Genomic DNA, 72,089 nt, shown 5'->3' with positions numbered 1-72,089 from the left:
AGAGAATTTAATGAGATAATATCTATTGTTTTTTAACTTCACTTTTCTTAATAGCCTGCTATTTACTTTGTGGCTGAGGACATGTCTCTGACATACAAATCATCATCACTTCACATATAGCCAAGTCAAGCAGTATCTTTTGATGGCTCCTTCTATTCTTCCTCACATACTAATATTACACTGTCCCAGGATATCTTTTCTATCTACCCTCACTCTCTAGATAATTACATCCAGTCATATGTCTTTAAATACTACCAACATATTTAAAACGTCCTCATTTATATCTTCAGCTCATTATTGCCAACTTTCTCCACAATGCTTCTAATTGGATGACTAATCAACATCTTAAACTTGAAAAGTCTATAATCAAACTCCTGAAACTGCTCAAAATCTTCTCCAGCCTCAGCCTGTCATAACTTAGTTGATGGCAGCTCATCCTTCTAATTGCTCAGGACAAATATCTTAGTGCTATCCTTGAATTCTCCCCTTCTCCTTCTGCTCTCATTCAGTATATCTGAAAATCTTGTCAGTACTTTTAAAATATATGCAAAAGTTAAGCACCTTTCATCATCCTTATGCACTCTGTCCAAAGCCATCACTAAAATTTCTCTTGTGGTAATTCAACCTCCAAAATGGAAATGTGGCTTCCACACTTGTCCTTCTTCAGTTTATTCTCTGAAGAGTACTGGAATATTTCTCTCAAATTACAACTCATAACCTGTCACTCCTCTGCTCAAACTCAGAATAAAAGCCAATTATCATTATCTCCCTGATCTCGTCCCTTGCTACACTCCACCGGGTTGATGCACTTTCACAATACCTTACTTACTCTACTTTATAGCATTTATCATATTCTGAAATATTTAACAATTTATAATTATATAATTGTTTATAATTGTATATATGTGTGTGTGTGTGTGTGTGTGTGTGTATTATTTATTTTATCCCCTCTTCTCCAAATAAGGAAGAGAAGGAAAACTCCTCAAGAGAGGGATCTGTGACTGATTTCTTCACTGGTGTGTACTAGGAGCCTAGGATTGTGCCTGGCATGCAGAGGGGCACAACCAATATTAGTCAAATAAGTAATTTCTACTCAGTGTCTCAGTTGTATGTGACAGGATTAACTACTCCCTTCTTACAGAACTTTCCTCTCTGGCTTCTGTTTCATGAAGCATTCGTGCTTTATATCCTGCCTCTCTGTCGCTCCTCTACCTCCGCCTTTTATCCCCATGTTGACATTCATTCCTGATCTCCCTTCTTTTTTTCTCTCTGCACTATTTTTGTAGATAATATCAACCAATTACATGGGTTTCAATGCCAAATATATGGTGACACATTTATACAAGTTTCTCCATCAAAAACCTAAATATTTTGCGCCAGACACATGAATCCAACTTTCTACTTGACATATTGATTTGGTTAGCTCACCATCATTTCCAGCTGAACAGAATGTGCCAATCATCATATTCCTCCTAAAAACCTATTCATACTGACTTCAACAAATTTGCATCATTTGCAAATTAAAGTTAGAAACTCAGAATTCTATTAAATATATTTACTTCTATTTTATTAAATTATAATTGTGTTTTCATATACTGTATGTGTTTACCTCTTTATTATTAATTTTCTCCCAGTTTACTAAACTCCATGAGACCAAGGAAAATGTCTAGTTTCATCACCACTGTAAATACAATTTCTGTTGTTTGTGTGTGTATTTATATTGCTGTTTGACAAATATTGTGAATGAACTATTATTATTTTGATGACCTCTATATTTATTATTACAAAACATGATTATTGATTCTTCTAAGAAGATTACTACACAGTTAAGAAAAAAATAATGCACAGCAATAATAATTTTTAATGTCATAGCATTTTAGTGGTTGAGAGGAACTCTGGGGAAATTAAATCAGCTTTCTCCTTTCACAGATAATTTAAAGCCCTTAGAAGTTAGACAAATTAACAGTGGTTATACATAAGCAGTGACAGAATACAATCTAGAGCCCAATTATTCTTCTTACATTTTTCATTATCACTTTTTTGAGACTTTTGATTCAGCCACATTGTTATGAGTATATATATTTATATTCTAGTAGTTACATTTTATTTGTCCAACTAACCTACTGTTACAATATAAGAAACATGAATGCAGGGAATATATTTACCTTATTAAATGTGGTCTAGTACAATCTAGTACAATGTCAAGCTCATTAGAGCATTCAATAAATGTTTTTGGATAACTATGAAAATGTCGAGTCCTTGAAACAACAATATTGTCTCTTCATGAATGAAGCATACAAATTAAAAATTTCAGGGTTTAAAAGAATGTAATGTATAATAACAATTTAATATACCCATAAGCTTAATATTTTGAAACTCTGGGTGCTCTTTGTATTATTTGAAAATAAAATAATGTGAGAATGCCTATACTTTTGACCTTAATTTCAGATGCTTAATCATTTTTTTGCATTTAATATATGAATAAATTATCTCTTTATTCTAGTAGATACAACAGCATTTTCATGAGTTAATAAAAAATATATAAAATAGAATTTTGTATTTTTCTAAAGGTGATTCTCTTTTCCACGTAGTATTTTAAGCATTGCAAGATATATATTATTATTATAATCAAGGAAGCCTTAGTATTACTTAAAATATTATAGTATTTCAGGGGCTTCCCTGGTGGCGCAGTGGTTGAGAATCTGCCTGCCAATGCAGGGAACATGGGTTCGAGCCCTGGTTTGGGAAGATCCCACATGCCGCTGAGCAACTGGGTCTGTGAGCCACAACTACTGCGCCTGCGCGTCTGGAGCCTGTGCTCCGCAACAAGAGAGGCTGCGACAGTGAGAGGCCCACGCACCGCGATTAAGAGTGACCCCCGCTCCCCGCAACTAGAGAAAGCCCTCGCACAGAAATGAAGACCCAACACAGCCAAAAATAAATTAATTAATTAATTTAAAAAATATATATATTACAGTACTTCAAACACAAATTAAAGTGTATCAGCATTACTTTTTACTCTAATGACTCTGGATTTTTCACTTCATAACCCTGTTTATTCTTTCAGTATTTTTATACAAAATAAACAGAATTTTCTTTTAAAAATGTTTCTATTAAAAATCAGTTATCTATAATGTATTTGCAACATTAGGTTTGAATTTACTAGAAGTGTCTAATTCTGTCAGGCTGCTGTAACAAAATAGCACAGACTAGGTACCTTATATACAGCAGAAATTTTTTGCTCACAATTCTGGAGGCTGGAAATCCTAAATTAGGGTGCAGCATACTAGGATGAGGGCATTCTTCTGAGTCACAGATGTGTCATTGTAACCTCACACGGAAAGGGGAGGGATTTCTTTTATAAGAGCACCAATTCCATTCATGAGGGCTCCACCATCACGACCTAATCACTTCCCAAAGGCCCCACCTTCTAATACCATCAACTTTGGAGGTTAGGATTTCAGCATACATATTTGGGGTGGGGGGGAGGCACACACATTCAGATCTTAGCAAGAGATGTTTTGTATTCTTTTCTGCCTCCTGCTAAATACGTGTTATGTCATCCTGATCAATGGTGAAAAACTGTAAGTTGTCCCTCTTCCACATTATATATATTCATTCCTCCACTTCTTCATGGACAGCCAGTTACATCATGACAACTCCCAAAAACGTGGAGATGCATACTAGTAGTTCAGGTGGTTACATGAAAGAAAAATACATTATATTATTCAAGAATTTGCATTAAGTAATTGAAGACTAAACTGCCAGACATGTTCACATCACTGGAAATTTTGGGATCTCCCTAGGGTTCATGTTGAACTCACCTCTAAATTTCCACGGATAATGACCTCTCTTGGTGAACATAATTTGATTTCAATTTCACTGTTCTCTCTTGAAACTGAATACAAGCAGGAAAATACTTTTTTTCGTTTTTCTTCTTTTTCTCCTTTTTTAAAAAAAATTTTATTGGAGTATAATTGATTTACAATGTTGTGTTAGTTTCAGGTGTACAGCAAAGGGAATCAGTTATACATATACATATATCCATTTTTTTTAGATTGTTTACCCATATAGGCCATTACAGAGTATTGCGTAGAGTTCCCGGTGCTATACAGTAGGTCCTTATTAGTTATCCATTTTATATATAGAAGTGTATATATGTCAATCCCAATCTTCCAATTTATGCCTACCCCTTTACCACCCAGGAATAATAAGTTTATTTTCGTCATCTGTAATTCTATTTCTGTTTTGTAGATAAGTTGATTTGTAACCTTTTTTAGATTCCACAAATAACTGATATCAAATGATATTTGTCATTCTCTATTGGCTTATTTCACTCAATATGAGAACCTCTAGGTCCATCCATGTTGCTGCAAAAGGCATTATTTTGTTCTTTTTCAGGCCGAGTAATATTCCATTTTATATATGTACCATATCTTCTTCATTCCTCTGTTGATGGACATTTAGGTTGCTTCCATGTACTGGCTATTGTAAATGGTGCTGCAGTGAACACTGGGGTGCATATATATTTTTTGAACTATGGTTTTCTTTGGATATATGCCTAAGAGTGGGATTGCTAGATCATATGGTAGATCTATTTTCAGTTTTTTAAGGCACCTCCGTAATATTCTCCATAGTGGCTGTACCAGTTTGCATTCCCACCAACAGTGTAGGAGGGTTCCCTTCTCTCCACACCCTCTCCAGCACTTCCTGTTTGTAGATTTTTTGATGATGGCCATTCTGACTGGAGTGAGGTGATACCACATTGTACTTTTGACTTGCATTTCTCTAATAATTAGTGATGTTGAGCATCTTTTCATGCGTTTGTTGGCCATCTGTATGTCTTCTTTAGAAAAATGTTTATTTAGTCTTCTACCCATTTTTTGACTGGGTTGTTTGTTTTTTTGAAATTGAGCTGAATGAGCTGTTTGTACAATTTGGAGATTAATCCCTTCTCAGTTTCTTCATTTGCAAATATTTTCTACCATTCTGAGTATTGTCTTTTCTGGGTATTTTGTTTATAGTTTCCTTTGCTGTACAAAAGCTTTTAAGTTTAATTAGGTCCTATTTGTTTATTTTTGTTTCTATTTTCATTACTCTAGGAGGTGGAACGAAAAAAATCTTGTTGCAATTTATGTCAGAGAGTGATCTCCCAATGTTTTCCTCTAAAATTTGTATAATATTCGACCTTACATTTAGGTCTTTAATCCATATGAAGTTTATTTTTGTGTATGGTATTAGAGTGTTTTCTAATTTCATTCTTTTACATGTAGCTGTCCAGTTTTCCTAGCACTTATTGAAGAGACTGTCTTTTCTCCATTGTATATTCTTGCTTCCTTTGCCATAGATTAGATTACCATAAGGGTTTATCTCTGGACTCTACCGTGTTCCATTGATCTATATTTCTGTTTTGGTGTCAGTACTATAATGTTTTGATGACTGTAGCTTTGTAGTATACTCTGAAGTCAGGGAGCCTGATTCCTCCAGCTCCGTTTTTCTTTCTCAAGATTGCTTTGGCTATTCATGGTCTTTTTGGTTTTCATATAAATTGTAAAATTTTTTGTGCTAATTCTGTGAAAAATGCCATTGGTAATTTGATAGAGATTGCATTGAATCTGGTGATTGCTTTGAGTAATATAGTCATTTTCACAAAGTTAATACTTCCAATCCAGGAACATGGTATATCTCTCTATCTTTATGAGTCATCTTTTATTTCTTTCATAAGTATCTTAAAATTTTCTGAGTACAGGTCTTTTGCCTCGTTAGGTAGGTTTATTCCTAGGTATTTTACTCTTTTTGATGCAATGGTAATTGGGATTGTTTCCTTAATCTCTCTTTCTGATCTTTCTTTGTTAGTGTATAGGAATGCAAGAGATGTCTGTGTATTAACTTTGTATCCTGCAACTTTACCACATTCACTGATGAGCTCTAGTAGTTTTCTGGTAGCATCTTTAGGATTGTCTATGTATAGTATTATGTCATCTGCAAACAGTGACAGTTTTACTTCTTCTTTTCCAATTTGGATTCTTTTTATTCCTTTTTATTCTCTGGTTGCTGTGGCTAGGACTTCCAAAACAATGTTGAATAAAAGTGGTGAGAGTGGACATCCTTGTCTTGTTCCTGATCTTAGAGGAAATGACTTCAGCTTTTCACCACTGAGAATAATATTTGTCTGTTCTTGGCCTCATAGAATGAGCTTGGGAGTGTTCTTTCCTCTGTAATTTTTTGGAAGAATTTCAGAAGGGTAGGTGTTAACTCTTCTCTAAATGTTTCATAGAGTTCGTCTTTGAAGCCGTCTGGTCCTAGACTTTGGTTTTTTGGAAGATTTTTAAACACAGTTTCCATTTCAGTACTTATGATTGGTCTGTTCATATTTTCTATTTCTTCCTTGTTCAGTCTTGGAAGGTTGTTTCTTTCTAAGAATTTGTCCATTTCTTCTAGGTTGTCCATTTTATTGGTATATAATTGTTTGTAGTAATCGCATATGATCCTTTGTATTTCTGTGGTGTCCATTGTAACTTCTTTTTCATTTCTAATTGTATTGATTTGAATATTCTCCCTCTTTTTTCTTGATGAGTCTGCCCTAAGTTTATCAACTTTGTTTATCTTCTCAAAGAATCAGTTTTTAGTTTCATTGATCTTTGCTATTGTTTTCTTCATCTCTATTTCATTTTTTTCTGCTCTGATCTTTATGATTTCTTTCCTTCTACTAACTTTGAGTTTTGTTTGCTCTTCTTTCTCTAGTTGCTTTAGGTGTAAGGATAAGTTGCTTATTTGAGATATTTTTGTTTCTTGAGGTAAGATTGTATTGCTATAAACTTCCCTCTTAGAAATGCTTTTGGGCATCCCATAAGTTTTAGACCTTTGTGCTTTCATTTTCATTTGTCTCTAGGTTTTTTTTTTTGATTTCTGCTTTGATTTCTTTAGTGATTCATTGGTTTAGTAGCATATTGTTTAACTTCCATGTGTCTGTGATTTTTATAGTTTTTTTTTTTTTTTCCTGTAATTTATCTCTAATCTCATAGCATTGTGGTGGGAAAAGATGTTTGATATGATTTCAGTTTTCTTAAATTTATCAAAGCTTGATTTGTGGCCCAAGATGTTATCCATCCTGGAGAGAACGTTCCATGCGCACTTGAGAAGAAAGTGTATTCTGCTGCTTTCAGATGGAATGTCCTATAAATGTCAATTAAGATGATCTGGTCTAATGTTTAAAGCTTGAGTTTCCTTATTAATTTTTCTGTTTGGATGATCTTTCCAATTGTGTACGTGCGATGTTAAAGTCCCCCACTATTATTGTGTTACTGTAATTTTCCCCTTTTATGGCTGTTAGCATTTTCCTTATATATTGAAGTGCTCCTACGTTGGGTGCATATATATTTGCAACTGTTATATCTTCTTCTTGGATTGATCCCTTGATCAGTATGTAGTGTCCTTCCTTGTCTCTTGTAATAGGCTTTATTTTAAAGTCTATTTTGTCTGATATGAGTATTGTTACTCCAGGTTTTTTTGGATTTCCATTTGCATGGAATATCTTTTTCTATCCCTTCACTTTCAGTCTGTATGTGTCCCTAGGTCTCATATGGGTCTCTTGTAGACAACATATATACAGGTCTTGTGTTTGTATCCATTCAGCCAGTCTGTGTCTTTTGGTTGGAACATTTAATCCGTTCACATTTAAGGCAATTATAGATATGTATATTCCTATTGACATATTCTTAATTGTTTTGGGTTTGTTTTTGTAGGTCTTTTTCTTCTCTTGTGTTTCCCCCCTAGAGAAGTTCTTTTAGCATTTGTTGTAAAGTTGGTTCAGTGGTGCTCAATTCTCTTAACTTTTGCTTGTCTGTAAAGCTTTTAATTTCTCTGTTGAATCTATATGAGAGCCTTGCTGTGTAGGGTATGCCTGGTTGTAGGTTTTTCCCTTTCATCACTTGAAATATATCCTGCCACTTCCTTCTGGCCTGCAGAGTTTCTGCTGAAAAATCCGCTGATAAACTTATGGGGATTCCCTTTTATGTTATTTGTTGCTTTTCCCTTGCTGCTTTTAATATTTTTTTCTTTGCATTTAATTTTTATTAGTTTGATTAATATGTGTTTTGGGATGTTTCTCCTTGGATTTATCTTGTATGGGACTCTCTGTGCTTCCAGGACTTTGGAGACTATTTCTTTTCCCATTTTGGGAAGTTTTTGACTATAATCTCTTCAAATATTTCCTCCAATCCTTTCTCTTTCTCTTCTTCTTCTGGGACCCCTATAATTCGAATATCAGTGCATTCAATGTTGTCCCAGAGGGCTTTGAGACTGTCTTTAATTCTTTTCATTCTTCTTCCTTTATTCTGTTCCATGGGAGTGATTTCCACCATTCTATCTTACAGCTCACTTATCCGTTCTTCTGCCTCAGTTATTCTGCTATTGATTCCTCTAGTGTATTTTTCATTTCAGTTATTGTATTGTTCATCACTGTTTGTTCTTTAGTTATTCAAGTGCCTTGTTAAACATTTCTTGTATCTTCTTGATCCATGTCTCCATTCTATTTCAGGATCTGGATCATCTTTATTATCATTCTTCTGAATTTTTTTTCAGGTAGATTGCCTATTTCCTCTTCATTTATTTGGTCTTGTAGGTTTTTACCTTGCACTTTTGTTTGCAACATATTTCTCTGTCATCTCATTTTGTCGAATTTACTGTGTTTGTGGTCTCCTCTCTGCAGGCTGCAGGGTTGTAGTTCCTCTTGCTTCTGGTGTGTGCCTCCTGGTGAGTGAGTTTGGCCCAGGTGATTGTGTAGGCTTCCTGGTGGGAGGGACTTGTGCTTTGCAGTCTGGTGGGTGAAACTGTGTCTTGTCCCTCTGGTGGGCAGGGCCATGTCAAGGGGTGTGTTTTGAGGTGTCTGTGAGTGTAGTATGACTTTAGATAACCTGTTTGCTGATGGAAGGGACTGTGTTCCTGTCTTGCTGGTTGTTTGGCCTGAGGAGTCCAGCGCTGGAGATTGCAAGATGTTGGGTGGAGCTGGGTCTTGGTCCCAAGATGGAGACCTCTGGGAGAGCTCATGCTGATTAATATTCCCTAGGGCCAGGGGATTATCTGGCAGTCAAGTGATCAGGACTCGGCACTCCCACCCTGGGGACTCAGATTCAACCCCTGGCTGGGAAACCAAGTACCCACAAGCCCAAGGCACAGCCAAAAAAAGACAAACAGAAACCAAGATGAACAATAAAAACAAAACCAATCAAAAACCAAAACAAACAAACAAAAAACAAAGAAAACAACCAACCAAACCAAAAAAAACCCAAACCAAAATAAACAATAAAAACAAAACTAACGAAAAAACAAAAAACAAAATGAAAACAAAAACAAACAAAAAAAAAGCAAAGGAAAAAAAAAGACCAGAAAACAAGAAGAGAAAAACAAACAAAGAATAAAAAACAAAAATACATTACAAATGTAAAAGATAAGAAAAAATTTAAAAATTAAAAAATAAAACAACAACAAAACAAAACAAACAAACAATAAAATTCCCTGGGCCCTCCACTATCAGTGTCCTTGCCCCCACAGTGAACCACAGCCAAACCCTACCTCCCCAGGAGGCCCTCTAAGACCTCTAGTTAGGTCTCTGGACCTGTTGTGGACACTGTGGGGGCAGCTTACTCTGAATTGGCCCAACTCCTGTGTGTATGTGACCCCAAAGTCCACAGCTGCTCGACCAGTCTCATTTTGGGGAGTACTTGTCAGTTCAGATGTTCTGCAGTTGCTGGGTTTACCAAGCTGATCACAGGGGTTTAATCCACAGCTTGTGCAACTGCACAGAGAGATTTCAGTTCCTCTTCCATAGCCACACAGGCCCTGTGGCTCAGCTTTGGTTTTGGACCCACCTCTGCATGTGGGCCCCCCTCAGGTCTCTGCTCCTCGCCCAGGCCAGAAGGGGCGAAGGCAGCAACTGACTGGAGCACACTTGCTCCCTTAGGTGAGAGGGGCAAGAGGCAGCAACTGACTGGGGCATGAGTGCTCACTCAGGCGGGAGAGGGATAATGTGGCAACAAATGGGGTACACACACTTGCTCCAATGGGATCCCCTTCTAGTGTCCATGGAGGCAGGGGGCAGCAGGAGGTGGCAACAGACTGGGGCTCATGTGCACTCGCTCTGGTGGGAGTCCCTCCCACTGCTCACAGATTCAGGGGTTAGTGTGTGGGGAGAGAGGTCGTGATGGCAGCCTCACCACTTGCACACTACTCAACAATGGCTCCTCACTTCCAAGGCAGCCCACGCTTCCTCCAGGAGCGTTCCTGGGTGCAGAGCTCCTCACTCCTGTCCCCTCATGCTGTCTCCAAACAGCTGAGCTCCTCACTCTTATCCCTTCAGGCCATCTCCACACAGCCAACAGCAGTCCTCTCCCCAGGTCTGCTCTCCTAACCCCATGCTTCAGCACCCAGCCCCTGCCAGCATTGATGGACACCTGTCTCAGGCAGGGGTGCACAGGGCTGTGGCACAGGCCATCTGTTCAAGTCTCTCTCTATCCTGCCTGCCACAGACTGGCAACTGCACTTTCTTCTGCTAGGCCCCAAAGCCCCCCCTCTATTTCAGTGTATTTTGCCACCCTTGAGGGGGGCTCCCCAGGTGTGGTAACCTCTCCTCTCCCTCAGCTCCCCTCCAGGGATGTGGGTCCCATCCCGTTTCCTCTTTTCTTTTTCTTCCCTTTCTCTCCTTTGTCCTACCTGGCTACACGGGATTATTTTCTTGTCCTTTTAGGTTTCCGAGGTCTTCTGCTAGTGTTCAGTAGGTGCTCTGTGTGAATTGTTCCACTTGTAGATGCATTCTTGATGTCCTTGTAGGGAGAATTGAACCCTAGTTCCTCATCTTTCTCCATTTTGACCTCACTATTCCTTATTTTTTTTTAAGATAGCCATTTTAACCAGTGTGAGGTGATATCTTATTGTGGTTTTAATTTTCATTTCCCTGATGATTCCTGATGTCCAGCATCTTTTCAGGTACCTGTTGGCCATTGGATAGCTTCTTTGAAAAATGTCTATTCATTTCTTCTGCCCATGTTTTAACTGGATTATTTTGTGTTATTGAGTTGTCTGAATTCTTAACACATTTTTGATATTACCCCCTTATCTGATATATGGTCACAAATATTTTCTCCCATTTTAGAGGTTGCATTTTCATTTTGTTGTTTGTTTCTTTAACTGTGCAGGAGCTTTTTAGTTTGATGTAGTCCTACTTGTTGATTTTTGCTTTTGTTGCTTGTGCTTTTGGGTCATATCCAAAAAAATCATTGCCAAGACCAATGTCAAGGTGCTTCCCTCCTATGTTTTCTTCTAGGAGTTTTAAGGTACCAGGTCTTATGTTTAAGTCTTTTCTTCATTTCCAGTTAACTTTTGTGAGTGGTATTAGATAGGGGCTTGATTTTATTTTTCTCTGTGTGATTATCCAGCTTTCCAACACCATTTATTGAAGGAAATATCCATTCTCCATTAAGTATTCTTGGCTCCCTTGTCAAATATTAGTTAACCATATATGTGTGGGTTATTTTGGGACTCTCTATCCTGTTCCATTGGTCTATTTGTGTTTTTATGCCAGTACCACACTGTTTTAATTACTATAGCTATGTAGTATAGTTTGAAATCAGGAAGAGTGGTGCCTCAAATTTGTTTCTCTTTCTCAGTATTGCTTTGACTATTCAGGGTCCTATACAACAAACCAACAGCAGATATCATATACTCAACAGTGAAAGGTTGAAAGCTTTTCTTCTAACATCAGGAACAAGACAAAGAAAAAGGTGCCCACTCTCACTACTCTTATTCAGCATAGTACTGGAAGTATTATTTAGAGGAATTAGGCAAGACAAATAAATAAAAGGTATCCATATTGGAAGGGAAGAAGTAAAATTGTCATTTTTTCAGTTGTTATAATCTTATATATAAAAATTCGTAAAGACTCAACCATATAACTGTTGGAACTAATCAAAGATTTCAGTAAAGATTCAGGATATAAAATCAACATACAGAATCACTTGCATTTCTAAATGTTAACAACAAAATATCTGAAAAAGAAATAAAGAAAACTATCCCACTGACAATAACATCAAAAATAATACAATATATAGTAATAAATTTAACCAAGGAAGTGAAATGTCCATACAAAAAAAACCCTAAAAATTTTGATGAAAGAAATTAAAGAAGACAAGGAAATGGAAAGATACCCTGTGTTCATGGACTGGAAGAATTAATATTGTTAAAATGTCCATATTACCCAAAACCATCTATAGATTCAATGCAATCCTTTTCTAAATTCCAATGGCATTTTTCACATTAAAAAAAAAAATCCTAAACTTTTTATGCATGCACAAAAGACTCCAAATTGGCAACATTCTCCTAATTTTTAACAAATATTAACAGATGAAATGAAATATAGGAAAAATTGTCAAATCATGAAATTTAAAATAAATTAAGTAAAAATGTTCCTGATTGTTAGAGATTTAATAATCATGTAGGTAACAGGGGCATAGAGGGATAATTTGGTTTTCAATATAGGCAAAAACTAAGGCCACCAAAATTTTGTAATAATCCCTAGTATTGCTGAAGTTAAGTAAGATATATATTTTCAGCAGTCTCCAAATATCTACTCCACATATGTTGAATTTTCATTTGGAGAAGATAAAATGATGTGTGAATTCCCAGTTTCAGTGGAGATTGAAAAGTTGTAAACATAAAACTAATGGTTACAATGTAGATAAAATATTAAGAACAACTGGTACATAATACAGATTTTATTTTAGCCACACTCTTCATTCAACTTTTTAATAATACATTTTATACCATAAGGGGCAATTAGTGAGAAAATATTTAGATATACATAAATTTTATTCTGCCTGAGTAATTTTCCTAATGACTTTGTTCCTCTACCTCTTTTGGTAATAGAAGTAAAATAAATATAAGAAAATAAGAAATCTGAACTGGTTACATAGAAATGGGACTAATAAATATGTTAGTATTTGACAATGGTGAATATAGTGTATATTATTTTTATTTAATGGAAAAATATTTTAAGTGTTAAGATAAAGATATGTGGCTGGTAAAATAGAGTATGAGGATATAAGACTACTATAAAAGCATTAATGAAACACTAATTAATTTGAGCATTTCCTAATAAACTTCTGAAGCTTATACATAAACCTTGCAGGTGTTAGACAACATGATAAATTCTGAAATTCTGCCAGATATCAATGATAATACCTACTTGACAGTGATAAGTATAAAATGTTAGCAGAGAAAATCACTTCAAGTAGATTATTCCTGTCAAGCCTCAGCTGGCTGTAACTAAGAGTGAATATAAGAGTTGCTTTGAAGTTCCCTAGGGTATGCTCTGGGAGAAAATGTGGGTAGCTGGTGGAAATTTTTCCTCTAATTTCTATGAAATCTGTGTTCTGTGCTAAAAAGAAAATTGAGGACAACGTACATTACTACATTCCATTATTTTGAGATAACATAGAGACTGTTAGTGTCTTGTACTTTTCTTGACACTAGCAGCTCCACAAAATAAGTTCTTCTATGCATCCTTCAACATGAAAGTTTGCTTAAATTTCAAGTATTTACTATTCTCATCTTCAAGGTTCTAGAAAAAGATAAGCATTGTACTAATGTTATACTTTTCAGTCTGTAATTACATTGAAAAAAATACAGTCAAATATTTGAGAAAACCTCAACTAATACAATGCCGTTTGTCAAATATATCTCAATAAAACTGGAAGAAAATAATTTTGAGGAAGGCTTGTCCAGAACATTAAATGAATATCTATATATATATATCTATATATATCTATATATATATAGATATATATATATTTTTTTTTTTCTAAAAGGATTGTTTTCCATACTCCTTCTTTCTCCTGCAGAAAGTAACTGTTTTAAACTCAGTTTTATACTAAGATATGTTTTAGGAAGTTAATAGTTGGAATTAGATTGTTGTCCAAATCGTTGGCAAAGAGAATAAGTAAAATGCTAAAAAAAAAAAAAAAAAAGTATACTATCATTCTTCAATTCCAATATACTTTAAAATGTCATAAAGAGAAAAAAATGTAACTTGTCTAGACTCAATTATTATTTTCATTGTCCAAATCATAGGGAACAAAAGGGTCACTCAATAGTTTTCCCAATAATATCTAAAGTCTTTAAGCAATTGCTTTTTTCTTATATATCTTAATAGAGCTCTTAAATACTATTTGTTTAAAACAACAATTCCCCACCACCCAGTATAGAAGGTCTCAGTTTTATTTTTTCCTACTTTTACATTCTTGTGGATAGATTTTGCTATTTTATAGATATTAAAACAGCAGACAACAGAGTGAGGACCATAAAAACTCGGCAAGTTTCACTCTTTGGCAGTAATTCTCATTTTTTCCATCAGAGCAAAGCAATATAAACTCAGAGAAAAATCTTAATAGAATATATGGCAATTTCTAGCCCTGAAGGTTGAGTTTTTATCTTTTCTATAAACTGAACCTGCAATTACTATATTCTTCTGAGTGGTAAAACCTCGTGTGTGTGTGTGAGTGTGTGTGTGTGTGTGTGTGTGTGTGTATGAAAGAGTGAGAGAGATTCATAGACCTCCAAGATTCTCAGTAAAGTTTTGGCTTTCTTTTATAAAATATTTCTTATATAACAGAACTACAAAATAATCCCTTGATTAAGATATTTAATGTACAAAAAAGAGACTATGGGATCAAGATTAGTGTGTAGTTAAATATTGCATTTATAGCTCAAGAGTAGAAGGAACTCTACTCTCTTAGATTTATTTAGTACATGAAGTATTCAAAACTTACTGAGACAATAAAAACCTCAGGTTTATAAAGTGAAATCTGAATGCAATAAAAAATATTACTCAGGGCTTACATTGGATAAAATATTTTAACATTTAGAAATCACTATTAAAAAAACAAACCCTCTGGAATACTCCTTCAAAGATTTTGTTTAGACTCCCTCTTCAGCTTTCCTATTTATAGTTTTTGGCCACCTCATCTAGTAAAGTGATGTCTAGCTGGTCTTATGATTTATCCTATGGTATTCTTGGTGGCTCTGTGTTTGGAGCAATGGGTCCTCTAAAGGAGAGGAACTTTGTAGACCTTTGCTTTTTGAGCACTCTCTTCTACTTCCTGTGGATCCACAGAAAAGCAGTTGTAACTGGGCTTTATGTTTTGTTTCTTTTCATACTCAAAACCGAACATTCATTGTTCAAAAAATATGAACAACAAGATACTTTCTATTTATCATTATCAAATACTCCTGTGCTCATTATAGCTTTTCAGGTTTTATTAATTACCATTTCAAATACATTACTAGTATTAATATTATTTTATACATCCATCCATACAGCTTCTCTGATTGACCATTTATAGGTCTCCTCAATCTACCAGCAGTGGAATTAAATTCTTCGTATGTTATTTTAGAAAAATCATTGATAAATCATAATAATTAATTTAATTTTTAAATAATACATGTATTACATACAATGTGCTTGCTATGAAACATAATAAAATGAATACTCCTAATCCAACCCCCTAATCTAACAACTAGAACCTTGCCAATAACTTTACTGTGCAATCTTCCCCATCTCTTCTCTTTTCTTCTCCCCAGAGGTCACCATTATTGGAAATTTTGGCTCTGTTGTGCTTTTCTGAAACTTTATATTAAAGGTTTGTGTGTATTATTCTACAATTTGCTTTTTCACACAATATTGTATTTCTACAAGTAACCCATGTAGTTCCCTCAAGTTCTCGTACACATCTTGTAAAATTGAATATATATATATATATATATATATATATATATATGTATATGTATGTATGTATGTATATAACCTATGCCCCAGTAATTTTACTCTTAGATATATGCCAAAAAAACAAACTTGTTCATTTTCACTAGTAGACATGTAGAGAATTGTTTATTGCAACATTGGACAAAACAGCAAAAAGCAAACAGACAAACTAGAAGTAAGTCAAATGCCTATAAAATTGAGAAAATTTGGATTTAGATAAATAAACTGTGGTATCTTCACACCTAACATATCATGCAGCAGTACTTTATTTTTGAAATACAGAAATAATTAGTCTTAAAAATGTCTTTTTAGCTAGAATAATTTTCTATCTGATAAAAACAGAGCTGTATTCAGGGAATTCTTAAGGTATCATTTAGAAATTTACAATCTTCGATTGGAACTACCATTGTTTTTTAAACCTGCTTTGTTAAAATCAGCCTTTCTCTAGTCTCTTCTCTCCCTTTCCTTTGTTAACATGGTTAGAGATCTGAATGAGCCTGCTTTGATCCAGAGCTTCTTTTCCCCAGGTGCTTCTATTTGCAGACAAAAATCTTTCACAGTGTCCATATGGCACTATCAATTATTGATATAATATAGATCCTACAGCTGCTCTGCTTTTATAAGTGCTCTAAACCAACAACAATGAGAATGACATAAATAAATAAATACCTACCAGGAATTTTGCTGGTTGAAGAATATGCTGAAGAAAGGAAGTCTAAAGTTTATTTTTTGGCAGTTGAATTACTTATCCTTGAGTCAGACATTGTTCCCTATGAGGTTTGTGAATGAATTGTGGAAGAGACCAGAGTTTTGCAGAAAAAGAATATTGTCTATGATAGCAGAAAATAGTTTCTAATGATTATAAAGTAGATCCACAATAAGAATAAAATACACATGCATTAAGATGAGGTTTTCAAGACGATCATCTGGAAAATGAAAAGATTAAATGTTATGAGCAGTGGTTTCTTTCTACTGAAATAAATTTAAGACTGTTGAACAGAATGCTTATAATATAACACTTCTACTGCCATCTTGGAAATCTGGCAACAGTCAGAGACTTGGCTAAATGGATGGAGGGGAAAGAATAGAAGGACACAGGCATATGGGATGCCTTGGAGAATTAGACATTCTTTGTTTTTTCTCCTTTTATTGATGCTAAATTTCTCAATATCAATTCAGAGGACAATAATTCATTTTGCTTACTGAATAAATAGTTACTGTGTTTAGTACTGCAGTGGACACTAAAATTATAGTGGTGAAGAAAAGATAAGGTACCATCCCTCATGAAGTATATATGCTGCTATTTTCTGTTCTTTCCCATCCTTTGAATGACTAAAGACAAATAGTAGTAAATGGTTAAAGATGTTGGTCTTCGAGATTACAGAGTTGAAAATTAAATTATAATTTCGGTTTGACTATTTTGGCTATACTTATTGTAAAACATAACAAAGAAACTGGTCAAAGTCTAAATATGAATCAAAAGAGTGGTGGAATTGCAAAGAGTAAACTTCTAGTAAAAAGGAAAATCTACCTATTTATTGATCAATCTACCTCTCTACACACATGCACACACACACACACAGAGAACATACATATAGATATATATACACATATATACACATCTATACATATTTTATTACTGAAAGTTTCAACCTGATTCCTCAGAGCTTTATCAAGTCATATAAGTAACTCTCTTTGCTTAAATTCAGTTTTTCAGGGGAATAAGTGTGAGAATGCAGAACAAATAAAGAGAAGTGACTGGAGAATACATTTCCTATTACTTGAATTTAGATTCATTGAATAAACCCCTCTAGAGTGTAATTTGACTTGGCAAGGCAAGAAATCAGAACAACAAAAAAAGAAAAAAAAAAATATTTGTATTAAGAAGACAGTTGGTAACACCAATAAAATGTGATTTATTTTTTGTTCATTTTTTGGATGTACCTATATGATATATCAGAAAATATGAGAAGTAAAGGTAGTTGTGATTGTCCTTTGTTGAATATTCCACAACAAAGAAGAAAAACTGCATTATAATATTAACATGGGAATAAATCCCCATGAAAACACCATAACTAATGGAATGGAATACATATTGTGAAAGAAGTAGGTTCAGTATACTATGGTGAACTCACTAGTGGCACATAGAATAAATGACACATAATATCTTCAGAAAACATGACTATGATACAGCATGGTAAGTCTGAGGCAAAATGTAAAGCCATTGTACATTATTATATCTTTCAGGCAGAACTAATTAACTAGATTTAATTTTAACTTGATTTTCTGATTACATTTTAAATTTTACTGTTTACATTAATAATTTACATCTGGAAAGGATTATCAACAAGGAGATATCATTGCCATGCCACACTAAAAACATACTGAATCACTCTAAACTTATATATTCTCACCAAATATAAATTATAAAATATTAATTTTTACTCTTAAAATTTCATAATATTCACACGAAATTTTGTGATTTTCCACATCAGTGCTTACTATAGACAACTCTAATAATTTATTCAACTAAATAGCTAGCTGAACTTTTTCTTAATTTGAAAGTTGTATTACATTCCTTAATCTTCTTCACAGTAAAAATATGACCTGAATCAAAGGATATGAATAGACAATCCTGTAAAAAATAAAATGCTTAGAGATAGTAACAGATGAAAAAAAAAAAAAGTTCTACCACTTTTAGAAGTCTAGTAAATTAAATTATAACTACAGGGGTAATAAGAGTTGACATACCCCCCAAATTAGCTAAGTTAAAAACAAAAATATGTAATAATCAATATTTGTAATGCTCTTGTGTATTAAAAGATGGTGGAGATATAAATTGGTAAAATATATTTAGGAATCGTTTTGGGAATATATATCAATCTTAAAATTGTTTATACCTTTGACTATGGCATTTTATTTCTTAGAATATATCAGGTATAATCTGAAAACTAAATAAATACTTATCCATTTTGATAAAATTCAGAAAAAATAAGTTCATTATTATTAAAAAATACTTAACACAGTGCCATATAAAGTAGAGATATTTAAATTCAATAAATATTTTTTGCATCCTTTCTTTTTTCCAAGCTCCATGTGGCAAAGATGGACAAATAGCATTTATTTTCAATGAACTTAAGGGTGTGTGTGTATCTCCTCATTTACTCCTAACTCTTTGCTCATGAATTTTTCTCCTTTATTATTTTTTCTTCAGCCTGTAGTTTAAATTTAGTGTTCCTTAAGGCTCAGTAGGTATTCTCTTTATATAGATTCTTTCTGGCATATATAATTTGTTGGTTCGAAACCTCCTCAGGAGCTTCCCAGGTATAATCCGAAAAGAGCCCCTTATGCAGAGGGCAGGGAGAAATGGAAGAAAGAGGCAAACCACTACAGATTGGTAGGTGGCAGGTTTAATAAGCAAGGGAACTTACTTACAAGGTTTGTCTGGGGTGGCCACAAGATGGGTAGTTTTCCACACTCACCACCCAAATCTTAAAAATTTATCTAGAGGATTTAACTGGATTCAGTCACACATAACATCCAGATAGTCTCAATACCACATTTCTATCTCAAGGCTGTATCCTTGGGATAACTTCTGGTGATGGGAAAGGCAAGTGTGGAATGAACATTCCAAAGATAAGGGAGGGGGTGGGGAGTCTCCAACTACCTGGATTCAGCTTTCAGTTCAACTAGTGGTCACATCTGCTGGGTGACCTTCCCCAACTTCACTGAATAGCCTCCTGATATGGTAATAACTTCAATATTATGTTTCTATCTCAGACCTCTTGCTTGAGCTCTGAACCTATATTTCCATTCCAAATCAGCTATCTAAATGTCTCCCAGGAAACACAAGGTTAACACCCCCAAATCAATTTTTTTCATTTCTCTGAAAACTCTTTCCCCCCGTGATATCTCTTTGTTTGGTAAATTGCTCCATATCTTTAAAGTAGCAAAGAGGGACCACATCCTCCTGCAACATCCTATCCAGTTATCTTGAATTTCTGTATAATATTACTCTTCATTAACACCACAATCCAGTCCTGTGTCCAAGAGGACCCATTTTTTTTAAAAGTGACGTATCTTCATGGGTTAGACTAGTAACTAGTATAGCATTGTATTAGATCAATAAATGTTTGCTGACGTGAGAGTGGCATGGACATATATACACTACCAAATGTAAAATAGATAGCTAGTGGGAAGCAGCCGCATAGCACAGGAAGATCAGCTCGGTGCTTTGTGACCACTTAGAGAGTCAGGATAGGGAAGGTGGGAGGGAGACGCAAGAGGTAGGGGATATGTGGATATATGTATACATATAGCTGATTCACTTTCTTATACAGCAGAAACTACCACAACATTGTAAAGCAATTATACTCCAATAAAGATGTTAATAAATAAATAAAACTAGAGTTCCCAGTCATAAGTCTTAGGTCTAATGGCTGGTTGATTAGTAATAGTAACAATAATTTTAATTAATTTAAATACAAAATTTTTTTTATTTTCAAAAAAAAATGCTGAAGATTTGTTGAATGAATGAATGAAATAATTTGGAAATATCTTTAGAGATATTTCTATTTAGGTTAGGTTAATTAGTGTTTCAGGATGATTTAAGTTCTGCCAGAAGAATGTTATGACTAAAAGTTGACATACAAAGTGCAGTGGATTCCTACTTGGATAGTTATTGATGAAAATTGATTTTGTTTCCACAGTTATACATACTTTTTAAAACAAAAATATCTTCTTTGCATATCTTTCTTTATGCACATCATAAAGGCTTCTTTACATTTTGGTTATTACAATGTCCATCATTTACTTAAACTGTTGACAAAATAACATAGAAATACAAGCCATTCTGAGTATATTACATTGAGGAAAAATTAAGTCCATTGCTAATAAAGTTAATATGGATGCCTGTGTTTTTCACTGAAACTCAAGTTCAAAAAGATTATCTTAGATCTATAAGGATTATATTATAAAGACAAAAGGAAAAAAAAATAAAGTAATTTTGAAGTACATATGAAAATTCCAATACAGGAAATTCATTCATTTACTCATTTTTTACTTCAATTAATATTTATTGAGAACTAATCATATGCCAAATATTGTTCTTGTCACTAGGATACATTAGTGAACAATAGCGATAAAGTTTCTTGCGTACAAGAGGCTTACATTTTAGTGATAGGCAACAAATAGACCATAAATAATATATTATTGTCTTATAGTAACTAAATTATACTTTACATTACAAATAAGATGAAATAAAAGAGAAAGTGAAACAGAATTGAGAGAATTTTGAAAGAAAGTGGGGAGATTGTAATTTAAGATATGAGATTAAGTTAGACATTATTAAGAAGGTAAACTATGAAAAACATTTTTTTTTTCATTTGTATAGATGAAGAGCATTCTTGATGATACAGATCACTGGTGCCAAAACTCTAAAGTGGGAGAGGAAAAGGAGTGTTGTTAGAAAGACATCAAAAGGGAAGGAAAAATATGTGTTATAGCAGAGTAAGTGATGGGAAGAAAATAAATATGAAGTCATAATGATAACGGAGAGGCAGGTACTTTTAGAATATAAAAAGATGCTGGCATTTCTTTGGGTAAATTTGGGGGATAATTCAGGTTTTATTTGATATGATCTGGCCAAAATTTCAAAAGTTTCTTTGGTTACTTTCAATATATATGTAACAAAAATAAAAATAAGATAAAAATAAAAATAACTCTCTATTTAAAAGACCTAGTGTGGTTTCTGGTTCCTTGACTAGATCTTGTCTGATCATGGTGAATTAGGTAAAGAAAGGTTTCTGAGCACTGGAGGGATAGAGTTTTCATCAATAGAGATAGGAAAGTCCATGAGTAGAGTAGGATGAAAATTAACTGGGCATAATAATTATCTATAGGTAGAAGTTGAAATATTTTAATGGGCAGTTTGAAAAAAATGATCAGTAGGAAGAGAGTTCACAACTAGAGAGATTCATTGAGAGCTAATGACATAGAGAATTCTAGTAGAAACTGCTAATCATCTAACAAAATTTTTTCTTCTTCCATTATAATAAAAATTTGCTTGGACAAGGCTATTTAACTACCTATTGTCAAACCTTCTCATCACTAGTGAGTCAAGTTCTGATCAACATTGGACTCTGAGCAGAAATAATGTATGCTAATTAGGGATCTAGGACTTAAGACATAAGACATGCTTCCTTGAAGCAATTTTTCTTTTCCCCAATGACTGGAGCCCAGGTATGGGTTTGAACCATAGAGACAACAAAAGCATTATAGGGGACTCTGAAGTAATTACTTGGATGACATTTTTGTCCCTGAGGAACAAAGTTGAATCATTGACTCCAAAACTGTAATGTGAGGAGACATTAAATTTTATGTTGTGTAAACCACTGTATCTCAGGGTCTCTTTGACATAGCAACTCTGTTTGACCCTAAAATATATAGACATTAAAGCCACAAAAGTGTGACAAAATTATTTCTATTTTTTTTAAAGTTCTGGGTTAATCGTATTTCAAAGAGTTGTAAAAACATGCAGATGTGAACACAGGGAAACTGTCAGTTATTTTCTGGAAACTGAAAAATAACTTTCATCAGAGTCTTGGAAGTAAACAATCATTATTTTTCCTTTTATCAACACTTCCTTTAAATTTTTGGCCAATTTTGTCCAGAGCTTTCCTCTACTAAAATTAGCAAACACTGCATTAGCAAACATTGCAACTTCATCTGCTTTTGAACACTAAAGTAAATTTAGTTGAATGAGCAGAAAACTTTCAGTGATTATGATCTTAGAACATAGAATAATATAAAATGCATTTGCATTTCAACTTTAATTCTCTCCTTTTCTTTTTATTTCTTTTAAAAAAATTTTCTCATTATCTGCCATTGAAATATAGGCATTGAAGTCCATAAGTACTTTCTCATGTACATTAATTTCTACACTTTTATTCTCTTTTAAAATTTACATCATTATAATAGTATAGGGGAAAAAAAATCATTGACTAGATTTATCTACATGTTGACCTATTCTCTTCCCCAATCATATTAAATTAAAACAAACAAACAAAAAAAGACTTTTAATTATTTTAGGAATTTTGTTGACAAATATAATCACAACATTCATCGATGCCCATATCCACATTTAGTACATCAAAATTATGGTGGTCTTAATAATGGTCTGAACTCTATGTTCTCTGAAAATACATTGTGAATCCTTGATTTGATGTTAAACATCCCCTATATATCAGAAGATATGGATAGCAGTCACTGAATTGCAAACATGAGAAGGCTACCCATCATCTCCAAGACATATATTTCAAAAAGGAAGTACTAACCCAAGGGTTTTCAATCATATCAAGAAGGTAATAGGCTTATATTTTAAATTTTCTCTAAATATAAAAATAATGTGTGCTAAATTCTGCTTTCAGCCACAAAGAGGTAACACAGGATGGGTTTACCCTCTTGAGTCAAGCAGATAAAGAACTAGAAAATATATGAAGCAGCAGTATTCGGATACTAGACAAAAGACAGCAGAGGACAATGATTCCTAAGGAAAGAGAAGTTCCATTCTTCAGCACAGGGAAGGGAAATACAAAAAGAGCTAGCCTCGTAGACAGTTGAGTTGAAGGAACAGTGGTTAGAACTTGGGGAGACCATAGCAGCTAGAACCCACAGGGAAGAGCACCAGAGAGGAGAGAGTTCCAGAGAGAGATAGAGAGTTCCAGATATATGCAGAGAGATGTGATTGAGTCTTACATATCCTGGATGTGTTTTTTAATACTTCAGATCCTTGAGTTCTCTTCCCTGGCAATAAAGACAAATTGGGTGTCCTTTACAGAACAATACATTCTTCCATATCTTCATCAAAAAGAAGGAAAAATATCAGATGAGAATTCTAGGAAAGTAAATTGTTGGGTATATTTATAGCCAAATACGCCTTACACTTCAAATTATATCTATGTATAGCCAATTGAACTATCAATAAACTGACCTTGAAAATAAGTGTAACTTTTTAAGTATAAAATTACTATGTCATAATCAAGATGATGTAGTGTTGAAGTTGCTAGAACTGTTGTGGAGCTTTGAAAAAGAAAAGCCAGTTGTTGCTAAAGAGCTTTGTTAAATCAATATGTGATTCAATAAGTGAAATTCCAAAACCTTATGCTAATTTGCCTTTGAATAAATATATCCAGTGGCAAAACTTGCACATCAATAGAAATTCATTGTATACTGAACTATATACTATGAAATCAAAATAAAGTCATCACAGAATTATTCATTGAATGAATTTATAACTTTGAAAATGAAATTTTTAAAGTTACTATTGAAAACAATTAAATTACAGTCAGTCATGGCTAAGAAGAAGATATAAGCTAAGAAATTTAACTACCTTCCTTTTCTTTGATATATTTGTTTTTATGGAAAATTCTCTTCTAATGGTAACTTTTAACAATTAATTTATATTTATTCACATCAATCTGAGCCCTAGGTAAAGAGAAATTGTCATGTACTGTATACATCTCCTAAGTATGATAAATGTATTTATGCCAAGTTTTTAGATAAGAATTAAAGTATATATTCATTTAACACCAATCCAGTTGTCCTAATTGCAGTTCTATAATTATTGAATCACATTTCCCACAATGCTGGAGTAACTTTCTGGTATGGAATTCAGAAATGACAAAACTCATTCATCTTTCCTAATCAACGTGGACCATATAGTGTTCCATCACTACATTGGCCTTGCACAGCCAGAGTGCACCAAGCTGTATCTACTGAGTCAAAAATCAAGTTGAACTCAGAAGAAAAATAACCATAAACAATGATACTTCCCAATTAAAATGTTTGGTCTCTTCCTTGGACAATTGCCATAGGCTCCAAACTCCGCCCCCCACTTTCTCATATGCTTTCTTCAGTGCACTGTGAACAAAGCAGAGGGTTCCTAAAACATAAACTGTGTCATGTTATCTACTTGCTTACACTTCTAATCCTTACCTACAAGGCCCTGTATCTTCTAGATCCTGTAGACCACTCTAACCTGATCTAGTACAATGGCTACTTTTAGATTTATGGTTATTCCAAGCTCCCTGCAATATGAGTCTTTGCACAGCATTATCTTTCTGCCTGAAACTCTTTCCTTCCTGCTGTTTCATCCTTCTATTCCATCAGGTCTATGAAGAAATGTAATTTCTAAAAGGTCCTCCCTGAACTATTTCTCTAGGATTGGTTGGCTTTGAATATCTCTAGTCTATTTGAATATCTATCATCTGAATAACTGGAATTTCTTCCTTTTTTGGTGGCACTTGTCATACGGTTTATTATTTCATTGTTGGCTAATTGTATTTCTCTCTTCCCTTCCACACTGTCAACTCCATAATGAAAAAGGCTGTACTTGTTTGTCTTTATCTATCCACCACTCAGCAGAATGTTGATGCAAAGTAGGTAAACAGTAAATGTTTTAGCAAATAAATCATTTATACCAAACATCTGGATGATTATATTTTTTTACATCTTCTACTTACTGTAAAATTGATATTTTATTGGTAGAAAAAAAGTCACCTTGTTTCTCTAATAGCTTTGGTGAATATGAAAGCAATCTACTCATATCCTCATGCCCTGTCTCTCATGTGACTAACAGCATTCATTATCAGTTTGGCTTTTAAGACTTATGAGCACATTTGGAGTTTATATAATAACCAAATTTATGTCATTAATATAATTCCTCCTAATAGCCCTTGGTAAGAAGATCTAGAATGTCACTGTGGAGGGACAGACAAATTTGTGCAAAGCCAAGGGATTTCCTGAGAGCAAAGGAATAGAAATTCTTCCTCTCTTTAAGTATTAATGTCATTAGGACACGCATGATGAAAAAAAGTTTATGTATTCCAATTGAGACATTGGAACTGTATAATGGAGATGACCATAAAGGAGGAGGGACTCTGAGCAGGTAATCCAGCTCAGCACCAGGGCCAAAGGGAAATTAGAGAAGGCTGGCTCTGGCACAATATGTGGCTGTTCTGGAACACTCTGATGAGACAATTGCCCTGGCATAGAGGGAACGTTTTGGCAATATGGTTGTTCAGAAAGTGTAAACTAAACAGCCACCATCTGTTTGGAGGAGACTGTCTGTATATAACCTAGGAGGTATGGTATTGTATTCTATTGAAAGACCACTGAGGTCTGTGAGAAAATCAAAAGAATATTGAGCAAGGCTCTCTTTAATTGTAGAGGATTAGTTTTCTAGAAGGCACATAACAAAAGCAACTGCAGCCAAAAGTCTGGCCTACTAAAGGTTTACCCAGAGCACACCAACTGAGCCCAGAAGTTCTGAGAAGTTTGGTGATGAAAAATCTACATGTGGATGGTTCATGTAGTTTGAATGTTAATAAAAAACATGGGTTTATTTTAATAGCTCTAGGAGACACTGTTAGTGTCTCATCTATATCCCACTGATCCTTACCATTTCCACAAACACAGGCCCTAATTCCAACTACCAGTCTTTGTGTCTTCTTGACTGAGTACTCTGACCACCAGAGCCAGCTCTGCTCAAGTGCTTAGCTGGTCAGAAGTGTTGCAAAATTAAAGAAACCCTCTGAAAATAACACTCAACCAATGGGAATTGGTAGCTAATTACTCCAACTCCTGCCCCATTTAAGAGGAATAACTGAGGAATGCATTTTATACTGGTACCCAGATTTCCTAGGTGGAATTAAGTTCCAGTGGCTCAGAGCTTGATAACATACCCTTTCTTGGCTTCCTTCCTTTCCCTGATTATACTATTTCCTAGGGCTACTGTAACAAACAAAGGAACTGAGTGACTTAAAACAACAGAAATTTATTCTCTCACAGTTATAGATGCTAAAAATCTGAAGTCAAGGTGTAGGCAGAGCTGTGCTCTCTCTGAAGGCTCTAGAGAAGAATGCTTCTTTGATTCTTCCTTGCTTCTGATGGTTTTCAGAAATCCTTGGTGTCCTTTGTCTTACAGCTCCGTCGTTCAAATCTGTTTCCATCATCACATGGCCTTCTCCCCTGTGTTCCCTTTGTATCAATATCTCTATATCCAATTCTCCCTTCCTTTCTCTTATAAAGATACCAGTTATTGAATTGAGGGCTCACTTTAATCCAGTATGACCTCATCTTGCTTAAATATGTAAAGGTCCAATTTCCAAAGATGGAAATTCCTGGTGGACATGAATTTTGGAATAACATAATTGTGTTAATGGTGGTAAGGCTTATATGACACTCATGACCTGCAGGGGTCTGTGTATGGCTAACTATGTCCTTAAGACCTTGTCCTTAAAACTATGGTCTTAAGGACAAGGTAGCTGAGCAGCCATTGGGTGTATTTCTCGACTCTTATAACAAAGAAATTTAAAGAGTGGGGAAACAGAAGACTGATGACAATTCTCACAATACAAATAACAATTCTTAATCCAGTTTCCAGACCTGAGCCATTCCTCAGAACCAAGACCCTTTGATTGAAGGAGAGGCATGGGCTCCTTGAGAAATAAAGATTTAATGCTATAGTGTGTGTGCATAGTAATAATTACTCTAATATATCTCAAAGAAAGCTATGGCCATTCACCAGAGTAATTGTACACTGAAGAAAGAGGAATACATAAATATCTCAAGGATTGCTGAATATACTTTGGGCTGCCATTGACACTAGGAGTCCCTAGTTAGAGTGGAAGTTTCAAATTCCAGATGATAAGTGAAGTACTACTCCAAGTCCATCTCACAGTGTGTAAAATGAGTCATAGTACCATATTCTACATCACTAGTAAAACAGCTAATCTTATGGAACTTAGGAATACACACTTAAAGGCATAGTTAGTGACTCAGATATGATATCCTTGTCATCTGGGCAATGTTCTTCGAAATGAAAACTGTACTAGGGATCAAAAACCAGTACATGCTGATTTATCTTATTATGTAGAATAAATGGATTTGGGTATCCAAGGGTTGGAAGTAGAAGGAACATTTTACAATCATTCTCAGTGAGGCACATTTGGAAATTCTGCTTCTTCTTTCAGTAAATGTATACTCTGCTTGACTTTATGTCCTGATCCCTGAAAGGCACTTTTCTCCAAGGGAACACAGTAAGCTAAAGCTGTAGCTAATGCCTGGTCACTTTGAGATCCTTATGCCAGAAAACCAGAGTACAAAGTGTCACTATACTAGCAGAAGGAATTGATTATTCTGCTATATAAAATATAGTGAAAACAACGTCTAGAACTCATTTGGGATTTGTGTTCTCATGTCTCATGACCACTGCAAATTAATAATTATATCAGTTATGGCCTGACTTGGGCAGAGGTTCCAATCCTAGGATGGAAGTAACTGAGACCAGCAACATTGCTTGTTGTGGATAAGAGGAGTCTAGGAAGGGTGTGATGGACATTGCTGCCTTTGGACCAAGTTAAGCAGTGGGTATTGTGGACATCCCAGTAAACCTCTTATAAGTGTTCTGTTTTGTTTTGTTTTAAGAAATTTGACCAGTCAAGACTTTGAAGAATTGTAGGAAGACAGAGTAAACTTACCTTGGTATACAAATAGATATGGGTGATGCATTTCTCATTTTTTTTATTTGTGCATTTCCTAAGGTATAAAATTACTGCTAATGTGATGTAATGAGGGAAAACTCACTATAATTTTGCCATTATCTACTAGAGTTTGGCAACATATGGAGATACAGAAACTTGTGCTAAATCTTTGAATATTTCTGAAAGCAGAAGGCATGTTAGAAAAGCTTGCAAACACACAATGAGTAGGGACTCCAGAATGGTGTATTCTAGGAAAAAAAAAGGATCAGAGAAATATGCTCCCAAGTTCCCACAGTTGTCAGAGTCTTCAAAAAAATGGAGTTCTCTAAGAATACAAGCAGCAATGGAGGCTTGATGAGGTTAAAATTGACCTGCATCTATTCAGAATACCATTTCAGGGGTAGTGATGAATGACAAAGACAGCCAGAACAAATCAAACCTATACCCAGGCCATTCAGCCACTGATATGGCCTAGTTTTTTAGAAGACCTTTGTCATGCCCTTTTCTCCTTGCCAGCCCACAACAGAGGAGTCGGACCTAGAAGAGGGAGAGAGAAGAACAGAAATACCCCAAAAGACATAGCTCCAAAGCACTCATATCCATTGTAAAGAGATGAAAGAGTGAAAGAACAGATCCTGCCTCCTCTCTACTCCAAATTACTGAGACTGAAACAATCATTCAGATGTTGGTTGTAGAAAGCTGATATATGATGAATTGAATTTTAATTGGAGGTTTAAACACAGGGCTATCTGGAGATGAATAATAGAAAGCGCATAGAAGGTGTCATATAATCTAATAATTAAGGAATTTACTAATCATTATAAAAGAGAGATTATATATTATCCAGTTGAGGCTAAATGAAAAAATGAAGAAACAAAAAAATAAATCATGTTCAAACTTATTCATATTTATACCCTCTGAATTTGCATTGTTCAATCAGCCAGTCGCATATCTGAAAACAAAAAGAAAGTAAAACAGATCACAGAAGACACTATATCCATATTTTTATAAGTAAAAATAACAAGACATATTTACCCAACCAGTATAACCTGCATCACTGGTTAAAGGTTGTCATTGTTAGGATTCTCTCAAGACAATACAGTTGGCCGTCCCTATTCCAGGTTACACATTTGTGGATTCAGCCAAGCATGGGTGGGAATATATTCTAAAAAGAAAAAATTTCCAGAAAGTTTCAAAATGCAAAACTTGAATTTGTCATTATTTGCATAGCATTTACACTAAATTTACAACTATTTGCATAGTATATACATTGTATTAGGTATTATAAGAAACCTAGAGATGGTTTAAAATATATGAGAGAATGTGTGTAGGCTATATGCAAATACTACACCATTTTATATAAAGACTTGAGCATTCTCAGATTTGGGTATCCCCAGGAGTCCTGGAACCAATCACCCACAGATATTGAGGGAAAACTGTAGTTTAAATGCAAGTAAGTTATTGAGGGTTAATCCTGTAACACTTGTAGAGGAGTTGAGCCATGAGACATAAAAGAGAAAGAAACCTATTCTTCTACCTTATCCTCCACCCTTTACTTAACACCCAGAGGATTATGGTCAGTTATTTACAACTCTAAGAGCACATTTTCCCTAGCCTTTTTTTTTTTTTTTCAAATACAGAGAAGAGAGGTGCTAGAGTTATAGTAGGGGTATCAGAGTCAGGCTACCTCCTAACAAGCTGTTCTGGTTTTGTATTATTCGTAACAGTACATCCCCCCAAATTATTGGTTTACAACAAGAAGAGTCATTTCTTTTGCTCATGCATCTGCAATTTGATCAGGGCTATGTGGGGAATTCTGTCTCTGTTGTATGTCTCATCAATTAGAGTGCCTGGGCTGGGGCTGGAAGATCCACTTCCAAAGAGGCTCAATCAACACGGCTTTCCATGTACCTGCCTGGTTTCCTCACATCATGGCAGCTTAGGCTGGCACAACATCACTTCCTTCATATTCCACTGGTCAAAATATTAACATAGTTCTGGGATATTCCAGAAAAAGGGACATAGAACTTCCTTTTTTTATGGAAGGAGTGAGAGAGACTCTTGATACTGCAATAAGCCCTGGGGTAAATGCCCAGTTATTTGTGCTCTTTTTAAAATGAAGGGTGGGAGCCTAATCTCCCTTAGTCCTCAGTGGTGTGACATATCAGAAGCCCTAACCAACACTTGGTTTTCAGCCATTTAAATGTATTTGCCCTAGTTTAAAGAAGACAGATCCATTTCATGAGCAGTGTTGAGAATACTTTCAATTTTATTTGTATGTTTTACCATTTATGAATCATTTTTGCCTACATTAGATTCATTGTTTTAAGAAATCAATAATCCTCAGAATCCTATTATCTATAGGAAAAATAAAAGAAATAGAAAAGGAAATATCTTTAAGCTAAGTTCTCAATATACCACTTTAACAAATCAAAATAGTGCTTCCCGATGCAGCTATCAGCTAAATCAGGCCTATCACTTTGAATTTCTCCATGCTTTGTTCTTTTTCCCTTGCTTGCCCTGTCTTATTGTGTTTTCGAATCATGACTGATCAGTTCCCCCTTCTTGACAGTTTCCTTTGTCACTAGTAAAGCTTGAATCTGACATTGAACATAGGTATGACCAGGGGGACATTCAGTTGGCAAGAAAATCACCCTAAATAGGAATGTTCTTGTCTGTGTGCTTAAATATCTGTTTCATGAGATGGTTTTCCCTCAACAAACCTGTCTTCTTCCAAGGGAGAGAAATGGCCTTGTGGAGGCAAGTCTCTGTGCCTGAATAAAAAGAGAATTAGCTGTAGGGGAAAACATTCGTATACTGAAATGAATTCTTCAACATGGCTTTATTTTGAGCTATATTACCAATATTCTTCACAAATATAAAATTGAACAGCCAAATTTCATATCATTTTGATGAAATAAATAAACTCTGAGGGGACTACCACTGGTGCTGAGGGTCTCCAAGATTGGAAAGCTTGTGCTTATTTTGAAGAGTTATCAGATAAGAACAAAACACAATATAAGCTCCAAACAGGCAAGCTGATATCATGCTGGCCTCAGGCAAACCAAATGTTCACTGTTGATTTACTGTTGAATTGTGAAAGCAAAAGCTATAAAAGCAAAAACAATCTTTGTTTTTCTTTTTTTTTTCTCCATCGTGGTTTCTTGATACACTAAAGTAAATATGATTTGCTACGGATGATGTGAAGAAGAGTTGGTTATACTTATGGTTCTGGAAACTTTCAAACATTTTAACATTGTGAACACAAGTGTTAAAAAAATCAAACAATTTCTGTGACAAAGGTTAGAAATATTGTTACAAAGACAGGGGAATTGAGTTTCAGTGACCTCTTTACACTTTAGTGTCATTGTAAAAGCTGCAAAGTTGAGGTAAAACAATAACACCACAAAATGTTAGTACTGGTGTCCTGGCATTTCTTTAGAAGGGCACAGCTTTATGAAACATTAGCTATAATGACCAGAGAAGTCAATAATATTCAGACGCTACTTCCTATGTAAACAAGAGTCTTTGTTGTTGAAAAAATCTTGCTGAGCATGAAGCATCTTTTCTCATTTGAGTGAAATATACCAATCAATTAACATAAATTATGACAAATGAAAATTTTAAAGTAGCATTTTTTCCCCTCAACATGAAGAATAAACGTGTTTACTTTCCCAACTTTATTTAAATAATGAAGAGAAAAATCGTAATACTTTTATAGGAATTTTACTAACCTGATAATTGCAATAGGGAAGAACAAATTTGACTCCGTTTTACATCTGTTTCTTTTACTTTAACCTTTGTATTCTATTGCTTTTGCTTCAAGTTAAGAATGTTGCCTATAGCCTGAGATATACAGGATAACCCATTCTCATGGCTCTGACATTTAAATGTATTATAACACTTTTCCATTCATATAGAAATAAATAGTTGCAGAACAGAAAATAACATGTGTCTTGTTGGAAGTATACAGGAGTATCGTGACCTGGCCTACTAGGACAGCTGCAAGAACAAAGGATTCCCGCACCAAGAAGTTTCCAATAACCAGTCAATGCCCCTTCCCTTTCAATATAAAAGAAGGTTGAATTTTGACTGGGGTCAGAATTCTCTAGGACATTAGTCCGCCATCTTCTCGGACTCCTGGCATTCCGAATAAAGTCGTTATTCCTTGTCCCAACAGCTCCTCTCCCAATTTATTGGCCTGTCATGCAAGCAAGCAGAATGAGCTTGGACTCAGTAACAATATGATTTATCCTATCAACAACATCATGAGTCAGATGAGGGACTGGAAACACAGAAATATTTACCTAAATGAGCAGAAGAAAAAAGGCCAAATATAGATTCAGATTCAGATTCAAAATCTGATGAATCCTTTACATATTGTAGCTCCTACTGTTTCTAAAACTATCAGAATAATTTACTTGATGTTCTCATCATGAGGAGAAAGTTTTAGAATATATTCTTCTGATTAGGTAAAAAGAAGAAATTGTAAATAATTTTTACATTATGTTAAACATGTAATACCTACATCTTCAAGTAAATATTAAAAAAAAACAGATTCTTTATTGTATCAGATTTAATAGCAATAGCCATGGAATTTTCTGGAATTTTCATATGTCCAGTGTCACATACTGTAATAGTTTCCAGGGCTGTTATAATAGCTACCACAAATTTGGTGTCCAAAAACAACAGAAATGTACTGTTTCACAGTTCTAGAGGATAGAAATCTGAAATCAAGAGATTGGCAGTGTTGCTTCTTTCTAAGGGCTCTGATAGAGAATCTGTCCCCTGACTTCCTTCTAGCATCTGGTGACAGTTGGCAATCCTTGCCATTCCTTGGCTTACAGATGCATCACTCTAGTGTCTGCCTCAATATTCACATGGTGTTTTCCCCGTGTGTCTCTTCTCCAACATTTATGAGGATACTGGTTGTATTGGATTAAAGGTTCACTCAATCCCTGTATAACCTCATTTTAATTACATCTACAAAGATCTTATCTCCAAATAAAGTCACATACACAAGTGTCAGGGATTAGGACTTCCACATATCTTTAGGGTGGAGAGAACGCAATTCAACCCATAATGTGTAGAACTCATGCAACAGAGATCAGCTAAAAACAATCAAGCAGAAAACTATAAAGCCTGAAAGAGCTCGGTAGTTGTGAGAATATAGATATCTATGTGCATATGTATATGTGTGTGTTTGTGTATGTGCTCATGCATTCAAATTTTCAGGTGGTGTCACAGTTTATGCACTGTTTTTAGATTAGTTGATCCTCCATATCTAAGCCTTCTCAATCCACAGTTTTAACCGACTGTGAATTGAAAATATTTTTTAAAAATTGCAGAAAGTTCCAAAAAACAAAACTTGAGTTTGCCACAGGCTGGCAAATATTTACATTGTACTTATAACAATTTACATAGCATTTACATTATAAAGGTATTGTATGTAATGTATAGATGATTTAAAATATACAGAAGGAGGTACATAGGTTTCATTTAAATACTACACCATTTTATATGACAGACTTGAGCATCTTCAGATTTTGGTATCTGAGGGGGATCCTGGAACCAATCCCCTGCAGATACTGAAGGATGACCATGGCTCCTATTTTTGGTAGGGGTATTGTAGAGGAGCAGAGTTTGCTACCCCAAATATGTCTCTTTGTCATATTAATAATCTTAAACTGGTTATTTTCTAAAAAACAACAGACATAGGAAAAACTGAAAACCAAGTAGGAATTATTCTTTTGTAAAAGACATTTGCATTTATAAGGGAAACCTCCATTTGTAAGTGTGTCTCTCTGGATGTACTGGGAAGAGGAGAGTGATCAAATCTCTAGAAACTCTTATCAGTGGAGAAGGCAATGACTTAAATCTGTATAACAACCTTGCCCTGGTTCACTGTGTTTTCCTGGTAATTCCCATATCTGATTCTCCCAACATCCCCTTTTGTCTTCAGCTGAAATGCTATTTAAGGTAAATTACTCAATTTTCCTGGGTCTCTCCCAGGTATACATATTACAAAATTTGTGTTTGTTTTTCTCCTGTTAATCTGTTGCATGCCAATTTAATTCTCAGACCAGCCAGAAGAACCTAGAAGGGTAAAAGAAAATTTCTTTCTCCCTGAGAATATAAAGCTGTAGAAAGCTAGGAATTTGAACAGACTGTTTCAATGATCTGGTATTCATTTCCTTCCTCTTCTCTGTCTACAAATAATTTACCAACTTTAAGATTTCCTAGTTGGAGATTTATCTTCAAGAAATCTTTCTAGACCTTGCCTTTGGGACTTTACTCTCCAAGAAGTTTCTCAGAATGCTCCAATATTTTAATTAAAAAAAAAATTTTTGTTTTGGGAACTTGTAAATTTGTTATCTTTTTCATACAAGTAAGAGTTTATCAATACTTTCTTGAGGACTTTTTATTATGAATAGTCATTATACTCATGGTCCTATATTTTAATTTTCTAGTATTTAGATATTTTTTGTAAATATTTTCCCAATAGCTAAAATTAAACCTTTGTAATTATGAGGGTATAGTTAATATAGAGCATAGAATATACAATATAAATCTGAAAGCAGCTTCATAGAACACTAAAGACCCTTATTTTACACTTTTTTTGGCATAGAGTTAAGAAGCTATTCATTTGGAAAGCTGGAATAAGATTCTTTAAGTCAACAGTAATTTAATTTTTTAAAAAGTGAAACACCTCCCTCATATTTTAAAAAGATCCTTTTTCTAATATGCACAAATCAGCAGTGCATTTGGAGCATAACATATTGGTTAAACTGTTTCGAATTCAAGTCTTCCTGTTTTGTGTAGGCGTTTTTGTGCATCCCTTGTTCACTTTCTATGGGTCTGATATACACTTGCCTATAGCGTTTAAAAGCAATTTTGAAACCTGATAGAGTTATTTTATTTTACTTATATAGTTTTTTTCTGTAATGATATTCTCATAGTCCACTAATGCTCATACGTCTTAAAAATGTGTTTGCTTTCCGTTTAGAAACTAAATTAGAGTAGTAAAAAGTACCCATGGTATCTGTCTCTCTTATTTTAGGTGCGCTGCCTCTGGCTTTCATGTGACACAGATTCCAACGCAAGCATAGAGGTAGACAACAATTATTAATTTTTATTCTCCCCTTCTTGCTCAGAAGGTAGTAAGCTAAATGCTATATTAAATTTGGAGAAAATAATATTACCTCTGTGACCCATATTCTTCCTCTAATCTCCTGAAGTAGGCTTAGTGCCCAATGAACTAGTGAACACAACCATGTGAAAGCAGCCATGGAGCACACATCATGAACATGTTATCAAATCAGATCCTACTGCTTGTGGCTTACAAAATCAATACTCACAACTGTTGGTAGAAAGGAACAGTGCCTTTAATCAGAATGCTGGCAATCTGGGGAAATAGTGGACTCAGCATCCCCAAAAACCACCTCTGAAGATTCTGCCTGGACATGAAAGCTTTTAAAGGGAAACAGGGAAGTAATCTCAATTAATCACTGAGATAGGGGGTCAGAGTCACTCCCATCCCCCACTGTGTGCAGGCTTGTGTGCAGGCTTGTGGACTCCTCATGATCTTTCTTTAAATGCTATCTTGTTCACACAGCTTGATTGCAAGATTACTTGAGGGGAAGCTAAGAAAGAGATCTGCTCATCAATTAATTACTTATTCTTCATCTATACTTCTTCAATCTATGGAAAAAAAACAACATGCTAGGCAAAGTATTGTGTGATCAAAAGATTTGAAAGTGTCCTAAGGCTGGAGATGAGTAGAACATGTGGGTACCTGGTTTAAGGTCAGTGACAAGACCAAAGGGTTCCGCCTACAAAGGGTTCTTTCCTACAAAGAGCTTTTTCCTACCAAAAGCTGCTTACAAACATTGCAATGAAGGGTGGAAACAGGAGTCATCCAGTTCTTTTCCAAACCCAGATTCTGGCTTGTGAAGTCAAGTGTTTGGAAGATGTAATTAACTTTCGGGTGCATGCAATTCATAAAGAGTGTCATATGGAGGGAAGTTTACAACCAAATTCTAAAGTATAGTCCATAGTTAAGTCCATAGTTACTGGGTGATATGAAGGGGAAAAAGGTATTTCAGGAACAAATAATTTTGGGAAATTGTGAGTTAAACAGAATAAAATAGGTTTACCTAGTTCAGAATATCTTAGATCCCTGAACATGATAATGTACATTGTAAACCACTAAAATTTGGGATATAATGTGTAGTTAATTGGTTCTGCCCCTAATTCCTATGTGAGGGTGTGGGGCTTTTCCCCACACCTACCTGGAGATAGCTTCAGATTCAACAATCTGGAAAGGGCTCAATCCCAAAAGACTGCCCTCCACTTCAGATGCCAATCACAAGCCTAGGTTACCTGTACTTCTAACACACTACCTACAGATTGGAGGTTCCAACAACCCCCTCCAACTCAGGATACCAATCACAAGCCCAGGTTGTTAGCTGTACTTCTGACGATTGGCTGTAAATCAGAGGTGCCCATTGAAAAAGGAGGTAACTCAGCAACAGCCAGATAGAAGAGATGAATAGGCAAGGTGTGTGGAAAATTTTCATGCTCCCTGAGAATGTCACTCTCCCCAAATCCCTACTTGTTCATGAACCTGGAAGCTCTGGGAGCCCTCTCTTTTTGAGATTTTATAGAGGTTTCATTACTACATAAGCATGATTGATTAAATTATTGGCCGAACAATGGGCTTGTGTGCCTGAGGCACACAAAGTCAAATTCTGAGAGTGAGTGTTAGGAACAAAGTAAGAGTTTATTGCAGGGCGCCAAGCAAGCTAGTGGAAGACAAGCCTCAGACCCACTCCAACTTGGTCTGTGAGTTGGGGGTATTTTTAAAGAAGAAGAACAAAGAAGCTGAAATTAATCATTGTCTTGTGACTGTTTTGTTTGTTTGTTTTTTTTTTAGGTAAGAAGTAGCTTTAGAGAGATACACATTCCATAGGCTGAATGTCCATCTCAGAAAGTGAGAGCTGCTTGTGACATTTCTTAATCATAGTTTCTGGAGTCAGGATGTCTACTTTACAAGTCTCTGGTCTGGTGGTCCATGAACTTGGGGTCTGTTAGCTCATCTTGCCCTGGAGAAACAACCCAAGTCTGTACATTAATGATATTATCAACAACATCAATTTTAGCACATTAATGATGCTATTGACTACAGCAATTTTAGTCATCTGACTCTGGTTGATTACTGTGTTCAGTTAACACAGAGGACAAGAAATGGAATAAATTTTGGATAGAGTAGTTGATTATAAACTCAGGAAGGGAACTTGGTTTTATGGGGGCTCGGTTTCACTAGTAGGCTATCTTCTCTGTTAGCCCCAATTTTGCCAGATGGGGTGAAGGCACATCCTGCCCTATCAGGACCTTAGAAATTATGACATAAAAGTTAAAAACACAGTTTCTTGATTAAGAATCATTCCCCCACTTCCAGCCCTGGTAGTTGTAGCCCTGATCCTATGGCCACGTTATCAAGTAGGGGGAATAAACGCTGAGGTAATGTGTGGAAGAAAGAGCACCACCATCCTTCCCTACCACTCTTCCCCACATCTACCAGAAAAACAGAGAAATCTATCCAGTGGGGACATCACTTCACCCCACTCATGTTCATGTTGAATGTGAGCACATATTTGTGAAGGCACATAAGCCAGCCCTTCATGTTCTAATCTCCCCTTTTTAGACAACCAATGTTTTCATTGTCCATTCTAATTTTCTCTTAAAACTATTACTCTGAGAAGGATATCTCTCTTTCCATTGTTGGACATTAAGGGCTGTAAAGAGTGTTCCTTGATCTGAAGAAATGACTGTGAGCCATTCAAATTGGTGCAATATCTTCTCTTCCAGTTCTTCCATAACACTGTATTTGTATCTACCACTGGGTAAGCAAAGCCCAGTCCAGAGTCGGTGTCTATTCTTGTCAAAACCCACTGATGAACTTACGTACAAAACAGAAATAGACTCAGAGACATAGAAAGCAAATTTACAGTTACCAAAAGGGAAGGGGGTGGGATAAATTAGGAGATTGGGATTAACAGATATACACTACTATATATAAAATAGATAAACAACAAGGTTCTAGTATGTAGCACAGGGAAATATATTCAATACCTTGTAATAACCTGTAAGGAAAAGAATCTGTAAAATAACATACGTGTGTGTGTGTGTGTGTGTGGGTGTGTGTGTGTGTGTGTGTGTGGGTGTGTATAACTGAATCACTTTACTGTACACCTGAAACTAACATAACATTGTAAATCAACTATACTTCAATTTTTAAAAAATAAAAAAAAAAAACCATTGGCCACCCTCAAGCATTAGTCTCACTTGCCAGCTGTGATCAAGGCTTTCCCATCAGGGAATCTGCCACATAGTCATTTACAGTCTTTGTTTCTCTTGTTAGACAGAACAGTCATTGGCATTTTGTGCATCAGAGAGTACAAGAGGGCTATGTTTAGATTCAGCCCACCTCTGCATCACTGCAGTACCACCATATCCACTCATTTCATGGACACCTTAAATGAGCACACAGAAATATCTGCTTGTAGATTCTAATCACCTTCTGAACCTGAAGGGGTTTCTTCTGATGAATATCAACCTGTTCTACTTTAATGCAACCCTCAGATTCCCATAGTCATTTCCATAGGGCTGTGCCCCATATGGACATCTCTTTAGTAGGCTACGTTTCCATTGCCCTCCTGCCTGAACATTTGACCAGGGCAATGGCCACCACCCATAAGTCAATAAAAACTGAAACATAGGAGATTTTTACCACTGTTCATTTCTTCCATAACTGCTAAGAAAGTAACATGTGATTCAGCCCACTGAGCTGATTTGTTTTTACCTTCTTCAGTCAGAGTGGTGGTCTCCCAAATAGGATATTGTTCATTCATCTTGGAACTGCCATACAAAAACCAAGCAGCTTTTTTTGGTCAGTAAAGAGCTGTTTATAGGGCACTGCTCATGTGACAATAGAAGTTGTTCCTCACACAGTTCCAGAGTCAGTCTTAGGGGAGAAAATCTCCCTGCTTGTAAGTACCTCTTCATGGCATTCTCCAGGCAGCATGATCCTGTATAAACCTTTTGCATTTTATTATGAAATTCTTCTGGGCACTGCCATCCTCATTAGAGTGTTTCTCTGGCATCATCTTAGACAATATAACTGTTTCATATTTTAAGATCATTTTATGTCCTTCAGTCATAAGGGTAGCTTCAATTAAGAATGTCCAACAGCAAGGTAGGAAATGCCCCTCAAGTGGAAATTTTCTAGTCCAAAGTCCCAGTAGTCATTGCTGGGAAGTGATCACAAGTTTTTGCCATAGCTGCAGTCTGTGCTCCACATAGGTCTATCACAGAAAGAATTTGTTCCTTCTCCCACTCCAGCTTCTGTTTTATACTGTGTGGGTTCAGGAAATCTTGCTGGTTTCAGTTTAGCATGTCCAATTAACATTGCCTGAAGGACAGATTTAATAGTCAGCCCTCCTTATCTTTGGTTTTCACATCTGCATATTCAACCAACTTCAGATCAAAAATATTAAAGAAAAAAAGTTCCAGGAAGTTCCAAAAAACAAAACTTGAATTTGTCACACTGGCAACTATTACACAGCATTTACATTGTACTAGGTATCATAAATAATCTAGAGATGATTTAAAGTGTATGGGAGGATAGAGACCAGCCTCACCCACCAGCAGGCAGACACCAGAAGCAAGAAAACTATAATCCCACAGCCTGCGGAACTGAGTCCATAGGCACAGGTTGGGACCTACCCTGGGGCCAGCTAGCTGGCCCCTGGACCTTGGGTGATAAAAGGGGAGTGCACTGCTGGGACACAGAGGACATCCCCTACAGAGGGCCACTTATCCAAGGTAGAGAAACATAAGTAACCTTCCACATACATAAAAATACAAATAGATATTTAGACAAAATGAGATAGCAGAGGAATATGTTCCAGATAAAGGAACATAATAAAACCCCATAAGAACAACTAAGTGAAGTGGAGATAGGCCAGACAGATCCTGCTCCTGATTTCAAGGAGTTTATATGCTAGACAGATAGAGAAGACACTAAGTGGCATGTTTACATAATTATATATTTGATTATAATTTTAGTAAGGGCCAAGTGTAGAAATACAGGAAGCTAAAAGGATATGGCACAAGGGTCCCAGGCTTGACTCCAAAGACCAACCAAGAAGGGCTTTCTTAATCAATGGTAGAGGATCAAATTGCCCCTCCCTCCAATTATCTTCTAAATAGTTAGAGATTAGCCATGATTCCATGAAGGGTTTGAAGGGTTTGAAACCCAATGACTGTAATTGAATTCCTGTCATTTTGGCAGAATGAGGCATAAAAATAGATATCATTTTGGCTTATTAGAAAATAAAGTTACATTTCTTACATACAAGAGGTTTTGGACTCTGATTTATACCTACTATACTTGCATACACTAAGGTGTTGAAAATGATTATGTCAGATACATTTATTTCCTTTGTAGAAATATGTGTGCTTTTACAGGAAATTAGTCATCTGAAAACAACTGAAGAAACTGCTTGAAAACTCTTTGGCTTTTGTTTCTGCAAAACATAGGTCACACTCTTTTGTACAGTCATTAAAAATACTTTTCATAATTTTTCCACAAATCTGTCTTTCCCTACTTTCCTAGGACTATCCATCATTCTGCTTGACACCCTTGTTGTTTTCAACTTTCCAAGTTTCTTTTCCATATGAAACCTATTTTCATAGTTTCATTTCTCCATTCATGTGTTTTAGTCAACTTGAATTGCTTTGTTTGCTTTCTCTTACTTGTATGTTCATTATATATTCCAAGGCTAAATATGATCTTTGTGAGGCTTTTCCCATCCAACCCATCTCAGATAAATGCTATCAATTTCCTACTTTACTGTTATAATGTAGCACATTTTTCTATCACTAATTTAGTATTCTGAAGTATTTGGAGACAACAAGCATACACTTTAGTTGTCTTCATTAACAACATTGATTATATGATTGTTCAAATTTCTACTTGACTTTTCTTTTATCTAGATATAACTATTAGGAAACTAATTTAACTTGAAACAGTATAATGCTTCATACAACTAAAGTGTGGTCTCAAAGATATAATTATTTCAATTACCTTTGCAATTTTAGAAAACTATCTACTTGGAGCAGTTATAAGCAGCAATTTATAGTGGTTAAGAGACCAGGCTCTAAACCAGACTATCTCACCTTGACTTTTGGTTCTGCCACTCACTACCTATATGACCATGAGCAAATGATTTCAACATTTTGTGCCTTCAGTTCCTGATCTGTTAAATGGGGACATTCATAGTACCTGACATAGAGTCTTGTAATGAGATATAAATGGATGTAATGAGGTTAGAACAATGTCTGGCACATGGTAATCTCTTAGCACATTTTACCTATTAATACTGTAAGTCGTGATTATAGTGGTAGGAAGAGAAGACAAAGGGTCAGTATTGGTGATAGTATATGCCAGACAATATGCTTGTTATTTCTTCCATCAAGGAGTTGTAGTCTATTGAAGGGACAAAAACACAAGCAGATCAATGCACACCACTGTGTTTGGCGCCACAATAGAGGAAGGCACATAGGAGATTGGGAACATTCTCAGAGAAGCACTAGAGAAGAGGAACTATTTTGGGTGAGTTATGGAGTTCTACTAGAAGTTAGCAACAAAGAAATGGAGAAGCAGTGTCCCAGGTACATACAGGCACACATGAATACAGGGGGCCTGGGACACCAGGGCACATTGAACCTCTGTCTGTAATATATCAGTGGTAGTCTATACTGTGGTCAACAGAGGAAAATACATTTTAGATTGTGAAAGGTTTTATGTTCCATGGGAAGATGTTTGGATTTTACATAGAATACACTGGAAAAAAATTAACCGTTAGAATTTTATTATTGGGTAATTAGTCCAAAGCTATTACTTGTCATGAGTATGGACAATGGGTTAGGAGGCAATGAGGTAGGAGTAGGTAAGACAACTAGAAAGTTACTGCACTAATTCAGAAATAACCAGCAAAGCCCTGGATAGAACTGTGAACAGTATATAGAGTACAGAGGTACCCTTTGAATAATATCAAGAGGGCTGAGAAGAGTGGAGAATCTAGAGGTGGAAATGGGAGATTATGAGGTCTGGGAATGTTTGCATAAGTAACATGTTAAGGGGAAGTTTAACTTGACAAAATATAAGAGAGAATATATAACTGGCTACATGGTTCTAAAAGTTAAATATTTTCTGGCTTAAAGTAGTTTTGGTTAGTCAACCAGTGCCCTGAATTTGGAGACCGCACTAAATGAATAAACTTAGAGCTAAATAATTATTTGTTACTGAAACTATGAGGATACTAAGGATACAACTTATAATATATTATAACTTACATAACATATTTTGGGAAACAAAATAGAAAGCAAACAAATGAGTAAACTCATTATGCCCCTGGAATCATTATTTTACATATACATTACAACACAAAAAACAATCCTATGGAATGCATATTAATATCCCACTTAAATATGAAGAATATGACATTAAAGCCATTTAAATCATTTGTTTACAGTCTTATAACTAAGAAGTATCACAGCTAGGATTCAAATTCTAATCAAACTCCACATATTTTATTCCTAAACAAACACATTTCACTCCTGATAAAGTAAAAAACATGCAGCAAATACAGTTTGTACAGGAAGCTCACATTTCTTCTCCTATATGAGAAGAAGAGAGGCTACTTTAGTATTAACACATTAATATTGTACTCCTAATAATGTGCTGACACTTGATAGAAGTCAGACTTTAAACTATGGAAAGTATTGTCTTTGCATGTAAGAAACATATAAACTTTTGGACTTTGACCTCAAAGAACATTTAGAAAATGCAACTAAAATTAGAAGGCAGAAAGTAGAGCTAAAATGACAACACAATACTTAATCAAGAGTACAACTTTGTGGCTGATGTCCAAGATGGCAGAGTAGGAAGACCCTGAGCTCACCTCCTCCCATGAGCACACAAAAATTAAAACTATTTACAAAGGAACTATCTATGAGAACTACCTGGAGACTAGCAGAAAAGATTTTCCACAACAAAATACATAAAAAAGGAACCACAACACAAAAGATAAGAGGGGCAGAGATGCAGTATAGTTAGGACCCACTCATCAGAGTTAGCAACTTGCAATTGGGAGGAATATCACAACTGTAGAGGTCCTCCTGAAAGAGTGAGAGCTCCAAGCCCCACATTAGAGTCCCCAGACTGGAAATCCTGCCCTGAGAAGATGAGCCACCAGAATAGCTGCTTTCAAAACCAGCAGGAATTATGTTTGGGAGAGCCACAGGACTATAGAAACCAAGACTCTGGACTCAAAGGGTGCACCCCAAATCTCCTACACTCCAAGTCCCAGCACAGAGGCTGTAATTTGAAAGAAGCCTGGCTCAGACCCACCTGATGACCTTAGAGAACCTCTTAAAGAGACAGGAGGCAACTGAAATTTTCCCTGAGGATGGAGATGCTAGTGCTATCCATTTTGGTGAGTTAGTTCTACCACAATAACACTGACATTGGCAAGCACCATTTTGGAATGCCCCCTCTGTGCTATTAACACTGGAGACATGGTCCACAAACCAGCAAACTGGCATCAACCCCAACCCTCCCCCCACCCACCAAGACACACAGACAGCTGCATGGGGATCTGTATCCACTGTGCACTGAGCCAGCACAAGGCCCATGCCACAAACTGCTGGGCCTCACATCCAACTGCATGGGAAGAGTTCAAGGTAATGATCATAAAGATACTAACTGAACTTAGGAGAAGAATGAATGAATGCAATGAAAATTACAACAAAGAGTTAGAAAATATAAAGGAGATTCAAACAGAGCTGAAGAATACAATAACTAAAATAAATAATACACTAGAAGGAATCAACACTAGATTAGATGATACAGAGAAACAGATCAGCAATCTGGAAGAGAGAGTAGTGGAAATCATCCAAGCTGAACAGAAAAGAGAAAAAAAAAATTTAATGATAGTTTAAGAGACCTCTGGAACAATATCAAGCATAATAACATTTACATTATACTGGCCCCAGAAGGAAAAGATAGAGAGAAAAGGCAGAGAAATTATTTGAAAAATAATAGCTGAAAAATTCCCCAATCTAAGAAAGGAAACACACATGCCGGTTCAGGAAGCACAGTGAGTCTCAAACAAGATGAACCTAAAGAGGTCCACAATAAGGTACATTATAATTAGGATATCAAAAATTAAAGAAAAGTAAAGAAACTTAAAGCAGTAATAAAAGCAACTAGTTACACAGAAGGGAACCCCATAAAACCATCAGCTGACTTTTCAACAGAAACTTTGCAGGCCAGGGAGGTGGCACAATGTATTCAAAGTGATGAAGGGAAAAAAGCCTACAACCAAGAGTACTCTCCCTGGCAAGGCTACCATTCACATTTGAAGGAGAGATAAAAAGTTACAGACAGTAGGGCTTCCCTGGTGGCGCAGTGGTTGAGAATCTGCCTGCCAATGCAGGGGACACGGGTTCGAGCCCTGGTCTGGGAAGATCCCATGTGCCGCGGAGTGACTAGGCCCGTGAGCCACAGTTGCTGAGCCTGCACGTCTGGAGCCTGTGCTCCGCAACAAGAGAGGCCGCGATAGTGAGAGGCCCGCGCACCGCGATGAAGAGTGGCCCCCACTTGCCACAACTAGAGAAAGCCCTCACACAGAAACGAAGACCCAACACAGCCATAAATAAATAAATAAATAAACCCAAAGTTAAAAAAAAAAAAAAAAGTTACAGACAGTAAAAGCTAAGAGTTCACCACTAATCCGGTATTACAAAAAATGTTAAAGGGACTTCTTTAAGCAGAAAAGAAAAGGCCACAACTAGAAATATGAAATTTAAGAAAAGAAAAATCTCATGGGTAAAAGCAAACATACAGTAAATGTAGTAAATCAATCACTTATTAAGCTAGTAGAAAGCTTAAAATACAAAAGTAGTAAAATCACCTATTTTCATAATAAGCAGTTAGGGGATACACAAAATCAAAAGATGTAAAATATGACATCAAAAACATAAATGTTTGGGGTGGGGAAGTAAAAGTGTAGGGTCATTAAAATGAATTCAAACTTAGAACATCAACATAAAAAATCATACATATACATATGTATATGTATACATGTTGTTATATATGAACTTCATGGTAAACACAAACCAAAAATCTATAAAAGAAACACAAACACAAAAAGTGAGGGGAATTCAAATGTAACACTAAAGATAGTTATCAGATCACAAGGGAAGAGAGCAAAAGAAAATGAAAGGAAGAAAAAAGAACTATAAAACAACCAGAAAACAATGAATAAAATGGCAATAATCATATACCTATCAATAATTACATGTAAATGGACTAAATCCTCCAATCAAAAGACATAGAGTGGCTGAACAGGCAATAAAACAAGACCCTAGTATATACTGCTTACAAGAGACTCACTTCAGATCTAAAGACACTTACAAACTGAAAGTGAGGGGATGGGAAGTGAAGGGATGGAAAAATGTATTCCATTCAAATGGCAACAAAAAGAAAGCTGGAGTAGCTTATAAAAGACTAAATAGACATTAAAACAAAGACTGTGACAAGAGACACAGAAGGACATTACATAAAGATAAAGGGATCAATCCAAGAAGATATAACAATTATAAATACATATGCTCCCAACATAGGAGCATATAAATACATAAAGCAAATATTATCAAACATGAAGAGAAAAATTGGCAGTAATGCAATAATAGTAGAACTTTTAACACCCAATTTACATCAATGGACAAATCATCCAGACTGAAAATCAGTAAGGAAACACTTGCTTTAAATGACACATTAATCAGCTAGATCTAATAAATATATACAGTGCATTCCTTCCAAAAACAGCACAATGCACATTCTTTTCACATGGACATAGACAATTCTTCAGAATAGATTACACTCTGGGCCACCCTAGGCCACTAAACAAGTATCAGTAAATTTAAGAAGATTGAAATCACGCCAAGCATCTTATCCAACCACAATGCTCTGAGACTAGAAATCAACTACAAGAAAGCAACTGCAAAAAATACAAACATGTGGAGGCTAAACAACATGCTACTAAACAACCAACAGGCCACCGAATAAATCAAAGAGGAAATTAAAAAATACCTGGTGACAACAGAAAACAAAAATACAATGATCCAAATCTATGGGATGCAGTAAAAGCAGTTCTAAGAGCAAAGTTTATAGCAATACAAGCCTACCTCATGAAATAAGAATAATCTAAAACAATCGAATTTTACACCTAAATGAACTAGAGAAAGAAGAACAAACAAAACCAAAAGTTAGTAGAAGAAAATAAATCATAAAGATCACAGCAGAAATGCATGAAATAGATACTAAAAATAATTAGGAAAAATCAATGAAATAAGAGCTACTTCTTTAAAAGGATAAATAAGACTGATAAACTTTTAGCAAGACTCACCAAGAAAAAAAGAGAGGGTCCAAATAAATAAAATCAGAAATGAAAGAAGACAAGTTACAACCCACACCACAGAACTACTAAGGATCATAAAAGATTACTACAAACAATTATACACCAATAAAATAGACAACCTAAGAAATTCCTAGAAGTATGCAATCTCTCACAACTGAAACTGGAAGAAATATAACATATGCATAGGTCAATTACCAGTAATAAAATTGAATTGATAATAAAATAACTCCAAAAAAATTCAGGATCAGACAGCCTCACAGATGAATTCTACCAAACATTTAAAGAAGAATTAACTACTCCAAAAAATTGCAGAGGGTAGAATGTTTCCAAATTCATTCTATGAGGCCAGCATCACCCTGATACCAAAACAGAAAATATCACAAAAAAAGCAAATTCCAGGCCAGTATCACTAATGAACATAGTTGAAAAAGATCTTCAACAAAATATTTGTAAACTGAATTCAACAATACATTAAAAGGATGATACAGCATGATCAAGTGGGATTTATCTCAGGGATGCAAGGATAGATCAATATTCAAAAATCAGTCAATGTGATATACTACATAACAAATTTAGAATAAAAATCATATGATCGTCTCAATAGATGTAGAAAAAGCTTTCGACAAAATTCAACATTCATTTATGGTATACTCTTAACAAAGTAGGTATAGAGGGAATACCAATCAACATAATAAAGACCATGTATGATAAACCTACAGCCAACATCATACTCAATGGTGAAAAGCTGAAAGCATTTCCTCTAAGATCAGGAACAAAACAAGGATGTCCACCTTCACTACTTTTATTGAACATAAGTATTAGAAGCCCTCACCACAGCAATAAGACAAGAAATGGAAATAGAAAGAATCCAAATCAGAAAGGAAGAAGTAAAACTGTCACTGCTTTCAGATGCAATAATACTATATGTAGAAAATCTTAAAGATGTCACCAAAAACTATTTGGGCTAATAAATAAATTCAGTAAAGTTGCTGGATACAAAATTAACATACAGAAATCTGTCACATTTCTATACAATAACAACAAACTTTCAGCAAAGAAATGAAGAAAAATATCACATTTACAACTGCATCAAAAAAGAACAAAATCCTTCAGAAAAAATGTAACTAAGGAGATAAAAAGCCTGTACTCAGAAAATTATAAGACACTGATAAAAGAAATCGAAGACAACACAAACAAATGGAAAGATATACCATACTCATGGATTAGAAGAATTAATATTGTTAAAATGACCATACTAACCTAAACAATCTCCAGATTTAATACAATCCCTATCAAAATAACGATGGCATTTTTCACAGAAATAGAACAGATAATTTAAAATGTGTGTGGAAACACAAAAGATCCTGAATAGCCAAAACAATGTTGAGAAAAAAACAAAGCTGGAAGTATCACACTTTCTGATTTCAAACTACACTACATAACCACTGTAATCCAAACAGTATGGTTCTGGCACAAAAACAGACACATAGGTCAGTGGAATAATAGAGAGCACAGAAATGAATGCATACTTCTATGGTCAAATATCTATGACAAAGGTGGCAAGAATATAAAATGGGGGGAAAAATCCTCTTCAATACATGGTGTAAGGAAAAATGGACAGCTACATGCAAAAGAATCAAATGTCTACCTTCTCACACCATATACAAAAAAAACCCCTAAAAATTAAAGATGTATATATAAGACCTGCAATCATAAACTTCCTAGAAGAAAACTTAGGCAACAGAGTCTTTAACATAGACCTTAGCAACATTTTTTGGATCTGTCTCCTCAGGCAAGGGAACCAAATGCAAAAATAAACAAATGGGACCACATTAAACTAAAAAGCTTTTGAACAGTGAAGGAAACTATCAACCAAAAGAAAAGGCAGCCTACTGAATGGGAGAAGATATTTGCAAAGGATATATTTCATAAGGGTTTATTATCCATAACATACAAAAATCTCACACAACTCAACATCAAAAAAGCAAACAATCCAATTACAAAATGGGCAGGGAACCTGAACTGACATTTTTCCAAAGAAGGCATAAAGATGGTCAGCAGACACATGAAAAGATGCTCAACATCACTTATCATCAAGGAAGTGCAATTCAAAACCACAAAGATATATGCTCTCACATCTGTCATAATGGCTATCATCAAAAAGAAAACAAATAACAAGTGCTGGTGAGGATGTGGAGAAAAGCAAACCTATTGTTGGTGGGATTGTAAACTGGTACAGCCAGTATGGAAAACAGTATGGAGATTCATCAAAAATTAAAAATAGAGCTACCATACCATCCAGCAATTCCACTTTTGTATATTTTTCCAAAAACAAGAAAACATTAATTCAAAAAGATATTTAGGGCTTCCCTGGTGGCGCAGTGGTTGAGAATCTGCCTGCCAATGCAGGGGACACGGGTTTGAGCCCTGGTCTGGGAAGATCCCACATGCCGCGGAGCAACTGGGCCCGTGAGCCACAATTATTGAGCCTGCGCGTCTAGAGCCTGTGCTCCGCAACAAGAGAGGCCACGATAATGAGAGGCCCGCGCACTGCGATGAAGAATGGCCCCCACTTGCCGCAACTAGAGAAAGCCCTCACACAGAAATGAAGACCCAACACAACCATAAAAATTAAAAAAAAATAAAAAAAAAAAGATATTTACACTCCTATGCTCATTGTAACATTACTCACAATATCTAAGATATAGAAGCAACCTAAGTGCCCATCAATAGATGAATGGATAAAGAAATTTTGGTATCTATACATACAATGGTATATTACTTAGTCGTAAGAAGAATGAAATCTTTCCATTTGTGACAACATGGATGGACCTAGAGTGTATTATGCTAAGTGAAATAAGTCAGAAAGAGAAAGACAAATACAGTATGACCTCACTTATATGTGGAATCTAAAAAGCAAAACAAACAAACAAAACAGACTCATAGATAAGAACAAACTAGTGTTTGCAAGAACCGGGGGTGGGGGGAGTTGGGAGCAAAATAGGTGAAGGGCATTAAAAGGTATTAATCTCCAGTTATAAAAAAAAATAGCCATGTGGATGTAATATGCAGTACAAGGAATATCTTCTACAATATTATAATAATTTTGTATGAGGACAGATGGTTACTAGACTTATTGTGGTGATCATTTCTTAATGTATGCAAATGGAAACTCACTATGTAATACACCTGAAACTAACATAATACTGTATCTCAAACATATTTTAATTTTAAAAGGCACAATTTTGCCATAGTCTGAACTTATTTTCACCTGTATAAGGATAAATAGAATGTATCTAAGGTTTCATCTTTGGAAGATTTAGAGTATTATGAAGTCAAAGAGATCTTAATGGTTTTCCCACCTGATATCCATTACTTAAAAAACTTCTTTGTGCTTTTCTTTTTATATCAGAGAAAAGGAAATAAAGTCAGACATTTCCCCCACCCCACCTCTTAAACATGGAGTAAAAGAGGGACTGGTCCCAGTCTCCCATTAAATCCACCCTTCACCCAACTCTCCCTTCCCTCGAAGCTGCAAGGTTAGAAAAAATTATGTTGTTCCTCCCCTGGCAGTAGTCCCAGACCCCTTTGCAGCCAAGAAGGAAGGGGAGGGGCAGATGAGGCAGGAGTTCTCTCCCACACAGAAGTCCCGCTCCCAGGCAGAGAAGCTACCCTGGCAGACTGCTGGAGGGGTGGAGGTAGGTTATGTGTCAGGGATTAGAGAAGAACCCTGAAATCTTTTCCTTAAACCTGGTATATGTATGTATTTACAGTTATAAAGGAAGGGAGGAGTTTGGGGTAACATTAGTCCCTCAAAGGCAGGAAATGAAAGTCAAATAGCATGCCTGTCTTGGTCACATTTTCCTAACTCTTAGCTCCTAAAACCTTTGGTGGGAAAAGGGGAAACAGGAAGTGGGGGGTGGAGGAAGGAAGGGAATGTTTGAGGATCTAAGCCCACAGCTCACTCCGAAAGAAGGTGAGGCAGCAGAGGTGGGGCAGCTGGGTACCACCATGAAAAAGGCCCTCAGAAAGACTTATGAGAAGCAGTCACTCATACCCTGTCTCTCCACCACTCCCCACATCATCACCCAGCCAGGCAGGGGCTCTTCCTAACCCATCTTCTCCAGCATCCTTTAGGGCTTCTCATCCTCCTCCTGCAGCTGGTCATCCTCCTGCATAGCCTTCATCACACTCTTCCTGGAGCTGTCCTGGACATCACCCTTCATCAAAAATGCATCTGAGATGAAGCAGGCCTTCTCAAAGTTGAAGATGATGTCCAGCTTGAAGTATTTGTCCAGGAGTTCCACATATTGGTCAGTCAGTTCCAGAGTTGAAACCATGTATAAACCCCTGTCCTTGTCTTTTGAAATAAAAGGCTGAACCAAGAGTTAATGATGGGGAAATGTGAAGATGTGGAACAAACAATAGCTGTTGGGCTGGGGAACTGGTAACAATTTAGACTATAAATCTGCCACATAGCAGTTCCCTGAAAGATATAGATAAAGGCCTGACACACATTCCTAAGTTGTTTGTACAGGAAGCAGACCCCCACCAGATGAAAACTGCTGACTGCAAGAACATAGAACCTAGGCTGGTTGGAACCAGAAGGTTGATGATGCTGACTCCCCATTACCTCACTACCAAGCAATCAGAAGAATGAACACGAGCTGGTCACACCCTGCTCCTTGAATCATTACTATAAGACTCCTCACTACTCCCTCCAGGACAGGACACACAGTCTTGAGGGCAATAGCCTGCTGTGGTCCCCTTTGACTGGCAAAGCAATAAAGCTATTCTTTTCTGCTTCACCCAAAACTCTGTCTCTAAGATTCAATTCAGTGCCGGTGTAGAGAGGCCAGGTTTCAGCAACAGCGTGACGGGCTCATTGTCTTGACCCTTGATGGCACAGTAGAAATAGAGGCTGGCATGTTTCTTATAGACAACTTTGAAGTTTCTTCACTCCAGGAAGTTGCATATCCTGAGCTTGAAAGCTAGAATAACCACATACGCTCCTGAACCATCTTCTTTTGCTTCATGTCTGACATGGCCAGATACCATTTTTGCAGCCACAACTTTCCCAGCAGGCTGAACATCAGCTTAAATCACATCATTTCACAGCTTCCAGGTCTGCACGTCCCTCTTAACACCATAGATGCCAGCTCCACTCCCTTACTTAACCTTTACTTATCTTCTTTTCTCCCTCTCATTTGAAGCCTAACCTGCTCTGGAACCTTCTAAAAAGTCTAACTCAAAGAAATAAAATGTCAGAAGCGTATCTCCTTATTATGAGCGCCTTAGGGGCCAACAGTCTTTTGACAAGGCTAACTGCTCCCCTGATGCCTTTATCTGGAACCCACACGTCAGACTTGCTTGGGGCTTTCACATTCAGGGATCAGCTCCTACTGCCACAGCTGACATTTCTGTTTTGTCCATGAGCTGAACTTTGGTGAACTTAGGAAATAATTTTTATTTTACAGTAAAGTATATATAAGGAAATTTCAGAGCAGCCAGTCTTATGATGTAGATGCCTTACGAATAAGCAAATACATCTTTTATCCAGTTTTCCAAAACATTTTTAGAGTTGACTTAAAATAATAGTAATTTAACTTGAATTGCTTTTGAAAGCAATACAAAGTCATTCTTTCTCATGATTGCTTGATTATAGATTTCAAATTTGTCTTTGTGTATAATTATAATCTCTCGAGTTTCCTTCACAAATGAAATAGCAGATGGATTCTGTAAAGCCTGTGTTATATACAGTTGAATAATTTACACTATCAAGTATCTATTTTTCCAGCTAATCAAGGTTTTAAATAGTGAACAAAACTAATATTTCAATGGTAAAATAAAACCTTGTGTTATTGCTATGAGAATGGAAACCATGTAATAATGTTCAGAATGTGACTTTTGGTACTAGAGTGCTTGGGTTTTATTATACTAAGTGAAGTCAGCCAGACAGAGAAAGACAAATATCATATGATATCACTTTTATGTGAAATCTAAAAAAAAAAGATACAAATGAACTTATACACAAAACAGAAATAGACCCACAGACATAGAAAACAAACTTATGGTTACCAAAAGGGAAAGAGAGGGGGAGGAGTAAATTAGGAATTTTAGGATTAACATATACACAATACTATATATAAAATGGATAATCAACAAGGACCTACTGTTTAGAACAGGGGACTATACTCAACATTTTGTAATAACCTATGAGGGAAAAGAATCTGGAAAAAATAGATATATATATGTGTGTATAACTGAATCACTTTATTGTACACCTGAAAACTAACACAACATTATAAATAAACTATACTTCAATTTTAAAAAGGCAAAAAATAAACAGAAAAACAAAACAACAAAAAACAAATGAAAACAAAAGTAATACTTGCTCCACAATTTACTAGGTGTGGGACTGTGAGAAAGCATTTCATTTAATTGTACCTCAGTTTCTTCATCAAAATGTACTTTATATTGCATCTGAAGCAGTTAGCATATTACTTGGCATGTAGTGTGCATTCATTAAGCATTATTATTTATCTATTCCATTCCCACAGAGAGGTTTGGAGAGGGGTTAGGCCAAATAATTCGTGAGTTACCTAGCTTTATTTTTCCTGTTGCCAAAAATAAGATGATAGGTCCAGTGGGGTACTGAGCTGACTTCTACTGGGAGAACTGATTGTGAAATTTTCAGGAATTTGGGGAGTTGGTTGGTGTTATGTTGGTCGCTTAAAATTGGCTATGATAGGAGTATTTAACCAATCATTCCCAAAAGGCAGTTGCTAAACATTTACCAGGATGATACTGAAGTTAGCTTTGTTATCCAAATCAGTAGTTTTCTCCTGCTCTGATCTAAAGGATCTTTAGATTGGTTATATAAAACATTACATTCATTTAAAAAAAAAGAATTTGGAAATTTGGCAGTTTTCTTCCATTTATAGAAACAATTTTCTATACTGTTAAATGTTTGTTTACCTATAACAGGTAAACAGACTGGTTGGAACCAGTTTTTACTGGTTTTACTCCAGTAAAACTGGAGTAAAAAATTTACTTCAAGTTATTCATCCAAGAGAAATGAAGGCATCTGTCCACAAAAAGAATTGTTCAAGAATTCCCTAGCAACATTATCCATTATGGGCAAAAACAGAGTTCTTTTAAAAGGAGAGTATATTAAAAAATTGTTTTATACTCATACAAATGAATACTACACAATAATAAAAAGAAATGAATCACTGATGCTTAAAACAAAGTGAAAGAATCTAACAGAATTAGAGTTGATTGAAAGAAGCCAGACAAAAAAATGTGTAGCATATGACTTTATTTATATAAAGATTAAGACCAGACAAAAGTAATCTATAATGAGAGAAATTAGAACTGTTGTTGCTTTTGGTGGGTTGGAGTGGTGGTGGTGGTGGTTGAGCAGAAGGAGAATGATATAAATTTCTGGGGTGATAGAAACATTCTATATCTTAAAATGGTTGTTGGCTACATGGATACACACATTTATCATATGTTATCAAATGTACACTAAAGATCTGTACATTTGTACATTTTATTCTATACAAATTTTATCTCAATAAAGAAAAATAAAGCAATATATTTCAATAGAAATACTGATTAACAATAGAAATGGATGATGACAAAATTTGACAATTATAAAATGAAGTTTGGGGGAATATATAACACATATATAGAAAAAAGAAATAACAAGGTAACAATTAAGTGTACAATTCATCTAATCCTTCTTTCAGTCACTGTAATTTTTTAAATTGTGTGATCTTGTGTAACTTACTTAACCTTATAAATATTCTGGTTTCTAATCTTCTAAAATTGGTTTAAATATAATATTTACCTCATAAGGTAGTTTGCTGGTAAATGAAACAATTCATCAAAATAATTTAAGGTGCTTGTTTTTTAGTAAATGCTTAATAAATTATTTTAGAGCTGTTTTTATTATTAAGATATAAATATAAAACTCAAAGAAAATACGTCCTGAATTTCCATCTCCATCTCATGAAAATGCCAGGAAGAATGGAGCAGGTAAAATGAACTAATAGATTAAATTTCCCTTGAGATGAATACTTATAATATTCTGATTGAAACAATCCAGTAAATGTCAAATAAGAAAGAGGAAGCAAGCCTAATCAATCTTGCTGCAGTTTTAATTTTCAATTAAAAAGAGAAAGTATTATGCAAAAAAAAAAAAAAAAAAAAGGAGAGTGATACGGTAGCTTTCAAATAGGTGAGAGACAGATTGTCATCTTCCTTCTAAACAGCAATAATGTATATTCTAGAAAACAATGGATCAGTGCCTTCTAATGCACATGGAAAATAATTTTAAAGCTTGACGTCAATGTAGGAATAGAATAAAAATTTACAGTCATGCAAGCGTTCAGAAATTTACTTCTGACATATTTTCCTTTTCTAGGAAAAAAATTTTTTACCATTTTATACTGAGCATTAGTAGTAAACAATGAAGATGAGATGGAGGTTAATTTATTTCACTGTATATTTCTCTATACTTCTAAAAAAACATTTTTACTATGACTACATACTACTTTTATAATTACAAATAGATATTTAGAAAGGTTAAATGAAGGTATCATATATTATTAAATATCATCTCTTTTCATCTGTTTTCCTAAATTAAGTATGTAGTATAATTTATCCCTTGTGCCTTGAGGAACATGAATTATGATTAATGTTGCCACTATATTTTACATTCATATTTTTATAGAGGTAAAGTTAACATATTGATAAATTGCATTGTTCTTAGATGGTCAGTTTTATATGTACTGACTGTTGTATACAACCCTGTAGCTATCACATTCAATAAGATATAGAAAATTTCTATCACCCTCCAAAACTCCTTTATGTTTCCTATATCCTACCCCTCCATACCTCACTCCCTGCAGCCCCTGATCTGACTTCTATCACTAAAGATGAGTTTTGTCTGTTACTTGAGTTTCATATATCTTACACGTTTGACTCTTGAACAAATGGAGGGGGTTAGGGAAGCAAAACCACCAGGAGGTCGAAAATCTGCATATAACTTTATAGTTGGCCCTCCATATCCACCACCCCCATTCTGCATCTGTGAATTCAACCAACTTTGGATCCTATAGTACAGAAATACATATTTATTGGAAAAATTCCATGTATAAGTGGACCCATGCAGTTCAAACCCCTGTTGTTCAAAGTTCAACTATATATAATATTTATTCCTTTGTGTCTGATTTCTTAGGCTGTATTTTTAATAAAATATTTGTCCATGTTGTTTTGAGTACCGGTAGTTTATTCTTTTTTATGGCTAAGTAGTAATCCATCATTTGAGTATATCACAAGTTGTTATCCGATTTGTCCATTTCTCTGTTAATGAACATTAGGGTTGTTTCAAGTTTTTGTCTATTATGAATAAGAATGGTCTAAAAATGCTTGTGTGAGTATTTTTGAGAACGTATGTTTTCATTGCTTTCTGGGTAAATGTGTAGAATGGAATTTCTAGCTTATAAGATATATATACATCTCTGGCTTGTAAGATACATATTTATGTACATATGTATATGTGTATATATATGTATTTTACAAGCCATATGTAGATAGAAAACTGTATGTTTATGTAACAACATATGTTATTTTGTTATACTGTTAAGAAATGCCAAACAGTTCTTCAAAATGTTTGTACCACTTACCACTCCCACCAGCAGTGAGTTCCAGTTGCTCCACAACTTCACCAACCCTCTCTGTTAGACTTTTTAACTCTATGCATTCTAGTGGGTGGAAAATGGTAGTTCATTGTGATTTCAATTAACATTATCCTGATGATCAAAGATGTTGAGCACTTTTTCATGCATTTATCAGTCATTTGTATGTCTTGTTTGGTGGTGTTTCAGTTCAAGTTTATGCCCATATTTATTACATATTTTTGCTTATATTTTTTACTGTTGATATGTAAGAGTCTTTTATATATTATAGATATATATTCAGAATATGAGACATTTGTCAGATATATGTAAGGAAAATTGTTTCTATTTTTCTTTTCTGTGGCTTGTATCCTCCTTTTCTTAGCAGTATTTTTTAGTTAACTGAAATTTTAATTTGGGTGAATTTCAATTTTTTTTTTTTCCTTATATCAGTCCTTTTTGTGACTTGTCTAATAAATCTTTGTCTACCTAGCAAAGATGTATTTCTTAAACTTCTGGATTTCAGATGGAAATATTTTACCATCCTAATTATTTTTCACTTCTCAATGATTGTCCACATCCACCTTTTCATTCAAAGAATGGGATACAACAAATTGAAATAATCAATGAAAGCACCTTTCTACTAGAAGTTGCTAAATAAGTGTGGTTTCTCCAAAAGATTATTAAAATTCCAAAGCAACTTCACAATGTTTTAGTAGGTTACGTTTTTGTGGAGGACATTATATTTGAAATATTTCCTTCAGAAAAGGAGAGAAGAAACATTACATTTTAAGGCAAATTTTATACAAACCATTTTATGTGGATATAAAACCCCAAATACACATTTGGTTGGCTGGGAAACTCTTTCAGCTTCACACGCTAATGATGTAATTAAAAGTTACAGAAATTTTAATCTGTAAAGTATTTTAAGGCTATGATTATACAAATGCAAACTCATGTCTATTTTGCAGAATACATAGAGTAGATACAGATGGATTTAAATTCATACTAAAATAGGAAAGTGCAAACCTTCTTGGCAATGCTGTTTTTTTTTTTTCCCTAAGAACGAAAAAGATTTGGTTATGTATAGTCAAAAGCAATTTTACAAGAAAACATCCCACAATTTCAAAGTGGCGCTTAATTGTGTAACACAAGTAAAACAACATTTTAATTCTTAATTGGAAGTGGCATTTGCTCTTTAGCACATCTTAATACTTTCATCTGCTGGCCAGATGATGTAAAAAGATTTTTAAAAAGTAATTGGTGCCCCTAAACCAAAGAAAATCTTTGTCCAAATGCTTATCTTTCCTGAAATTCAAAACTCTGAAAACAAACTATCATTCTTTTATGCTTTTATCATATGTATTTTTAATATATATAAACCCACACACTGTATATAAGCTTACTATATTTTAAAATATATATGAATAAACAGAACAATGATGGATGATCATGCTTTATTGTTCTGCCCCTGATTTCTGAAAAACAACGAAGGAATTTGTCATCTCAAGGTCAGGATTATTAAACTACTATTTTTTTTCCCAAAATGAACTAAAATCTGTAATGACTGATGTGCCTGAAGTTGTCTCATAAGGCTCCCAAGTGGGATGTGTGATCCTTGGTTTCTCTTTTTATTTGATCCTGAAATTCAGTCTTAATTTTTTTCTTTTCACTCTACCTGTAATAATTGCTTTTTACAGTTACTTATTAAAAATTTCTAAGTGTAGGTATTTAGAAATCTAAGCAGATTCAAGATCTTATATGTGTTCAATAAACTATTTCAGGCTTTCCAAAGCTTGGATTATTAATAGTGATAGTCCTTGATCAAGGACTTCTATGTGATGCCCAATAAGAGTAGAGAAAGCAAAGGCAGTTGCTGAAATGACATTTTTGTTTGTGAGCTGGTTGAAATCATTAAGTTTTTTAATCTCTTATATTGTACCCGGAATGTTCATATTCTGAGACGTGGCCCAGAGATACCACATAACCTTGTATAATTTACTCTTGGCTCTGGAAGTATCAGTTTTTATATCTTTTACCCTTTGAGTATGAAATGCTCAATTTTTAAAAGTATTTTCAGAAGCACCATATTTAACCAGCTTTGCACACCCCAGAGCAAGAAAGAATGTCAGCAATCACCTTAATTTTGAGGAGGGTATATCATGTAGCCTAGTGTGTAAATTAATTGGTTAGAATGTTGTCATAGTTACACTAGAAATAAGAATTTGTACCAGAAACATAGACCAATTATTAACTTTATATTATCAAATAATACAGTAGTAAACGTGATATGGCAAGATTTAGTTTTATTTGCCAGGTTCAAAAAATATATTCCACATATCTTGATTTTAGTTACTTATTTTGCCACATCTCATTCTTTTTCATCTCCTAGAGCATAATGGGGAAATAGGAGACACTATATAAGGTGAACACACATGCAAGGACAAAGCAAAGAGTGCCTAGGGAAATTAGGGAAGACTTCTGAGAACCCTGGGTTATGACCAGAAGGCAATAGGCTTTTTTCCAGGTGGACAATGCAGTTATAATTATTCTTTATACTCTCCCCTCCAGCTGTTTTGTTTGTGAGTTTTGTTTAACATGTTGATTCTTATACTTGTAATAATTTTTCCTCCCTGTATACTGCATATTGGGGAAAACTGTTACTGCAACAATTCCACACTGGTTACTTCAGATGCCCAAAGGGTGTAAGGGTGAAGAATTTGTGGAGGCTTTTCTTCCATGACACAGGAAAGTTTATTCCTATAAACTTTCTCAAATCCCATTTGTCAAAACACCTCTTTCTCTCTTATAGTTGTTAAATCTCTAACGAGTATTTATTATACATGAAACGATATAAGGAAATAATCATCTTTCATGTGCTTTTTTGTAAGCAAGTTGTTCTAATTAATCTTATGTCTAACAAATAGCTTCTTATATTCTTTCTACAACTATAAACATATAGAAAAAAATTCCTGGAAATATCAACTCAAGAATTTTCCTGAGGCATATTAGTAAGTATCATCATCCCATCACTTATATTTTTGCACTTACTCAGCTTCTAGTGTAATCTGATTTAATTCTTCTGCAGACTTAATTATCATCTCTTTTTTCAATGGTTAAGTTATGTATTAAGATTTGTGAAATTCTAATGGACTGCACAGAAAGAGAACTGTTATATATTTCACGTTAAGACTAGAAAAAAAATAACATTTCCTGAATCTAATATGGAGAAAAAGTGATGTGAAATACTTGTTTTAATGTATTTTAAATATCACCTTTCCATAAGATGTGACTCAATTTCAGCAAATCATGTTCATGGAAAAAGCAATGTGAGATTTAAAAGATGAAGTTAGACTATTAAATTGTAATAATTTATGTGTTATATTTCATGTGCTTTCTTGTAAGCAAGTTGAATCACAGAGCATATAAAATTATTTTTAACCAACTGACAAAGAATCTAGAATTTAAAGTAGAAGAAAGAATTTTTACTTAATGAATTTGCTATTAAGATTGCTGTGTTTTCTAAGGAAGGTGTTATACATAATCATCTGATTTACATGCTAATTTTGCAGACAAGATGCGTGTTTTTGCAAATTGTCTGTAGAACAGAAACTAAGAAAAACTTTAAACTGAAAAAAATTTCCATTTTGAATCTTATGGTATTTTATATAATAATTACTTGATTGCATGGAATGCAATTCACCTTCTGAAATATATGACTTGGTTTGAGCATCCAATGACTAAGGGTTTAGTTAAGAGTACAGATGAACTTATTTTTTAATGTATTAGTTGACTCTCCATTTCTGTTGGCTTAGCTTTCCCCTGACAATGTTGAACTTTATCTGAGCCAAATGTTCCTGGAAAATAACAACAGTTAAGAAACACCCTTCCACAGCCCCTACCTATTTTGTGTTCTAGGAAATGGCTTACTGCAAAGAACTACCCCAATGTGACTTAAATAAGGTTCATGGATGACTCTCCTGTTTATATATGACAAGGCTAGACACAGATCTTTCAAATGCCTATTCTTTGGCTCATAAATAAATAGCTACACTCTCACTGACCAATATGGACAAAATGCCTGGTAAACTGAATTGACCCAAATTTTGTCAGTTTTCCCCAAGCCTCTGAACTTTGATCCCTCCTCTGTGATTCCCTCCTGAGAATCAGCTGACTTCGAAAACACATTCCTGATCAACTGTCTGACCACAACACTTGCTTGTCTCATGCCCCCACAATGGATTCATTCTAGTCTTGTTTACTCATCCCTATAAGTAAAATTCATTTCTACCTGATCTTTGGGAGGCTTATAGATCTCAAAATTTCAGAGTATTTCTCTTGTCATAGTCCCCCTTCCCCTTTTAGTCGGGACTAAATAGTCTTTTTTTTCCTTACCTAAGTCTGGATTTGGTTTTAATTGATAATCCCCTTCTAAAATTGTGATCGTGTTTTGACTTAACATTAAGAAAAATGGTTACAGACAATAATTCATGCAAACCCATCTGCATAAATTAGAAATAGAATTAGAATCACTCTCAAATTTTGAAAGTTTAACCTATGTATTTTTAGGAAGAAGGATAATCAGAATAATATAATCTTAATTTTAATTCTGACCTAGGTTTCAAAACACTCAATTATATCCAATTTACTATTATAATTATATGAAAAAGTGATCATAAAACTTTTTATGAGAAAAAGTCTCATAAAATTGAAGTAGAAAAGGAAGCAAACTCTATACTTTTATTTTGCATGTTAGGGTAGAATTCTGGTTTAAATGTGTGTATTGGGAAAGCTAACCTGCTTTTGAGGGGAAAGATTTAACTGTAATCAGAGGCCCATCTGTGTATAGGGTGTGACAAGTCAGGAAAGAAGACAGGAAGCCATCAAGTATACAGTTTATTATATTATATCCCAAGTACCTAGCCCAAAACATGACACATAGTGTATACTAATTCAATATTTACGGAATAAATTTGTAATATCTCTTTGATACAAGCATACTTTACTTATTATTTTACTTCACTCAAAAAACATGATGTCAGTTCTTAGAATAAGATCGACAAAAGGGAAAACAAGCATATTTATTTACTGAAGAGAGGAAAAGAGATGTTAGGGAAATGGGAAAATCACAGGTATGTCTATATCACTCATCTTCAAGTCCAATAAACAACTCTAAATTTTATGTTTGGTCATCTTGAGATGAAGTCTTACATGACATTATGTATTTTTCTGGTCATTTATATTTTTATTTTGAATTTACAAACTGAAGTTATTGCATAATTTAATGAATGAATAAGCTGATGTTATGATGGTGTTTTGTGAATTAGTAAATGGTTAAAAATTTCAATCCAATATGAATAACAATTTCAAAATTAGAGTCAAAATCAATTTGTTGAGAACCACAATCTGGACCCTTAAAAAATTGCCCCAAAATGTAGGATGATAAGGTTATTGTCCTCTGTAGCACTGGCCACTGTTGGTGTCTTCCCCATCTCAATATGTACCCTTTATTTGCATTTCCAAATTATAAAAAGTAGGCAACTTTTATGATATTGTTTAGTTATGGAAATTTATTATAAATGTTATGCACATACTTATCCTACAAAAGACCTGTCCTTCTAACCCTCTTCTTATTCCCTCCCACACTGTACTATGTTGATAGCATTGCCTCAAAATTCATTTCCATTGGGAACCTCAGAATGTTAGGAAATAGGGTCTTTGCATAAGTAATCAAGTTCCATGAGATCATACTGAATTAGGGTGAGCCCTAAATTTAATGTGACTGTTGTCTTTATAAGAACAGGGACATTTGGATATAGAAACACAGACATGCATCAGGAAAATCAAGCGTTGCCAGCAACAACCAGAAGCTAGAACAGACAAGGAAGCATTCTTTTCTTGAGATTTAGGAGGGAACATGACACATTGATCTGGAGTTCTAGTCTCCAGAACTGCTAGGGAATAAATATCTGTTGTTTTAAGCCACCCAATTTGTCGTACTTTGCAATGGCAGCCATTGGAAACTAACATAACCCATACAGAAAAGAACCCTTATGTAGGGTGTTTGGGAAAGGGATTTTGTAAAGATGAGTAAAACGAGAGAGCTCTAGGAACTCTCATCCCTCACAGAGTGTCATATGCTTCTAAGGGCTGACAGTGAGTGTTTTTTGGCTGTGAAGAATGGCCTTCTGTTGATTGATTCCTTCTGTTAAAAGGGAATAGAACTACTGTATCACTCACAATTCCACTCCTGGGTATATATCTGAAGGTAACAAAAACAGTAATTTGAAAAGGTACATACACCCCAATGTTCATAACTGCATTATTTACAGTAGCCAAGATATGTAAACAACTTAACTGTCCATCAACAGTTGAATGGATAAAGAAGATGTGATATATATACATATATATATATATGTATATATACACACACATACACCTATACATATAATGGAATACTGCTCAGTTATAAAAAAGAAGAAAATTTTGCTATTTGCAGCACCATGGATGCACTTCGAGGGCATTATGCTAAATGAAATAAGTCAAACAGAGAAAGACAAATACTTCATGATATCAATTATATGGTGGAAACTAAAAAATACAATAAACTAGTGAATATAACAAAAAAGAAGTAGACTCACAGATATAGTGAACAAACTAATGATTACCAGTGGGGGGAGAGGTAATAGAGGAGTGCATGGAGTGAGAGGCACATACTATTGGGTGTAAGACAGGCTCAGGGATGCATTGTACAACACAGGGAATACAACCAATATTTTGCAATAACTATAAATGGAAAGTAACCTTTCAAAATTGTATACAAATGAAAAAAGGGAACAGGCTTTCCTGTTGTTTAATAAAGTCTGATTTAGATAAGGTAAAAATAGTTGCTGTAACATATCCAATGATATGTTATAATGACTTAAAAATTATGAAAACAATATTTCTTACTGTCACTGTCCAAAGCAGTTGGTCCTAATTGGAAGCCAATTCTCCTCCAATCCCAGGGTCCTTCTCTTGTTTTGCTCCATCTTCATCAACACATAGCTTCAAAATCACCACGGAAGAGGAAAGAATGATAGTGTGGGAAGTTTTTAGCAGGTCAGATCTGAAAGTGATATACATCTTTAGTGACTATATTCCATAGCCAGATCTCAGATTGCATTGCTACATCTGGGGATCCAGTAAGGGCCCCGGAGAATTTTAGTCCATATCTTATACCCAGGAAGTAAAGAAAGTAGGTTTGGTGAAGGGTTAGCTATCTCTGCCACAGGGTCAAATCATTTCAGTAAACAATCGCTGAGTAATTATGATTGGCCAGGAACATGTGTGGTCAGTCTACAACTGAGGAGCTCTTAGGGAATTGTCTGTAATTCATAATTCATAATAATTTAAGAAAAGTTTAAATGAATCATTACATTAAATATTAAACATAAGATTGATATTATATTACATTTTTTATTAGCGTTTTATTTTAAAATTATAATTTATTTCATTGGCATATTCTTGATATTTAGTTATTCCATTTTTATTTATTTCTAAACGTTTTTCAATTCTCTACATATACATTTTCTGAAATTTTTAAAATAAAAATCACCCTAGTACAGATACAGGAGAGAGGTTAAGCAATATTTAAATGTATACTCCTGACTCATAATCACACCAGTCATATTAATCTGTGATAAAAATTGGAAAGCAGAAGTAAAGGGAATAGGGGATTTTGAATCTCTGAGAGAGCTAAATGAAAGAACCTCAATGTCAGCTGTGACATTGAAAACATTGTTTATAAAAGTTACTCTAGATACTATTAAAGAAAGCATCCTTCTGCAGTATCTGGTGATTTTAGCATAAGATTGAATAGTCTTGAACATCAGAAGTATCCTTTTTTTTTTTTTTTTTTTGGTTAGGGGGGAATACTTTTTGTCCTAATGATGGGATGGAATGATGGACATAGTATTTGTGGACTAAATCATCTCTTGGTTTATGAAAGTTAAGGGTGTTGACAATGTTCCCAGTAATTCATACTCTTCCATTTTAGCTTATAGGGCTTTGGAGAGGTGTGCTTCCCTCTTCAGCTGAGCCAGGACCAACACGTGCTGAGAAGGGAGCACCAGCAATATTTGGACATAAAATTTGGAAAAAGAACTGCACTCATCTGGGTCACAATACAGAGTGACACTATTATCATTTCAATCTTTTATACTTAAATTGAGTTTAATATAGAGACTACAGAGTTTATTTTCAGTGTTTTGATCAATGGACTTATTTTTGGCTGTCCTGGTACAAAAATGCCTAGAATAAAATATGTGTGTGTGTGTGTGTGTGTGTGTGTGTCCTTCTCTCTCTGGAAATTGTCTTTCCACCCCTTTTTGTTCAAAAAGTTATATTTTATAAGAAAGTGAAAAGCTGAAGCCTTTATTGTTGCATATTAGTATCATACTTAAAATAGAAAGTAAAACATATTTTAATAAAGTTATAATTGAAGGCTGAGTTAAATTTGTGATTAAAAATGAAACCACCCTGAAGTAAATGATAGTTATACACACAAAAAATTAAAAAAAAAAACAGTATGTCTAAGAAATAGGTAGTATGGTGGTTTAAAAAAATGTTTTCACTATCCTATTTTAGGCTAATTATTAGCTGTCAAAGCCTATCCTAACTGATGCTGAAATTTGGTATCATGATGTGAACATACAAGTGGCACAGTCTAAGACTGAAATTGCCTAAGTAGAAGTAGTTTGAGAGACAATGGGAATCACAATAATCCTAAGTAGGGAAGTTCCATTCTTGTTATTTGTTATCAAACAGATGGACAAAATGTTCTCTGTTGTACTTTACAGTATAAATTTAACATGATTGTACATTTTGAAATCTGAGAGAGAAAATTCTGGTTGTTAGAGTGGGTTGTTAGCTTTTTCCCTTCTTATAGTTTCAGTAATATCCTGTAATAAAGATACAGACTGGGCTTGAAACTGACTCATCGGAAAGAAAAGGCATACTTATTGCCTCTGACCAGTCTCTAAGGATGGCTGAGAGTGTAATAACCTGGAGGCTTGTTGGGATGAAAAAGCTAAACTATTTAACAAAAAGCTTGTCATTGTTAGCAGAGTTAAGGAATCCAGAACTAAAATTGGCAATAAGATTGAGATATGAGAGAAGTCTGATTCCCACAGGCCCTTTCCATGAATCTCCTGTTATAAAATACCAGGCAGACATAGGAGACAGTTATTTTTATGGTGTAAGTGCAGATAGCATGGACAAGTGCTGACTAACTACACCTTCCCATTCATTGTCTCAAATTGTCCAAAGCAGCTGCCTCAGTGGAGGCCATTAAACTGAGGGCTAGGGAAGTGAGCATATAACTGAGAATTGTTGCTATGAAACAGATACTTCAAGTTCCAGCTCTAGAATCAAGGAATGTGGCTCAACATGCTATCTGGTTTCCAGGTAGTTACCTTCTAGTGTCTGGGATTAAGATATTATAATGGTTTCCCATTTAGCAATTGCAACACCACTTTCACATTAGCTATCCTCACACACAATGAAGACATATGTAAACAAACCTGCAGGAAGTAAGATGATAAAGAGAGTCAGCACCCAGAATATACATCCTTTCCAATTCCCGTCTCAGATGTGGGCATGGATACCACTGAATAAGGGACTCCTTTCAGAAGCCAGAATCAAGAGGCCTGGGGAGTGAGGTAGAAGTAATGGGCGAAGAAGCCCCTTCCAGAAAGACAAAACAAAGCAAGCAAAAAAACCAAAACAAAACTAGGAATCATCCCACTATCAGGGTGAACATTTCACACTCTTCTTTGGAATAGGATAAGAACTATGAAGCAATAACCACATTACTTTGTTTCCAATTATTTCCTCTCTCCAATTACTTTTTACTGTTGTATTGTTTTACCTTCCTTTTTATGTTGTATTAATTGAAGGTAATTAACATTTATCCAAAGGTCTCCAGGTCACATGGAGAAACAGCCTAAGTTGACTTGACCACTCCTTACCTGGAGAGGGAGATGGATGCAGAGACAAGAGGAGGGAATTAATGAGTTTTGTATTGTCAGGAATATTTTTGGAAACATATGTATGGGAAGGATGATATATATGGATGTCAGTTCTAAAATATTTTCAGAAATATTAAATCATAATTCTCTTGTAAATATAAACAAATATTTCAAAAAATGTATTTCACACATCAATTAATTAGGGAAACAGTAAGTCATTAATATAGGTCCAAAGAACATTTCAGATATTTATAGGCAATTAAATAAAGGAATATTAGCACAAGATTGCTGAGTTTAATATAAAACTGGCCAATGTTCTACAGTCAAAATCATAATCTTTGCTTTTGCCATGAGACAAGTTATGTACATCTCTATTGGACAAAATTTACAACTTAGCATGGCTCTTTTACTAAATCTGGGACCTAAGATCAATAGTAAATAGTGAGTTGAAAAAGTACATTTCCAGCTTTTAATATTGTATAATTTATTTGCCATTTATACCTCAATAAATGGGGGGGGGGGGGAACAAAAGTATACATTCTCCTAAGACTTAGGTAGGGATCCCTGTATGATGTTGAAAAAACAGGCCGCCTTTTTTTTTTTTTTTTGTCTTTATTTCCAGGTTTTAGGTGATTTTATAATCATTAGGTAGATCAAGGATTTTTTATTTTTAGCTAAATTACACTATTCTATCTTTGTTTTAAAAATGATATCCTTATTTTCCTTATGGGAGTCAACCCTTATCCACTTTCTATCCATGTGGCTTCAGGGACTGAATCAACCACCAGGACCAGGGTGGACATAAAACTAAGAGAAAAAGAGCTTTACTTTCCTTCAGCCAAGTGACTTTTTCAGGAGTATGGAAAGAGCTGGATTCAATAGTCCATCCACAAGAGGTGTAGTTATTATTATTAGTCCTGGAATTTTGAGTTTTGAGAATTTCTGCAAGCATATTGTTACCAAGACCGATGACCCTATCTAATAATAGAGTTAACTCAAGGAAGTGGATCTGAGAATTGTTGGACTAAAACTTCTGGTGAGATTATTGGAGACTCGTGGAAAACCACATCTGAATTCAGAAATATCTAGACTTTGCAGTTATGTGAAATAAAATATTTCCTTAGTTTTCAATCAAAGTAAACTGGCTTTTCTTTTAATTAGTATTAAAAACTTTCTTAGAATGGATACGTGGAAATTCTACTTTCTGATCTTTGTGTTTTAGGGAATATCTTAATTTTGTCTTGACTGAATTGAGAATTTAGAAACATCCTCTAGTCAAAATTGTTCTTTCTAAATTTCAAAGACATTTATACTTGGTCTGAAAATCCAGGGAGATGTCTAATTCAAACTTAATTGTTACTTCAGTGTAGAAGACCTGTTTTTAAAAATCTAGACACCATTTCCCTCTATTTTTCTCTCTCAAAATTCTTAAATAAGGTTCTCAATAATGAGTTGTTTACACTCATCCTGCTTGGCTTTCTGTATGCCATTTGAAATTAAAAACTTGTGTCTTCCTTCAGTTTGGAGAAATTCTTGATTAAAAAAAATATTGTTTTTCTGGTTTTGGTCTCACTTTCAAGTCATGTATTTTAATTTCTGGTTTGATTCTCTCTTGCTTTTTCTTTCTTTTTGACCATGCAATATATTCTGGGAAATGTCTCCAAATTCACAGCTGAAATCACTCTATCAACTACTTCATTCTTTTTTAGGATGATGGTTAAGTATTTTTGTGTTCCCTTAAACTGCATTTTCTTTTCCAACCATATGCTCCTGATGGACCACTCACCTTGTTTCTCCCGGTACAAGATTTAGCCCATACAACAACCTCTGTATAAAATGATCTTCCTCCTGTTTTTACATAGTTAATTCCTACTTATCCATCATATTTCAAATGCTGTACCGCATACTCAAGGGATTTTTTTCTTAATTCTAAGGATGTTTTTCTGTTATTAAATCTGTTACTTTATGTTCATTGCATGTATAACTCTTTCTAAATGTGTTTATGTGATTATTTAATGAATTTTCTTCAACTAACTTTGTACTTTAGAAGAAAAATGACATGTCTGATAACAGACCATTGTGATACCAGTGTGGACTGTTATAAATATATGTGGAATGAATGAATTAATGAATGGGGAAGAAAGTTCCTTTTTTATTCCAGCCTCTTGTCCAGTTCTTCTTCTCTTTTTCTTAAAATAAGTACTCCTTAGGGATCTCTGTCATTATTACGGTAGTGATTAAATTCATAAGCCCCCAACCCCCAAACACCATTAATGGAATGCTTGCATTTTTATTTTTTAATTCTCAGGTCTTTGCTTGGTAGCTAATGCAATAATTTTATCTGGATTTTCTTTGTATCCCAAACTGTTATCACAGTATTATCTTTGTTAACATTTTAAATTTCTCTCTCTTTCCTCTGAGCATGGTATGTCTGACTCCATCTTTCCATGACTGCTGCAAGGAATTCTTCATTGGGCATTCTCAAAGTAGCTTTAGCATCGTACAATCAAATTTCAATCTGAGAACAATCTCTTGATCATCTGTTATGACACTTAAAGTAGCACACCTCATTTGTAGAATGTACACCTACCATTCACATTTCTGAGTTCTGACTGCATCTTGAAATTATCATGTGCATTTGTTGATTCCATGTATCTTTTGATGTAGTGTATATCTCACTTAAGCCTCTCAGCAGTGAGGAATCTGAAATACAGAGAATTTAAGCAAACTTCTCAAAATCCCTCAGTTAATAAGTGACTGAGCTAGCTTACTCATGCAAGTTTCTTTAGATTGGAAATCTATTTTAAAATCAAAATTTGTCTGTGTAACTCACTTCCCTGATTAAATTATTCAGTTGCTCTCTATCACCAAAAGATTAAGTCTAAATTCTTCAGCATGATACATAAGTCTTTCCATGAATGGACCCCTTTTTATTGCTCCTTTTTCATTTCTTGCTATTTTACATCACAAACTTCTTACAAAGTGCTTCACACAATATATCATTTCACAGTTCTATTCTTTTATTCATACAAGTTCTTTTGACAGAAATGCTGGCTCCATATTTTCTTTAACCTTTATGTTCTCTTTCTTCAGGTCTCGGCTCATTTCTGCTCTTGATGCTTTCTAAGAATACCAGGTGGTTTAAGTGTTCCTCTTCTGTGCTCTACAGCACTCTGAATATTTGCCATCTTATGTATACAGTATTACACAGAAATCAGAGATATTTTGTTTCTTTCTCTTCCACCAGAATGTAAACTACCCGAGGAGAGCAGCTTTATTTTTATCATTTCAGCATTACTATTTCACCATGCCTGTAATGTAATCAATGTAAAATTTAAAAAAATGTGTATTGAACTAAATTCTTTCATAAAACCTGAATCACGGAAAAGAAGACTGGATCTGTCTAGGGGATTATATTTAGCATGAGAATAGTTAATTTATATTTTAATCAGATGTGGAGGGGTCCTACTGGAGGGGGTCCTAGTTTCAATGTTTTTTTGAGAAAACCATCTATTTTAAAGTGACATAATACTTATGATGATAAATTTTACTAAACGTTTAGTTGTTCCAAGCTAAGCTTGGTAATAATTATTTCTTATAACAGCCATGCCACAGAGGCACAATGAATATTTCAGTTATCAAGGGAGGAAGTGGAAGAACAAAAATGTTAAGAAAATCAGAAAACGATGAACCTTTAATAAATGATGACAACGAAGATCAAAGTACTGCAGTCTGATCCCACACACTGTGAACATAAACACAGAGCTTCGGTGTCAGAGTTTACAGAGTTTAGTGTTCTAGTTAGATTAACTTCAATGGAGATTCATAGCAGGAGGACAATGATTTGGAGAAGTCAGATAAGAACTCCCAGTGTTTTTGTTTTGTTTTGTTTTGTTTTGTTTTCTTGTCATAAAGGGATATTTATTGGGACTCGTACAAAAAGGGCAAGCTCAGGAAGGAACATGGCAGAATTACAAAATTATGAAAGCCACAGTCCAGGAAAACCTGGACCAAGGAAGCACTCTTTAAAAATCTTGAGGATGGTAGTACTTTGTATAGCACATAATAAATTTACAGAACTTAATATTTGAGGATGGTAGTAGAAACAATGTTTTGTTTCTTTTTTTAAATGGCACAGTTAATACTTTGAATGTGTGAGACACACCAAGCTATTAACAAAGTTGAAATATATCTAATCAAATCCTGGAACAGATGGAGTATCTGAGCATTCATATGCCTAAGATCAAGGCAAAGTTCAGATAAGTGCTCCCAGTGATCAAAGAAAAACTGAAATGAACAGTTCCAGAAGTTCTCAACTATACATTCCAAAATTATTACAACAGAGGACTGTATGCTTTCAGAGAATATTGAATGAATTGTTATAACAACATAACCACAAGAGGGCATTTTCATAGTCCAATGGAGCTCTTGTTAGAGTATGGACTTTGTTTTGGAAGTCAGTGGTAAGTAAGAATATTAGAAGTGATTGTGAGTCTCACTTATTATTTGGTTGCATAGCAACTGAACCTTCTTAGAATCAATAAATTTCCGTTTTCTAAATCTTCGCTGGTTACAAAAGCTCTTACTATTAAGGCTGAAAATACCTACTCTCCTGGAAGCTAAGGCATGAGCTCATAGTATTGGCTTGAGAAATCCAATACAGGAAACTAAATGTTTCAATTTGGTGATAGTGACAGAGGAAAAAAAGAGAATGTAGATTTTTTTTTTTTTTTTTTTTTTTCTAATGGTAGTACCCTTGCGTTTACGGGAAGTAATAGATATCATACCAGCTGTGAACTCTTGGCTGAAGTATCAGCTATAGAAGTGACAGCACACAACTTTCAGTAATAGTAACTCACTGGTTGGTTCTGTTGTGTGAATGGAGTTATGATTTTGCTTGCATAATCTCCTTTTCATGCCCATAATCTGAATATGTTTTTCTACTCGACTTTGATATTTTGTGTGCTAACATTATTTTAATTAATTCATTTTCTTCAAAAATTGGTATACACTTATTACCACTGCTAATGAAGGAAGAACCTTGACTGATGCAGACATGGCACCAACAGATTCTTCAGAAAATTGAGGAATCAAGGACTTATTTTCTAGTTTGCATAAGAATAAATAAAGTAAAAAGAATTCCAGCCAATATTATAGGCTGGGGCTATGGTAGACCATGGCAAAGTACAATATATAAGTAAAATATAACTTGTGACTAGGCATAAAATTAAACTTTTGGAGAACTGAGTTGTTGCTGTAATAAAATCTGAATTCAGGATTTTATGATTGTGCTAAAATAATTGTGAGCCTCTTGCAACTATTTGTCAGAGATAAATGGGGTTAAAAACACAGCAACACAATCAAACTCTCAAATTGTGATTCTAGGGGTTGCTATATCCCTGGGTCAGTCAGGAAAAATAAAGAAATCACTTTGGTTATTTTCCTAGAGAACACTCATTATAAAGAATTAATAAATAAGTATTACAAAG

The sequence above is a fragment of the Balaenoptera borealis genome (genome assembly GCF_965194805.1).
Source record: "Balaenoptera borealis genome assembly, chromosome: 18".
In the NCBI taxonomy this organism is placed as follows: Eukaryota; Metazoa; Chordata; class Mammalia; order Artiodactyla; family Balaenopteridae; genus Balaenoptera; species Balaenoptera borealis.
This window is presented reverse-complemented; position numbering follows the sequence as displayed.